The sequence below is a fragment of the Oenanthe melanoleuca genome, chromosome 20 (assembly GCF_029582105.1).
Source record: "Oenanthe melanoleuca isolate GR-GAL-2019-014 chromosome 20, OMel1.0, whole genome shotgun sequence".
NCBI classification, from domain to species: domain Eukaryota; kingdom Metazoa; phylum Chordata; class Aves; order Passeriformes; family Muscicapidae; genus Oenanthe; species Oenanthe melanoleuca.
In genome coordinates this window covers 6,476,373-6,537,774 of record NC_079353.1, presented here as the reverse complement: position 1 = coordinate 6,537,774, position 61,402 = coordinate 6,476,373, and the positions used below count along the sequence as shown (strand labels likewise).

General features: G+C 51.9%; 4 protein-coding genes across 7 annotated transcripts; 2 read left to right on the top strand and 2 right to left on the bottom strand.

Annotated features, from left to right (window-relative positions):
* Positions 1-768: 768 nt before the first annotated feature.
* SAMD10 (sterile alpha motif domain containing 10) lies at positions 769-12,473 on the bottom strand. 4 transcript variants are annotated; one of them, XM_056507569.1, is made up of 5 exons: positions 12,382-12,473; positions 6,898-7,091; positions 4,099-4,267; positions 2,680-2,820; positions 769-2,391 (listed from the first exon to the last, which is right to left on the bottom strand). In XM_056507569.1, exons 1-5 carry the CDS (start codon positions 12,410-12,412, stop codon positions 2,327-2,329), a joined length of 600 nt encoding a protein of 199 aa, XP_056363544.1. In that variant the 5' UTR covers positions 12,413-12,473; the 3' UTR covers positions 769-2,326. The 4 variants fall into 4 exon arrangements, with proteins under 4 accessions (XP_056363544.1, XP_056363545.1, XP_056363546.1 ...); XM_056507570.1 differs by lacking the exon at positions 12,382-12,473 and adding an exon at positions 9,343-9,534 and having other exon boundaries at positions 1,111-2,434; XM_056507571.1 differs by having other exon boundaries at positions 1,117-2,434; positions 12,382-12,470.
* Positions 12,474-21,104: 8,631 nt separating this feature from the next.
* PRPF6 (pre-mRNA processing factor 6) lies at positions 21,105-45,738 on the top strand. The gene is made up of 21 exons (XM_056507517.1): positions 21,105-21,347; positions 22,343-22,511; positions 23,340-23,458; positions 23,942-24,020; positions 24,658-24,834; positions 25,673-25,828; positions 26,495-26,589; positions 27,291-27,447; positions 27,655-27,817; positions 30,632-30,750; positions 31,531-31,749; positions 33,077-33,199; positions 34,055-34,176; positions 35,297-35,435; positions 36,571-36,690; positions 37,938-38,114; positions 38,890-39,023; positions 39,478-39,569; positions 41,555-41,669; positions 43,618-43,744; positions 44,485-45,738. Exons 1-21 carry the CDS (start codon positions 21,277-21,279, stop codon positions 44,635-44,637), a joined length of 2,826 nt encoding a protein of 941 aa, XP_056363492.1. The 5' UTR covers positions 21,105-21,276; the 3' UTR covers positions 44,638-45,738.
* Positions 45,739-47,307: 1,569 nt separating this feature from the next.
* On the top strand, positions 47,308-52,610 carry C20H20orf204 (chromosome 20 C20orf204 homolog). Its single transcript, XM_056507821.1, has 6 exons — positions 47,308-47,334; positions 47,424-47,625; positions 50,532-50,680; positions 50,899-50,961; positions 51,063-51,215; positions 52,045-52,610. The coding sequence occupies exons 1-6, from the start codon at positions 47,308-47,310 to the stop codon at positions 52,201-52,203; spliced, it is 753 nt and encodes a 250-aa protein (XP_056363796.1). The 3' UTR covers positions 52,204-52,610.
* Positions 52,611-56,649: 4,039 nt separating this feature from the next.
* On the bottom strand, positions 56,650-59,362 carry LOC130261290 (ammonium transporter Rh type B-like). Its single transcript, XM_056507355.1, has one exon. It carries the CDS (start codon positions 59,264-59,266, stop codon positions 57,878-57,880), a length of 1,389 nt encoding a protein of 462 aa, XP_056363330.1. The 5' UTR covers positions 59,267-59,362; the 3' UTR covers positions 56,650-57,877.
* Between the last annotated feature and the right edge of the window lie 2,040 nt (positions 59,363-61,402).

The following is a 61,402-nucleotide window of genomic DNA, read 5'->3' as shown; positions in this document are numbered from 1 at the left end:
CTGCCTTGGGCAGAGTCCTGGATGCCCCTTGGACAAACCATGGGCATTAGGTGGCACTAGACACCACCAGAGCCATAGTCCAGAGCCAGCCTGGAAAGATGCTCTGCTCTCACCATCACCATCCTCATCAGGACAAAGACACAGAGCAGGGGATTGGGGCAGGACAGCATCCTCCTGCCAACCCTGGGAATATTTTTCCACCCTGTTTTTTCCTCCACCTCATCCTGTGCTGGTGGGTCTCAGAAAGACACCCAAACAGGGGCCACGACTGGGGCTCTGGCTGAGTGCAATTGGTCGGGTTTCTGCTTTCTTCTGTGCCTCCTTTCTCCCATGCTGAGGAGCTGGAGAGAGCCAGAGCATCCTCAGGAGCACAGCAAGGGGCAGCCAGGCTTTGGGGCAAGATCTGGGGGGAACCCTGCCTTTTCCAGAGGGTTGGGGCAGCCCAGCACTGCTCTGTGCCCCCCAGCTGAATTCCAAGCCAAATCTCCACCAGCTTACTGCATGAGCCCAGCTGGAGCCTGGAGAAGACGTTTGTTCCTGTGCAGCTCCCAAGCTCTGGAGAGAAGCTCAGCGTCTCCCTCTAACGATGTGCAGACACCTGCAGCTGTGATCTGCTGTTTGGTCTTCTGGCCCCCTGATCACCCTGCAGCTCCCTGTGCCTCCCTACTGCTCCCTCTGCCCCCCTGGCTTCCCACCAGAAACAAACCCCTCCGTGGGGAAGATGGGCTTTATCCTTCTTTTTCCTTTTGGCTTCTTTTTCCATTTCTTAAAACTCAATAAATTCTCCCAGCTCTGTAGCTCGTGTGTCTCCAATGAGGTGAGAAGGGCAAATTTTGCTGCATATTTGAAAAGGTCAATATGGAAACAGGAGGAAATTCTAATTCCTGTGTCCTGGGGTGCCAGGGGCTACACACAGCAAAACCCTGGAGCTGCTTCCCTGCAGACAGAGTTGAGGGTCACAGACCCCTGACCCACAGGCAGACAGGGAAGATGCTCAGCCTAGCATGGGGGGATTTAGGGCTGTAAACATCTCCTGAGCATTCCCTGGAAGGACTGGAGGAACCAAACTCACAGGGCAGGTTCAGGTGTGGGAAGAGTCAGAAGAGCAATGAGTTAAAATAACAGTCTCTCATTTATTACCAGCAGAGAAGCTGGCAGGAGGGTGCCTGGCCAGGGGGCACCGTGACCTGCCTCCACATCCCAATGCCCCAGGAGTTTTGGGGTGCTGCTGTTTTTGGACCCCCATGACCCACAGCCCTACCCTCATCACTTGAGGTGGAATGTGAGGAGGTCAGCATCCACCATGGCCAAAAATCCTGATTTACACATGGATTTTCCTTATCTGCCCACAAAGACAGTCTGTAGCTCTGTAGGGGAGAATTTGGGAAGTGGGGGTGTAACAGCAAACATTTTCACCTTAATGATGTGGAGGTCATCAGGAAGGTGCCTGGCTTTGGTGGCACCATCACCAGCCTTGGGCAGGAGGTCAGGACAAGAACCTGCCAATGCCTGGATGAGCAGAGCTCTGCAGAGCTGGTGGGAGCATGGAGCAGGGCAGGACCAGGGATGGGGGCAGGGGAGGACCTGGCACACAGTGATCCCCCAGCCCCAGGCTGGGCAGCATCTATCAGCACCCAGCAGCACCCCTGCCTGCTCCCCCAGCCCCTCAGGGGCTCCCCCGTGTGCCTGCAGATGAAGGATGAGCTCCTGGCACAGCTTCCTCCAGGCCAAGGCACTCTCCTGGTGCATCCACCCTGCTTTTACTCCCAGATTTTCCAGCTCTGATGACTCAGCTCCCTTTTTAACTCACCAAGTGGAGCTGGGTGCCGGGGTCTTGGCCCAGCTTTGAATTTTTTGGCTGGTTCTATCATCTTATTTGCTACTGATAACGTCACCTCCCCGGATGCTGGAAGGCAGCCCAGTCTGATGAGGAAACCAAAGCTCCCTAAATAAGCTCCGAGGCATGGACATGAGTTGCCGGGTGCTGGGATGTTGCCCAAGTGCATAATGCTTCAGTGTCCTGCACATGGCTCTGAGCTGTCCCTGGAACCACAGTCCCTTTCTCCACAGTGCTGAGCCCTGCCTTTTGCCATCTCCTTTTTTCCATCTCTTTCCCTGTGAAACATCAAGCTCAGGTGGATGGAAGTTCATCATCTGTCCCAGCAGCTGGTTTGCTGATTTTCCTCCAGCCAAGAGCCATGTCTGCTGGAAGAAACCTTCCACCCCTGCACAGGAATGTATTCCTTTAAAAGAAAGAGAAGGAAGAAGCAGGAGAGGAGCCCTGGAGTGTCTGGGAAGCTGTCTCTTCCTATTCCAAGCGTGTGGCTCAGGTCTCGTATCGGCGGTGCACAGCCCATCCCAGCGGAGCTCGGTTCACAGTGTTGGTGCAATCTGCCAAACAGACGGATCAGCTAGGAGACATTTCCAAAAGAAGCTGGAACAAGGTGGGAGAGGAAGGAATAAACATCCTGCAGGGTGGCACGTCGCAGCTCACCCACTGCCAGCCCCAGACAATCTCTCCCCTTTTGCGCAGAAGGCCACTGACAGATTTTGGGCTGTGCATCACAACTCACCCCAGTGCTCCCTAAACAGCCCCACAACCCTTCCCTGTGTGCCACAGCCCAGCCCTGCAGCCTCCCCCTGCCCGGCTGCCCCCTTGGAGCTGCCCTTTGGCCCTACCTTGGCTGAGCAGCTGCAGGTTCCGCACCTCCTCGCGCACCTGCAGCTGCAGCACCTGCTGCAGCACCTCCTGCCGCTGCGCCTCCAGCGCGATCCCCATGCGCTGCAGCTTCTCCCCGTTCAGCCGCAGCAGCGCCCGGCCTGCAAACACGGAACGGCTCGGTGCCCGGCCAGCCCCTGCAGGGGGGTGACCCAGGAAAGGGCAGCACCAAGGGGTGCCCATCAGCATGGGGGAATGAGGAGGGAGTGTGCTCTCACTGCCCGGAGCATGCGTGGAGTGACAGGGTGAGGGGGAATGACTGGCAGAGGATAGAGTTAAACTGGATATTGGGAAGAAATTCAACCCTGTGAGGGTAGTGAGGCCCTGGCACAGGTACCCAGAGAAGCTGCCCCATCCCTGGAAGTGTTCTAGACCGGGCTGGACAAGGCTTAGAGAAAGAGATGCCCCTGCCCACAGCAAGGGGGTGGAATGAGATAAGCTTTAAGGTCCTTCCAACCCAAACCATTCTGGTTCGTGTCCTGAGTTTCAGAGAGCGCCGGGTGGCAGCTCATGTCCCCAGCCTGTGACAGGTACCAGGACTGCAATCATGTAAGCCATCCCCACAGGCAGCAGCTTTCCATTTCTCCACTCCACCTCCCACAGGAAGAGATGTTTTGGGGGAATGGGGGTGCCCATCACAACCCATTAGTGCTCTGGTCCCACGGAACCACTTCCCTCCAGTCTGGGGCTATTTAGAGGAGGGATTGTAATCCAGCTTTTGTTCTTGCTTGCCAGCGTACACTCACTAATGCTGCCTTTGTTGCCTGAGCAAAGGCTGGCTGAGCGCTTGCATTAGGGTTTTGCATCCCCCCCAGGCAGCTCCTGCCCTCACTTCCCTGCCACCATCCCCTGGCCCTGGCAGAGCTCAGTCTGGCCTTGCACATATTAAAGCTGGACTGGAATGATGCTCCTACACAGAAGTCAAAGCCACTGTCCCCAGGGAGAAAAGGGGAGGAAGCAGATCCTAGAGGTGAGTCTCCTTGAAGGACTTGATTGGGAGTTGGATTCGGACCTGGACAAAGACCTTTGAAACTTGGACTCCAACTGGGCAGAGATTTTTCTCTTCTGCAAAAATTGTCAGTATTTAAAAAACTTCTAAATTATGACTTTTATTATATTAAGCTAGGTTATTAGATGCTATCTTATAAACCAATGTAATAATTTTAAAGAGCTTCCAGCCTGTCCTGGAGCTCACCCTGGTGGCAGATGCCTCCTGCCCAGCCTGGGTCAGTGTCACTGTGATCCCTGCTCTCACCCTGGCTGCATTTCATGGGGAGAGGGGACAGAAATGGAATCATCGATCTGAGGTCCATCTTCTGAACCTCAGTGTCCACCAGGAGCCCGTGCCAATGGGGAATAACCCAGAGCACACTCTGTACCTGTGATGGCATGGTGGGAGAACGCCTCAACGTAGATGAGATAGTTGTGTGGGCAGTGCTTCTTCAGCCATTTGCACACATCCTGCTGGGTCCACAGCACCACTGGCTTGACCAGGCTGCCCAGCGTGGGGCTGGTGTGGTAGATGCCATAGTGGTCACAGCCACGGACCTGAGGGGAGTGGGAGGGGAGAGAATTAGTGGGATTAAAACCTGTGAGGAGGAAAACAAAAATCAGTCCATGGGGATGGGGGGGATGCTGGTTGGCTCCATAGGATTGTGGTGACACTGGCATACTTTGGCTCCATACCCTCTGGCATCCCTCTGAAATAAGAGGAACCAGTAAGGTTGTTGCAGCCTGGACTTATCTCATACAGAGCAAATCACACATCTTGAGCTGTGACTGCAGAGGGGAGCAAGCCTGCTTCTCCGAGAGAATCCTCCAGGCTAGCTGGGAAATAGGGCTGGAAGATGCAGGAGTCTCCCTTTCCCTGCTTTCAGCACCCAGGAGAGATTGCTGAGCTCTTCACTGCTGGCGATGCTGAGACTTCATCCTTGAGCAACACCAGCAAAGGTTGCTGCTCCAAAGCATCCACTTGTGCCCAAGCTGCTGGGACTGTCCTGGGCTGGATCACAGGAAAATTGGGGTGGAAAAGGCATCCCTGCTTCCCACAACAGGAGGGGACTGGACTGCCAGGGCTCACTCACGCCCTGGACACGGCAGGGACAGAGCAGGAACAGCAGCTGATGCACGACACACGGGCACGGGAAAGGTTGACAGCGTGTGGCTCGCGGTGTGCCAACATCGACCTCTGCGTGTGAACGCTGGCTAATTAAGCATGTCTAATAGAGGAGCAGGGATAATTAGTGTAAGAGGGACTCCAGACATCCCGCAGTTACTGAAACTAATGACACATTCGTGAGAGATGCTGCACAGGAGGCAGTGGAGGGCAGCTGGGCTGGGGTGTGCTCCCTGCCCCATGCCAGGCATTGCCATGGAGCCTGGCCAGCCTGGTGGGGCTGCTGCTTGTGCCCGGGGCAGCGTTTGAGCTTGGAAACGAATTGTTCCTCAAGCACAGCTCGTTGGGAACATTCAAGCAAGAGCGAAGAAGGCAAAGTAGGGAGGCTGTACATTAATAAGTAAGGAGTCCGTCTCCAAAGCAGATGGAAAATCCAACAGTCAATGCACAGGATGCAGTTTCCGAACGAAATCCTCCCCTTTGGGGGAGACCCCGGCAGCCTCCCGGCTCCACCAGCCGCATCCCCGGAGTCGCCTGCCTGCGGGAGCAGCCCCAGCCCACGCCGGCTGCGGGCTCCTTCACACTCGGCTGAGCGCGCCGGAGAGCGTGCCGCGGGGAGGAGGAGGCGGCGATTTGCTCTGCATTCACTAACGAGTGATGATGAGGAGCGGAGAGGCTGGGGGAAATAACAACCAGCTTCCCGGGAGCTTACCGCCAGCTTCCCACAGCTATTATCCAACTAACCCTCCGAGGCACGGGGGAAGAGGTGACAAACAACTGGCAATTTCCCTGGGCACGCACACGGCTGCACGCACATCGCTCATCGCACACAGCCCTGCACCGGGGACCATCCCAGCATCCCCAAACCCTGCGCTGCCTGCTCGGCCTGCATTCCCCACTCCCCGTGGAGGGTCTCCGAGTGAGCTCCGGCGCTCCCCAGAGGGGCAGGGGAGGCGGAAGGGATCATGGGTTTGTTTTCCAGCCGGCTGAGCCGCGCTGTCTCTTTGATAAACCCTCAGCCGTGAATATCGAGCGCCGGTGTGGAGGAGAGCAGGCAGGAAGGCTGGGAGGCTGCTCTGGCAGGAAGGCAGGAGGTGGCTGGAGGAACTGGGGGGTGGGAGCCATCCCTGGACACTGCAAGGAGCAACTTGCATCACCTCCCTTCGCTCTGGCATTTTTCTTTGCTTACGGCAAGTTAAGAACCTTTCACTAAATCCTTCTGGGCAGCACATAGAGGTGGAGGAGGGAGAGCCGTGATAAGCTGGCAGCTGGAGGGTGGCTGGTGTGTCCCCATGATGCAGTCACCTGAAGGTGATGGGACAGTGCCACCAGCACATGGGACATTGTCTCCCCTGGAGCTGCTGCTCCTGAGAGCATCACGACCATAGCCATCTATGTGGGGTCCCTGCTTCCTTCTGAAGCTGAACCAGACAGCCCCTGTGATACAAAAGCATCTTCATGCCGGCAGCTGGAAGCCAGGCAGTTGGATTTGCCCTGTTCTCCTTCCAGCATTCACTGTCTGTATGGGCCACGTCTGAACCCAACTCCCAGGGTGTTAAGGAGGGGCTGGGAAGCACCAGGAGCCACCTGCAGGGATGATATTCCTTCCTGTGTCTGTGCAGTAGTGAATGGATGGAAATTTTTGGCTCACAACATCCACAGTGCAATAAAGTTTCAAATTTTAGGAAGACAATGGTCCAAACCTGGCTAAGAGATACACACAAGCGCTCAGCAATTTTAAGGCTTTATAAGGAATTTGGTCCTGGCATACTTAGTACAAAATGGTATTAAATCCCAGCTCCAGATGGGAGGGCAGGTGATGCAGAGAGGGGAGGTGACACAGACAGCTCACTCCAGCACAGCCTGATGGAAACATTTACACTCTATATGTACATGTATTTGTTACTATAACTAAATGCCCAATAATAGCGAGGACTTTCAGCAAAACAAGAGCTGAAGGTCTGATCCTGCAGGGGAAGAGGAGATGCTCCTGCAGGGGATCCACGGTCTGGCAGACAGAAGGAGCCGTGTTCCCCTGCATGCCCGGGGTGGGGTTGGGTACCTGGGAGCCCTCGGTGCCCGGCTGCCGCAGGAGTTTGACGGCGTGGCCGCCGTCGGGGCGCTGGCTGCGGCCGTCGTGCCAGGTGAGGCTGCTGCCCGGGTTGCGCTGCAGGCGGTAGCTGAGGTTTTCGGCCGACACCGTGTGCTCCAGGAGGCTGCGGCAGAAGCTGAAGTGAGCAGAGGCGGCAGCGGCGGCTGCAGAGGGAAGGGGGATGAGAGACGGCCAGGGTGCCCCATCCTCCCCATGCCTGGGCACCCAAAAGTGCCTTTTCCACCCCACAGGACCTGCTGAACTCAGGCTGCGAGCCCCTCTCTCCAAAACCTCCCCGTTCCTGCCTTACTTTCCCATTGCCAAGAAGAAAATCCACCAGCCCAGGAGCCGCCAGCTGGCGCTGGGATCCAGCAGGCACCCACAAGATGTTTGCCCACACAAACCCCTCACGAGCGCCGTTTGTTTTGACACCCGCCAGCCGAGCAGACGCGGGACCCGCAGCTGATCCCCGACACGTGGTGAGAACCTCCTGCTTGTCACTGCCACTCTGCCGGGACAGGAACCGGGAGGAGACCCAGGGAAGCTGCTCCCCATGGCCCAGGCTGACAGCAAACCACCACCACCGAGGGAAGGGGTGCAGAGAAACCCTCCCTGGGCAGCCTGGTGGAGAAGGGAATGCAGGCTGGTGCCCCAGCGCAGACCATGGGTGCCTGGGGACAGCTACTGTGCACTCCAGTGATGGCCAAACACACACCAGCCCTTCAACAATGCCCACGAAGAGACATTTACCCACAACAAGAGCATTTTGTCCCTTATTCATAGAATCATAGGATATCCTGAGTTGTAAGAGACCCACAAATATCATTGAAGTCCAGTTCCTGGTGTTTTAACAAGCTGGGGGTGTTGGGGTTGCAAAGCTTCCCTTTGAGGGGGGCTGAAGGGACCCAGCTGCCATAGGAGGAGGGTGAGTGGGTATTAGGGGCTCACGCTCTGTCTGCTCCGGATAAAAGCCAGACAGCTTGACATAAGCAGCTCTGATCCGTGGAAGCAACGACTGGAGCATCCCCCAGCTCACCTGCTCCCACCACAGGGAGCCAGGCAAGTCATGAACCACCTCCAAGGGCAGAGCAGCACCCAAAGGAGACCCACTTCCAGCACAAACCACTCTGGGAGAGCAGGAGGGCTGGATAAATCCTGATGCAGCTCATTTTCCTAATTAGTGGGTTTTAAGAGGGAAGAGGTTTGAAAGAGATCACTCAAGTACACCTTTATGCAATAGGAGAACAACTGGACAAAAAAAGTCAAAATAGAGGAGAAAAGAGTTGTCCCAGGATACCTAGATCACAGAGTATTGTTTCTTAAATACACCCAGCAGGAGGAATTGCCATGGAGAAACTGAAACAAGGGGACCTGTCTGATGGCTGGGGATGTGATTTTAGAGAAAACAAGGTAGAGGGAGATCTGTGGAGAGGCTCAGTGGGGAGCAGAGGCAGGACTGATAGGGGTGGTCTCTGCACTTGTCCTGGGAGATGGGGATGTCTCTGATTACTTCCAACAGTCTCAGACACCCTGAGCCTGTCAGGTGAGGACCAGAGCGGGCTGTGCTCCCTCCAGCCAAGGATGTCTGAGATGCCACTGTCCTGTCCCTGGCACCCTGGTCACTGTAGCTGTGCTGGGATACCTCCGGGCTGGAAACTGCCCATCCCAACTGAGTGCTGCAGCAGATATGAACCTGGCAGATCTGCAGGGGCTGGTGCCAGGGTTGTGTCCTTCAGCTGTGCCAGGGCTTACCCAGGATTTGCTGCAGGGAGGGAAGGACCCATATCCATAGGGAGCTATGGCCTCCACAGCAGGATGTGGGCATCTCTGCTCCTGCAGCAAACACTGCTGGAGGCAACACCAGGAGTGGGAGCAGATGGGAAAGAGGGGTGGAAGTTGAAGGGGAAAATGAACTGGGAAGAAAGGCAGGTCCAGGAGCTTTGGTGGCATGGCTCCTCATTGGAGCAGGCAGTGGCTGCCCTGCAGCCCAGAGGCCCTGGCTCCAGCAGCTCCTCCACAGTCTCAGCTCCCCCAGCCCAGCTCTTGGGTCCCAACTTTCCAGTCACCTGGCAGCACTCGACATGGGACCGTGGGGAGGGTGCTGGGCAGGGCACGTTGGAGCATTTTGGAGCAAGGAAAGGATGGGGACAGAGGAGCCCTGTGTCAGGACAGCCCCGTGTCAGCCCGGGCTGGCTCCATGCAGGGACATGGGGGTGACATCCAACCTCTCCTCCTTTCCGTGCTCTGCACAGGCAGTAGCCACAGCATTCCCAGGAGCAACCAGCCGCCCTCCATCCCCTCCGCCCCTCTCTGCTAAGCCGCAGGCTGTGCCCTCCGGCCAGGAATGCACATGCTGTATCTCCCCTAGACCCGCTGGCCCCACAGCCCCCCGGCCATGCCCTGAAGACCCCTCACCTGGCTCGGGTGGTCCCTGCGAGCTGCGGATGGTGGAGACGCAGCAGAGGGATGGCCGGCCCTGCTGCATCTCGGCGGGAGGAGGGACGCGCGTGAGCGCTCGGCACCGCTGTCACGAGTGCGGCTCCATCCCTGCCTCCCCTCATACCTCTTCCACACCTGACTGATTCCCCCGAACGCCTCCCTCCCACTGCCGCTGAGCACCGGCTGCACGCTCGTCCCAGCTCCGGGCGGCCCCGAGCCGCTCTCACACGCACAGGGGGGTGAATTGCACCCCCTCCCCGCTGCCCCGTGGGCGTTTGATCCGGAGAGATGCTCGCTGCTTTCCTCTCGTGCTCCCGCCTAATCCCGCGGCAGGGCCAGCTGGCACTGGGATGGACGGGAAGCCTGGGGGGCTGCTGCAGGGGACACCGCACCCACCACCGCACCAAAATGCCCCGGGGCCAAGCGGAGTCATGGCACGAGTGTGGCAACGCCGGGGTCACCGGGCAGCGGAAAAGCGGAGAAGGAGCGCGGTGATGAGCAGCCTTAGAAGGAAGGGGCTGCAGGGCGCGGTGTGGGCTGCACCTGCTCCCGGCCAAAGCTCTCATGGCTGTGGTCGTGCTGGGGTCCAGAAGTGGGGGTCCCACAGAGCAGGGGCTGTGCTGAATCCTGAAACGGGAATCAGGAGCCTCCACTCTGGCTGAGCCCGAGCTAGAGTGGGGAGCGGAGAGAGCTCAGCTCAGGTCCCCAAACAGGCACTGTGACCCCACCGTTCCAAGTCCCTGACAGCTGGTCTAGGGTCCCTGTGCCCCGTCTGCCTGCCCCACTGCCTGCTTGCCGCCGGGGAATCGCTGCCGGCTTGTTTCCATGGCTCTTTGATCCATTTTGGGCATCTGTCCAGCCAGGCAGGAGGGGAGGCCAGGTCCGGATCCCCGCAGGGAGACCAGCAGCAGTGGGGACAGGGTCTGCAGCAGAGACAGGGACACACGCCGCTCCCTGCCCTCACCAGGCACAACGCTGCTCCCGCTCCCGTTCCCTCTCCAGACACTTTTATGGCTGGTGAAACGTGAGCGCCGGAGAGGCTCAGAGCAGCAGCTGCTGCTGGTGGGGAGAGGGACGGGAAACCTCCCAGGGCTGGGCACCTCGGGGCAGGATGTGGCAGCATTCCCCGGTAAAAGCATTTCCATGTACGTGTCGAGTTTGTCCGGGCTGATCACTACCCGCAACCCGGCTGCCAGGGGACTTCCCGCGGGTGCTTCCTGCTCGCAGGTGACCAGCACCTGTCCGGGGGACACGGTGGCAGGCAGCCAAGCTGCAGGAGGAGCAGGCAGGGGCACAGCGAGGGGAGCCAAATGCCTGAAAGCAAAAGCAAAGACTGCCTGACTCCTGCTCTGTCCTCTGCCACGACTTCTCAGCTTGGCCTCAGGAACCTCCCTGGGTCTTTGATGCCATCGTGCGTGTGGGTGTCCCACAGACCTGCCCTCCAGATGGGTCTATGTCTGTAGGCAGATGCAGTGGGGGCAGTCAGGCTTCCCGAGGTCAGACAGGCTTCCCGGGATTAATGGGAGAAGCTTGAAACAAGCTTCACAGGGAATGAAATCACTTGGTTGGTTTTCTTGGCTGCCCATGTGTGACGACCCTTAAGGGTGGGTCATCACACCGCATTTGGGAGGGAAAGAGACATTTAGCACCAAATACAACGAGGGCTTTGCTTATAACTGGAGGTGGATTGGGGAGCTGGTCGTCTCTCTTGTGTTCCTGCAGGCAGGTGAAGGGTGGATGGGACCAGAAGTCTCTGAGGACTTTTAGGACAGGGAATTTGCTCTATTCAAGGAGTGGCTTTGTGAAAAATTCATCCTGCTTTTAGTGGCATCTGCATGAGCTCAGCTGGCATTGCCATTGCCCTGGTCCCCTCTGTCCCTTCCATGTGACTTCACCCCAGTGCAGGGCAGAGCTGTTGCTTGCACTGGTGGAGCCTCCAGGGATGATCATTCTAGTGATGCTCTCTGGGATCCCCCAACACATCCCATCTTTGAAGCTGTGCCTATAGGATGGTCCAGGTTCTGCCTGAGCTATTCCCTAAGGTCTGAGGAAGATTAAATCAGACCCAAAGAGGACTGACACCCTCTCCAGCCTCTCCAGATTCCCCTGGAGTGCACTTGGCACAGGCCCTGGGTGCGATGATCATCACCCCAGTGCTTCCTTCTGAATTCTCTGCTTGCAGAGTCGAGATGGGAGCCCCGCACAGGGACGGAGCTCAGGCTGGTGGCTGCCCACTGCTGGTGCCTCCCGAGGACAGAGGAGGAAGGGAAGAAAAGGCAAGATGTCCTTTCTGTCCTCCCTGTGCAGCACGATGGGTGCCCTGGACACAGTATTTGGGGGATTGTGTATGCTTTTGGGACATCTATGCTCCTGAGACTCCCATGGGTACTGCCAGGAGGTCCCTGAGCACCCCATGCCAGAGGACTTCTGTAGGGTTGGACAGTGTGTGAGTGTGGGGTGGGGGCAGCAGATAGGACTCCAGGTGGCTCTGGGCAGGGTCTCCTGGCAGGAGACAGGGGTGGGAAACCACAGACACGGACACCCCTGCCTGCAGTGATCCCCCTTCCACCTCGGCATGCTCTTCCCAGGGGTCCTGCCCTACTCCAGCACTCCCAGGCCTGCCTGCCCTGTCCTCACACCTGCATCCTTTTGCTCTAGCCGATTTTCCACCCCAATTCATTGGTACACCACAATACCAAGGGTAGGGCACGGGGACAAACTCTCCCGGGAATGGGGGAGAAAAGGGGAATGTGGAGGGACTGACTGCCGGGATGGAGAGGACAGCACAAGGGATCGAGGGCAGGCAGACCCCTAGAACGGAGGGGACAGCCCCGGGGGAGGGATGAAGAACAGACCCCGGCACGGAGGGGGCAGCACCGGGGGATGGAGGACGAACAGACCCCCCAGGATGGAGGGGACAGCATCGCAGAGAGGTGGAGGGCAGCTCCTCGGATGGAGCGGATCGCCAGCTCCGTGCCCGCCGCGCACCTGAGCCCCCCCGCCCGCGCCCGGTACCTTCCATGTCCTTGGGCCGGCCGCAGCTCATCCTCCGGCAGCGGCGCCGCGCTCGGGCGGGGACGGAGCCCCGCGCCCCCCGCGCCGCCGCCGGCACCGGGCGCTCCCGCCCGCCCCGCCCCGGTGTCCGCGCCGGGGGCGGCGCCGCCAGCCGCCACCCCCGGGGGCTCCGCCCGCCGCCGGCCCCGCGCTGCCGCCCGCCCCGGGAGCCCCGAGCATCCCCGGTACCGCCGGGGTGCGGGCATCACCCCCCGGTCCCTGCCCGGCGCATCATCCCCGCTGTTTCTCTCCAGCTGGGGGAACAGGTCCTTGGGGACACCAAGGTGCAGTGGGCACCACGGACAGGTTTTTGGTCATGTTTGCAGTGGGCACAGAGTGGAAAACACCTGGTTGTTCTCTCCACCCCAAATGTCTCTCCTACCCCTGACCTTCAGCTCCCTGGATGGGGAAGGCAGAGGAGGGTGCTCACCCCAGTGGGTGCTGTATGAGCTCTCAGCATAAATGGGTACCCACCAAACCTCACTGGCACACCAGCATCAGGCAGAACAGTGTCACCAGCACCTGTCACTACCCCGGGGTGACAATCCCACAGATATTTTTGTAGATGCCTGCATTCATCTGTCACACCTGACCCAGACAGGGACTGTCACTGCCAGCCCTTGCAGCCACCAAGGCAGCAGGGTCTGGATGTGCACCCTGTGTTCATCCTTCACCAGGCTGGGAAAAGGCTGGGGACACTTCTGGCTGCCCAGGACAAGGACAAGCAGATGCCTGTGCTGTGAAACTCCACCTTTGCAAGAGTTCCCTGTCACAGACCCACTGCAGCACAGAGCAGCACCTTCACCCTTGTTTTAAGAGGAACAACACCCAGCTTAGGCACATTATGTGATGATCACCGGCCTATGGGCTGGGAAGGTGCAGCAGGTGGCAGTGACCTTGCACAGCCTCGTGCAGGGTTTGTGTGGCTGTTCATCAGCCTTGCATAGCTACAGCATAAAACCCTCTTGGATTCAGGCTGTGCAGCTGTGTGTGTGAGAGTGAAGCACTTGCCAAAACTAAATTCAGCTCCCCAAATCAATAGGAGCTTTCCAAAATTTTGGATGCTCAATCAGGAGCTGCTCTGGATGAGGCTCAAGCCCCTGACAAGGCTGGATGCTGGCTCAGCTCTGTGCTGGGAGCTGGCCAGGGCTGACACATTCAGTGAGCCAACCGTGCTGCCAGACAGGGAGTGGGGACAGCGAGTCACAAACCATTTGAGTAGTGGGGACATCAGACCCCAAACCCTGTATGGAGACTGCAAAGAGTCTATTAGTAAAAAATCCCTCGAGAATTCCTGGGGGGAGTTGACATTCTTCTTCCTGCTTCAAGAGAGCGGGCAGGGCAATGTTGCCTGTTACAGGCAGATAGAGAAAGAACGTGTTCTCCATCCCTTTGAATTTCCCATTTCTCCCTCAGCCTTTGTCTACACACAGAGTTTTGAGCCATGGCAGAAATTTTCCATGGGAAATATGGTTAAAGGGGGGCCTTGGCAGGAAAAGGCTGATGTTGCTTGAGAAATGTGTGCAGATTACACCAAGCTGTTATTAAAAATAAGTGCTGCTCTGTTCCCAGCCTTTGCTTTCTGTGATTTTTCTGGTAGTAATTGCACTTCTCCAGCAAAAGGTTCACGTGTCCAGGGAATGGAATTTGTTTCCTCCTCATCTGCAAATAAGCCTGGTGCCAGCCCAGCATCCCAATGGCCTGGGGATACAGTGGTGGGTTTGGATGCCTGGGGGAGTTCAGACTGCTCATCCATCTGAAATGCCAAAGGGTTTTCAGAAAAACCTTAAACCTGGGACTGTGTGGGGAGGGCTGGGGAAGTGGTGTGGTCCCTACACCTGTACCATGCTCCAGCCATCCTTGGTATCACAGCATCCAGCACCACTCTTGGGCCGTCACTCAATCCCTTCCATGGTGGAGCATCCTTTAAACAGCCTCAGCAACTCTGTCTTGAGTTTTGGTCTGACTTTGGGTCTTTTAATGTCTGGTTGAGGACTTTACAGAGTTAAATAGCAGGGAGGGAAAGCCCTAGACTGAGACACAGCTCGGGACACTCAAAGCACAAGCCAGGACTCCTTTTTCTCAAGGCATTGATGGTGTGGGAAGGGGACAAGTGAGGACAGTGGATCTGGTGAGCTCTAGACCAACAGGCTTCCCCTCCACATGCATATGGATTTGTGTAGGGAGAGCACCAGTGTTCCCATGGGTCCCATCCCTCCCCAACACCGGGCTCTGGAGAGGATGCCAGGCTGGGATGATTCAGCACGTTCGTTTTTCAGAGAATAAAGGAAGTAATTAAACATCAGCTTTCCTCCCGCCGCGCCCCGCGAGGATGAGAGGGAGGAGATGAAAAGCCTTCAGACGGAAGTTATTTGTCCAAGGAGAAAAGTGGCTAATTTCTCTGGTGCTTTGCTTGTCTGCTTGTTAATGAAAACCGCTCGTCAGCAGGAAAAGGGAGCACCCAGAGAGGGGGAGGAACCGGGATCACACATCCCTCAGTGCCCGGGCACGTGGCTTCGGTGGCCTTGGGACATCCTGCCCTTTTGGGCTGTCACCCCCACAGAGCCCCCATGGCACCCACCCACGGGCCTGGGAGTTATGAATGCAGCTGGGCACTGGGGACCCTCCCTCACTGCATCCCCATGGCTTGGGAACACACACTGCCAAGCTAAACATCATGGAAGGGTTTTCCCAAATCCCAGCCCCCTTCCCCCCCACCCTCCGATTTTTTTGCACAAAGACTTCAAAATGAATTTGTTGAGGCACTTGCAGGGAGATAGAATCGAAAACAGCTTCGTGCTGAAGCCTCCTGCCTGGTGCGGGTTGATGGATGGTGCTTATCTCAACCAGGCATGGAAATATTTAGTGTTATGAAAATCTCTGCCTGAAAAGAATTTATTTTCATGCTGATAATAAAAGAACCAAAGCTCAGTGCTGCAGGGCGGGGGTGCTGCAGGTCACATCGAAGCTCTGGCTTACAGAGCCCTGGAGGTACCTGTGCAGTCCTCTGGCCCCTGGCTGGGCAGGTGACCCTCTTGTCACTCACAGCATGACATCTGCACCTTCCCAAGGTTCATGATTTATTGGCAGAGGACATCCAAGGTATTGCTCCCTCTTTGCTGCTCTCTGGGACGCAGAGAGGGGTTGAAACAAGGGAAGCTCTTCCATTTGGAGGTTTATATAGATATATTTCTAATTGGATTTTGGCACGTCACGGTTATTTTCAAGGCAGCCCGTAATTATTTGAGAGACTCCTTTTCCTCAGAACAGAGGGCTGGCTTTTTTCTTTTTAATATTGTTTCCCCAAGTGAAATTGTGAATTTGCAACTTAATCCAATGAGAAGACACACATGATGTCACTCTGCAAGGACACGGTAGGACGGCAGGAGCCACCTCTGCCAGGTTCCTGATCAATGCCCAGCAAGGTCAAAAAACATAAGAACAGTATTTTAATTATTTTCTGTATTAAAAAAAAAAAAAAAAAAAAAAAAAAGAAGAATTATTTTAAGAAGGTGTTCACAGGTACTTGATGGGGTGGGGAGGTTTTGCAGTAGCTCAGCCCACCCTGTGCTGAGAATGCCTCATGTCCAGCTGCAACTCTGCAGCAGCTGAACGCTGGTCTCTGGCTTTTTCTGTCCAAACTGAAACCTGATGAAATTCCCACTAATTACAGGGTTTTATTTTTACATGTGTTGTAATTTTTTGGGGCTCAAAAGAATTTCATCCAGCTCCATCTGCTCTCCATTAGGGAACTGAAGCTCGAGCAGGATGGATCCAGCCATCCTCACCAGGGTTCTCCCCAGGTTGGGCATTTCCACCATCCCAGTGCTGCATTTTTTGTGCCAGAGCCCAGAATGGACACAAATGAAAACCATTATCCAAGCAGAGTTTTCCAGCATCTCACAGCTAATGACCATACACCACTCTGCTGCATCTTAACAGCTTCAAGTTCTTATTTTCCCAAGCCTGATTTCAGGGCTCCGAGCTGCATTCAATTGCTACTGAATCCGATTTATTATTTACATTGCAAGGTACAGCCTGGCATGAATTGATTTGCTGTGCTCTGATTGCCACTGCACGCTGCTCTGGGATCTGGGAGCTGGCTGCTTACACAGCCAAGCTGCAAAATCAGAAGTTAGAGAATGCCAGAGTTCAAACTGCCCAGACATCCCAGTGCTCTGTGTTCTGCTCTCACCTTTGGCTGCATCTCTTAGGATGCAGGGAGTGCTGATCCCAGTGGGGGTGGTGGGATGGATTAACTGGTGTCACCCAAGGGTTGTCACCCTGATGCTGCAGAGATCAGATGATTTTAATGTCACCCCTTACTGAAGAAGAGAGGTTTGGGGAATCGGAGAGGGCAAGTGACATTGGTTTTTAGGGTGGAGCCATGGATGGGAGTGCAGAACAGATGGAGAGAGCAGAAAGGATGGGGAATAACAGAATTGGGAAGCAAAAGGGAGACCTGGTGTTTTGGGAGATTTTGCAGGCCTTTACCTTCATCACCACCTCACCTTTAATTTCATCATCACCTTCACCTTTGCCTTTGCCTTCATCATCACCTTCACCTTCATTTTTGCCTTCATCTTCACTTTCACTCCTTACCCTGCCCATGGCTGGAGCTTACACTATGTTGGGTGTTAGGAAAGAGTGAAAATCCCCCAAACCCAAGTCTGTTCCTCCAGGGCAATGATGACCAGAGGCAGCAAGTTTGCTGATGGCTCAGCTGTTGGAGGTGAACCTGGAACAGTGGCTGGAGGGCAGGACCATGGACATGCTGCCTTTGGACAGGGACCCTGCTCCCCCAACTCACCCAGCAGCCCAAATTACCAGGCACCTTGGGAAACATTGGTCCATCTGCCAGAGCTCTTGACTTTGGACATCCTCAGAAGAAAAGACAATTTTAAGGAATGCCATTTGGGCAGAAGCATTAGCATTCTGCTGGCAAGACACCGTGCCCTTGAGCTCTCTCCCACGTGGGGATCCTTCCCAGCAAACCTGTGGCTGATGCCAGCTCTGCTCTCTGGATTGCTGAGGGTACAAGCCTTGTGTTGAAGACCCTTTAGGAATCTCTGCTAATTGTCATTGAGACCACCAACAGCTTTGGAGGAGACTCTCAACGGCACCTCGCTCCCTCCCAGCTGCTGTGGGATCTTGGCACCTGCTGCTGCCGGCTCTGGCAAAATTCCCACTGCACACCAGAGCTCAGCTTGGGGTGCAGAGGGGAGCAGATGCTGCAGATGAGTCCTCAGGGCGCCTCTGTATCATAGCATGGGACTAATTAAAACTTCAGAATGTATATTTACCTAATACGGAGTTGATTTGTTAAGTAGGACATCCTGTCTTCAGAGGATTTCACGGTATCAGGTGATAATCAAGTGAGAACAGGCTCCAAAAGCGTTAATTTAGAACTGAGACAACAGGAATTAAAAATAAGCCCTTGTTTTAGTCTTCTCTTGCACTTCCACGTCTGAAATCCAAGTAATCATCCCATTTGGGAGTGCAAAGCAATGGCACCAGCATCCAGCAAGCACCACACTGGCTGAGGGGGAAAATGTGGGGCTTCAGTGGCTGAGTTTGGGCTCTTTGCCCTCTCAGAGCTCAGCTGAGGAGCTCACACTGCTCCAGGTATTCCTGGCACCTCTGGGGCGTCCTGTCCCTGTGCCTGGCACTGGCACACAGGAAGGGGATGGATTTCTGCTCAGGGCTTGCAGACAGGTGTTTTGCAACAGGGATTTTCATAGAATCATGGAATAGTTTGGGTTGAAATGAATCTTTAAAGTCCATTCCATCTCATTCCAACCTTCTGGCTTCTGCAGGGACACCTTCCACTAGACCAGGCAGATCCAAACCCTATCCAGCCTAACCCTGAACACTTGCAGGGATGGGGCACCTGCAGCTTCCTTAGCCAACGTTTTACCAGCCCTGCTGTAAAAATGTTTTCCTCATATTTAACCTAAATCTCTCCTCCTTTAGTTTGAAGCCATTTCCCCTTCTCCTATCGCTGCTGGCAGGCAGCAGGGAACAGTGCTTGGGATGAGCCCCGGGCTGATCCTGCCCTGTAGATGCATTCTTGCAGTGCTATGTGATATTTAAAAACACGAATTCCCAGCCTGGGGAGAGCCCTGGGGTTTGTTTTCCCATTGTCCCGGGAGAAGCTGCTGCTGCCTGTGCTCTCCCTGGGGACACAGAGGCGGCTTTGTGTGAGCAAGGGGCCGCAGTGACCCGGCTGCGGGCTGGGCTGCTCCTGCTGGGCTTTGGGCTGGACCAAAGTCCCTGGCAGGATCTGCCTTGGTGAGCTCGTCTTTGCACTCAACCAAGTGATTTTTTTTCACTTTCAAACCTTTGTGAGCGATTCTGGCTGTTGATGTGCCCGGCATCCCCTCCCACCTCGCTTTCCTCAGCCACACACGCACAAACTGAGCTCGGGAATTCCCAAACCAGAAATGGGATGACTGTGCACCCAGGAGAGATGAGTGACCAGCTGTGGGTGGTCTCATCCCTCTGGGGTTTTATTCTCATCCCCAAAAGCTCGATCTAGGGTGGTAAGAAGCACTGTGCCCAAATGCAGAGTGGGCAGCAACTTCCTGCAGGTAAAAGTGCAGCATATTTGCAACTTTAACAGGTGCTGCTGCCCCTTCACCCCTTCAGATTTTGTTGCACCAGGGAGAAAATCTTTTCTTCCAGCTTCACACCCTGCTGTAAGGTGTTTTGGGAGGGCAGAGCAAGGCACAGATGCCCCACTCCTTCCCACCATGGGGATGAGCCACGTCCTGATCCTGATGATCCCAGGAGCAGCTCAGGGATTTCTCCCCACTTTGCTTCCCACCCCACCACCCCTCAGTTGCATTATGAGAATAATTGCTGATTAATTACCCCATTGGGCTTTTGGCCAGGTTCCTGCAGCACCCCAGTGCTAGGCTTGGGTAGCAAAAGCAAACCCAAGGAGAAACCCATGGAGCGTCCAAAAAGTAGAGCTGGGCTGGAGAGGATGCCTGAGGGCTGGATCCTGAACAGCTCATCCCTGCTGTGCTCCAACACTGTGGGAAGATCAACCCAGAGCTCTGAGTGCCTCTGCTGCCCAGGCTCAGTGGGACACACAGCCAGTGCTCTCCCCTGCACTCACCAGGACATACCAAACACAGGGTCCATCTCCAGAGATTATTAAAACTCATTTATGGTTGATTTAACTTAACCTGTAAATGATTTTGAGTTTTCTTGTTGTCCAAGAGTGGCTGTGTAAAGAGAGACTATTTAGAGCCCTAACACCAGCCCCATTCTGCTGCCATTCCTCACCTCAGCTCTGTTTTCAGATCATCCCAAAAGTGAAATTCCTGCAGCTTTCAGGGTCTCAGCAGAGATTGGGCATTTCCCTGCTGCCCCCATCCATCCATGGGTCAGAGAGGCTCCTGAAGGGCTCTCCTTTGTCCTTCATCCTCTGGCAGGATGGGGGAACTCAATTTACCTACAAAAACCTGCAAATCTACCACATCCAGCCCACAGGGAAGACCCACTGATGCTCCATGATGCTGGATATGCTAGAATGTGCATGCAGCTCTGGGTATTTAGAGGGGTCCAGTGGGACAGGCTGGGGATTCAGGGAGTCCCACACCCCTCCCTGGTGCTGAGGATGTTTCCATGGCCTCACCCCAGGCTGGACAGGAGAGCTGGGATCCTGCAGCCTCCCTCCCTCTCTGCCATCCCAACTGTGTAGCAAAAGGGATTTTTTTTTTAAATTTTTTTTTTTTCTCCAGCAAAACCCAAAAATAGATTGATGGGAAGCGGCTGGGGGTTGGGATGCCATTAGCATGCAAAATGGGGCTATTTATCTTCCCTGCAGCTGGGTTCTGCTCCCAGGCCTGGCAGGGGCTGGCAGCGGGAGGCAGGGCTGGTGCTGCTGCTGTGGGACAGGCACAGTCCCCAAAACAGCCCCATCCCCTCCTCAGCCCTCTCACTGCCCTGGTCCTTGTGCTGTGTGACCCTGAGCCTCTCCCGAGGGACGAGGAGCTCGCGGTGCTCTGGTACAGCTGGACATGCGTCAGGGTCACCTGGAGACCTCACAGCTGATTAATCCTGAGCCCGGCTGTGCCTGGGCGAGAGAAGCCTGCCCAGGGCTCCTGCTGGGGAACTCCAGGAGCTCCTGGGACACCCAGGAAGGATGGATGAGCACGGGGCTCTGTGTGTGCTCTGAGGGGCTGGACCTGCACCCCTCACTCCCGGGGGACACCTTGGTCCCTTGGCTAAAACCACAGCAGAGTTGGAATGAGAGACCCTCAGAAGGAAGGAGCAGAAAGCCAGCTCTGCTCCCAGTGATAATTTGTCAAGGGAATTTTTAGCAGGAGGGAAGCAGAGAGAAGGGGGGAAGCAAGTCTGACACCTCGCAGCCCTGCACCGAGGCTTTGTCCAGCAGCAGGCCCTGCTGGGATGATCCCGGCCCTTTTCCCCCTTTTCCGCCGTTGTGGCTGGGGGTTGTTAAACACAGGGTGTCAGCTTCGCTCCCTGCAGGGCCGCTCGCCGCCTGGGAGGTTCCTCAGCAGCTGCTCGTTTCCTAATAAAAACAAAAATAATAAATTGCTATAAATGTAAACCTCCGTGACAGCACAGCCCAATATCCAGATCCTCAGCCCCATCATCCTCATGACCTTCATCCCCACCATCCTCATCGTCCCCAGGACCTCCGCGTCGCCAGGGGGCGCGCTGCTCCCCGGCGGGAGCGGAAGTGCCGCTCTGGCCCTGCGGGCTGCCCCGCCCGCTCCTGCCGCCGCTTCCGCCGCCGCCGCTGGCCCGGTTGTCTCTCCCGGCTCTGCTCCGGTCGCTGCTCCGGTCCCGCTTGGGTCTCGCCTCGCCGCCACCGCCATCATGAACAAGAAGAAGAAGCCGTTCCTTGGAATGCCCGCGCCCCTGGGCTACGTGCCGGGGCTGGGCCGCGGGTGAGACACTGCCAGGCCTGGTCTGGCCCCCCCACCCGATGGCTCCGCCGGGCCCCGGGGCTCTCCCGAGCCCTTTCGCTGCCCGGCTGGGCTCGCACCTCCCTGCCCCACTCATCCCCGTCCCCGCGGGGTGGCCCCGAGCGGCTTTTCAATGTTGTCCCTTCCTAATGTTTCGCGTTCGCTCTTTAGCTGGGCGGGTTTGTGTTTAAAAGCGAGCCTGGCTCCGAGGATGAGTTCGCGGGTACTTCAGCCGGCAAAGATTTATGTCTCTCCTGGTTTTGTGACTGTGTGTGCGTGGGACCGTCTGAAAAATGACCAAACTGTGGGTTTTTGTTGAGGGGACAGTGAGCGGGTTTGGTGGCGGCTGAGACCATTTTTAGGGTGTCCTTTGATGGGTGTGAGTTGTGTTCGTCCCCCACTGACTTGCTATTACTTTCCCTGGGGAGATCCTGCTGGCTGTGCCCCAAGAGGTGCTGCCAGGTGAGTGTGGGGTTTCAGAAGAGCTCCAACTGCTCCATCCATTTTCCCGTGGTGCCCCACAGCCTGCAAGGTCAGCTGAGAGACTCAGAGACAGAGTTTAGAGAGGAAGCCATGCACAGGATGGGTGCAGAGCCATGAGCTGGGTGGTTGCAGTGCATTTGTGGAAAAAGTTCTCCCTATAAAAGATTGCCCAGAGAAGCTGTGGCTGCCCAGTCTCTGGAAGTGTCCAAGGCCAGGTTGGATGGGGCTTGGAGCCACCTGGGATAGTGGAAGGTGTCTCTGCCCATGGCAGGAGGTTGAAACGGGGTGAATTCAGAGATCCTTTCCAACCCATGATTCACTCCATGATTCCAAGGGCATTTCCCCCCCTGGCTTTATGAAGGTTGGTCTTGGGGAGTGTCTGATGCTGTTCTTCCAGAAGAATGATATTTTCCCTGCCTGTCTGAGTGGTGACTGTGACAGGCTGGGGTTGCAGGGTTGCAGTGAGCTGAGCAGCCCCTGGTTTATCCCTGCAGAGCCACGGGTTTCACCACCCGCTCTGATATCGGCCCTGCCCGCGATGCCAACGACCCCGTGGACGATCGGCACGCGCCGCCGGGCAAGAGAACTGTGGGGGACCAGATGAAGAAGAACCAGACAGCAGATGATGATGATGAGGATTTGAATGACACCAACTACGATGAGGTGAGGAGGTTTCATCATCCTGCAGATGTTTTTCTCCAGGTGGAACAAAAGTCCCTGAGCTCCCTGCTGTTGCTATGAACTCGCTCTTTGCTGAGGCTTCAAACCCAGAATTTCCTGTAGTTTGCAGGCAGCAGAACCTTTTTTATTTATTGATTGAGACCTCAGGATGCACATTGGCATGGTGCTTACAGATTTTTGTTCTGGCCTTGCTCCATGGGTTTTGTTTTAATTACTGTTACAGAGCCCTGAGAGTCTTGGGGAAAATATCTAGAAATAAGAATTAGTGTAAATATTTCAGGGATTGTATTTTTTTTATTCTCCACAAATGAAAGCTTGTGTGCTTTGACATGATTGGACTTGATGATCTTGGAGGTGTTTTCCAGCCTAAATGTGTGATTCTGTCCACATATTGTCCTTAAGTGGCTTGTATAGTCTCTTGTGTTTAAGTCCCACTTTGCTTGGTTGAATGTTATGATATTCTTTCTGCTTGCTTTCAATGATATGAAAAGAAAAAGTGGTTAATGGAAGAGAATGGCTTTTCTATCCTGGGATCTCATTTATTGCTGAACTGAAGTGGTTTAGAGAGAGAAGCAATTTTGGAAGAAGCAATTTTGAAGTAGTTTTGCTTCAAATGGTGCGGGAGAATAAACACCACCATGGCGGGGTAGAAGAAGGATGCTTTCATTTAGGGATGTGTTAGTCTGATGCAGTGTTGTCAGAAACAGAAACCTACATTTTCAGGTGATTGTTTGCTGTAGCAGGAACATAACAGAAACTTAAAAAACCTGCCTTTTGTTCCACTTTTTTTTTTTCTCTCCAATTTCCCAGTTCAATGGCTATGCTGGGAGCCTGTTCTCGAGTGGCCCCTATGAAAAAGATGACGAAGAAGCAGATGCTATTTATGCAGCTTTGGATAAGAGGATGGATGAACGCAGGAAAGAAAGGAGGTAGGATAAGCTACAGCACTGGCAGGGGGTGTTCACTGGGTAGTTGAGGATGGCAGGTATTTTGCACCACTTGCTTTGATAGTGGATGTGGTTAAATTACTTCTCTGTAGTTAATTAAGAGTCAGTGTAGTTCATTAAGATGATGTGGGGAGATGCTGAGCAACTGATATTGATGCATTACAGATTTCACAGTAGACTGGAAATTGTTAGAAAAGTCACCTCATGCTTGTGAACAGTGTGTGTTACTTGTTTAACCTCCTCCTAATGGGAAGTTAATTTAAGACTGAAGACACTTGAAGATGTCTGTTTTTACACTATAATACTGTCTTATTTGATAAAGGATCTCTTGTTCTAATGTTGATAATCTAAGCTTGGAAAAAATGCCTTTTTTATGCCCTAACTCTTATGAAACACATTTTCATTTTAAATAAAGACTTGCCCAAGTGTTACTCTGAGCATAACCTGAATATTCCTTTTCCTAAGGGAACAACGAGAAAAAGAGGAAATAGAAAAGTACCGTATGGAACGACCCAAAATTCAACAGCAGTTCTCAGACTTGAAAGTAAGGAAAAAAATGTCTGAAATGTGGCTTTTTATGAGGTACAAGAGGTGGCTGTGTGTTCTATTTTGTGTGTTTGTTTCTTTGCTCAGATCGTGTGTGTTGGCAAATGAGTTTGATATTCTCCAGATTAGAATTACTTTCAGTTGGGAGAATAAGCACTGTTCATGTGGATACACAAGGCAGTGAAATTTCTACCAATTTTGATATGGTCATTTTTGTTTTGTGCTTTATAGAAAGTGCTACACTTCTGTCTTTGAGAAGAAATGATAACTTGTTGGCATTGCAGAAGTAGCTGAGAAGAATCTCCTCACTAAATCTTCTTTCAAATAAAATGCATTGTTTAAGCTGTTGTCTAATGATTAGTAATAAACCACTCAATGCTCCAGGCAGTAGGATTAATCTGAATGTTTGTAGCTCTGAATCTAATAACAAAATTGATTTGGAATCTCAGTCTGGACTAAAACCAAATTCTAATTAAATGCATCTAATTCCTTTGTGCCTTGGATTAGGAAAAAAATCTGACCCTTAAGTGTTTAATTGATCTTGAATTATTTCAAGAAAATAAATCTATTAATGAATTAAAGCACTTAAAAGCCATTTCTGCAGCAAATACTGATGCCAGCTCCTGTCTGAACAGCGGAAATTAGCGGAGGTTACTGAGGAGGAGTGGCTGAGCATTCCTGAGGTGGGGGATGCCAGGAACAAGCGGCAGAGGAACCCTCGTTATGAGAAGCTGACTCCTGTCCCTGACAGCTTCTTTGCAAAGCATTTGCAGTCAGGGGAGAATCACACTTCTGTGGACCCACGCCAGACAGTGAGTACACAGCAAACCTGGGCAAGCTGTAGCCAAACTGGATTAGAGATGAGTGTTAAGCTGGGATTTGGGGAAAAGATACTTGACCAAAAAAACTTGGTGTGGTTTGTGAGTCTGCCAAAGGAATTCTGGCTGTTGAACTCATGTGCTTGCTGGAGACTTCCAGTGCACAGCCATTACCAGAGAAAACATGGGGATAAGCAGAGAAAACCTGATTCTTGTTTTAAAGATGGAAGAAGGTGTTTCTTTTCATATTTGCTGAATGCAGGGTGGTAATAGTTTTGGTGAGCATAACCATTTCTGTCACAATAACATCTTGCAAAAAGGAACAGATAATAAAGTTAGCTTTCACCTCATGGTTTGCCTAGTTCTGGGGTGATTGTATTAAAAATTGTTTGCCTTTCAGTCAACTGAAAATGAAGTAATTTAGCTTGTTGCTCTGTGGCCAGAGTCTTCTGTCATAGAATTATAGGAGCAGCTGATTGGCCCTAGACTGGCTCCAGGTGTCCATGGGGCTTATTTGCAGATATTCTTGTTTGAATGTGCCAGGTTCAGATGCCTGTGCTTGAATTTTTCACTTTCTTGTTGCTTATTTCACTGACTTGACTAAACTTGAGTAATTACCTATATATTTGCAAATCCTGTATGAGAAATGTTTTGGGATCCAGGGAAGCTGTATGAGAAGTACCTGTGGGTGTTTGGCATCTGTGTCCTGCAGCTTCTGGGAAAGTGCAAATCAATAGTCTGAATTATTTTTGAAATCTCAGAAAAGGTTTTAGAAATAACTTTATCACCCTTTTTTTTTTTTTTTTTTTTTTTTTTTTTTTTTTTTTAATAGCAATTTGGTGGACTGAATACTCCATATCCAGGGGGTTTGAATACTCCATACCCAGGAGGAATGACACCAGGCTTGATGACACCTGGAACAGGTGAATTGGACATGAGGAAGATTGGCCAAGCCAGGAACACCTTGATGGATATGAGGCTAAGCCAGGTAAGGATGTGGGAAAGCAGAATCTGTCACAGGTACACCTGGGATTGATGTTGTGCTGCTGTTTAAGTCCTGGTTTTAGAAAAGTGTTAAATTCTCTTGGATGCTAGAAGATCTAAGAACAGCTGAGCTGAAATAATTTTGTAGTCCCTCTCCTCAAATCTTATGTCCTCAAAATGAATAGAATTTCCTGAGAAATACCAGTTTGTCCCTGGAATTCTTGGTCATTATGGGAGAACAGACTGCCTGGTTATACCAGAGGTGCCCTTGAGGCAAACAGCACAGGTAGTGCTACCAAAGGATGCATCTCTTCTGTCCTGTGTAGGGATGTAGGACAAATTGCTGAAAAATACTGATTTTTGACTTATTTTTCATTGATTTTTTTTCATCTAAATCTGGTTTATTCTAAAAAGAATGCCTTTAGCTGGCAGGACTGCAAGACCTTTGGGTGACTGCTTATCACCAAGCTGCTTCTTGTATGGATTTTAATGTTGAAGTTGTGTATTTTAGAAATATAAAAATACTAATAAACAAGGCATTGTGTTTTTCTCCTTCCTTGCTTTTGAGAGCAGAGGAATGTCTAGGATTTTTTTGTAGATCCACAGTGTCTTTTTAGGCATTCAGGGGCTGTGAGTGATTATTTCAGTATCTCTGACTTGACTTTCCCAGGTGTCGGACTCTGTGAGTGGCCAGACTGTAGTGGACCCTAAAGGATATTTGACAGACTTGAATTCCATGATTCCCACACATGGCGGAGATATCAAGTAAGTTTAAGAGGGATTAAGAGGTTTATCCTCTTAGCAGTGGCACTGATCCTCTATGTAAATGGAAATCTGTCTGAGTGGATGCTTTCAGCTGGCATTTAGTTTGTAAGAAATGCTAGGTGAGTTTTTGAGGATGAATTCTTTTAACATGAGATCTGGTCTAGTCTTTCAGCTGAAGTATTAGCATCTGACCTGGATGCATCAATTGTGGAGATTGTTTCCATTCCATCCCTATTTCCATGCCAGAGTGATGGCAGTGTGTGGCTGCCTCCCAGCCAGGAAATAACCTGGTTAATTGTACCTGTGTTCTGCTAATTTAGGCTTGATTGACAACCTCTAAGACCCTCTTTAGCCTGGAGTTTGATATCTGTTTCATAAAGAATTGCTCTTTAAGTCAGACCAATACGTGCAAATATCAATGCTAATTCTTGACTTACATCAGTGCTTGAGCTTATCAGCTTCTGGCTGCAAGTGCCCAGCTGTAATTCCCAAAAATCTTGTTTAAATACTTAACTGGTTTTCACTGTGATCTCGCTGTGTTAGTGTGTATTTATAAGCTTGTTTTGGTAGAATGTAATTTGTATCTCCAATATGGAAAAATTTGAGGTCACAGTTACTGTTCATCTGAACATGTCCTGGCTTGGGGGAATTGTTTCCCAATGTGCTGAAAATTTTCCTTCCTGTTTTTTCTCCTCCTTTAGTGATATCAAAAAAGCCCGTTTGCTCCTGAAATCTGTCCGAGAGACCAATCCTCATCACCCACCAGCCTGGATAGCATCAGCCCGACTGGAGGAGGTCACTGGCAAACTCCAGGTGGCTCGAAACCTCATCATGAAAGGAACAGAGATGTGCCCTAAGGTCAGAATTGCTTTGCTTGCCTGCTGATCCTTGTGGGATAGTAGGAAAAAGTTGTGATTCATGAGCAGCAGAATCTCGAACCTTGATTGAGGCTCTGCCTGATGCAGCTTCACTGTCTACTGTATTACAAAGCACCTGCTTAGCCAGAAGCTGTGACTTTATATTCTTGTTCTGATGTAAAGGAAGATGGGTTGTTTTTCCTGACAGAGTGAAGATGTTTGGTTGGAAGCTGCTCGGCTTCAGCCTGGAGATACAGCCAAGGCTGTGGTGGCCCAGGCTGTGCGGCACCTGCCGCAGTCTGTACGGATCTACATCAGGGCAGCAGAACTGGAGACAGACATCCGTGCCAAGAAACGTGTCCTCAGGAAAGGTGAGAGCTCCTGTGCCCTCAGGGAATGAAGGCATTGCACCTTTGTATTGTGTTTTAAGTTGTTCAAGATATGTCCCTAACTTCACGTGCTTTTTTTTTGCTTCCTCATTGAAATTACAGTTGTCAATTTGTGTACTAATGGTGGAACTTGCTGCTGTTGAGCCAAAAAGCCAAGGTGTTGAAGTAAAACATCCTTCAGCAGAAAGCTGCTGGTACTGAACAGTTCCAAAATGGTATTTCACTTACCTAAGCCAATTCCAGCTTGATCACAATTAGATAAGTAGACGAAAGCAATTAAAATTACGTTCTAAGGATAAAAAGGTGATCTAGATGTCACCTTGTGATACTTTTTGTAAAAGATACTGGAATTGATTGTTCCTACTTGCTTGTAGCCTGTTAGACACCACAGTGGCTGCTGCTGGAGGAGCTTTAAAGGTCTTGGGGTTCTCATATCATTGAGCCTGTTGAGCTGCAGTATTTGCTTTAGTGTAGCAAGTTTTGTCCTTGACAAACAGGCTTTTTCTGTGGTGCTTACCTGAAACTTTACATCTTCTTGGATTGCAGTGCACTTGGAAGTTTTCCTCTTTCTTAGAATGACTCTCTTTTCCAAACAATGATCTCTTCAACAGCAGTTTGTTGTGTTGTCGTGAACCCAGCTCTTCCTCAGAAGTTCAAAATAAGAATTCTTTGATTATTTTAAGTAGCTGGGCCTGTATCAGTAGAGATTCATTCCTTCATGATTACTGAATTGTATTAGTTACATCTCCTGACTTTAATCTAGACAGGGAAAAGGGTCTGGATTTAATACATTTACTGAATCATTGTGAAGCAGTCTGCCTCACAATGATTTAGGTTCAAAGGAATTAGTTGCCTCTCATCTCTTATGTCTTGCATGTAAAATTACAGATCTCTAGTGAAATGACCTCTTACTACATCTGGATGAAAGGCACTTCAGAGTTGCTGGATTTGAAGTTCTGAAGAGTTTAGATATTAACTATTCAGTAGCTTTTTTAATTCCCATTGGCTCTGCAGTGTAACATGGTGTGAAGTGCTGCTCCTGTGACACCGCGTGTCCTTCTCAAGAGCAGTCACAGATGTTGAACAGAAAAACACTTTTAAAGGAGCAGAAATAGATCTGAGTGCAACTTCGGTAGAGGAGAGTCTCGTGTGAGAGCAGTTACTTACCCACTAAGTACTGGGCTTTGCTTCAAACACTGTATTTATGAAGAGAAAAACATTCAGTTTTTTGACCACCTACCTAATCTCTTGCTACAAATCTGTTAGTGGAATGGAACTGGATTTATCATTCTCTTCCCAGTTTCTGCCTGTTAACAGCTTCACAGTGCTCTTCTGCTGCCCAGGGAGCATCAGTAATATGGAGCTTGGAGCCTTAAGTGGCAGTATAACCCATTATTTCTCCCAAAATAAAGCAGCCTGAATACCAGTAATGTCACTGAAGTGTGACCTTTCATAATGTGTTTCTCCTCTCTGCTTGCTGTGTGCATTCGTGCTATCCAGCAGAACCTCTGGAGTTTTTAAAGCCTCAGTCTGATTGGAGACCCAGCAAGCTGAGTGGCTGAGCTTAAGGTCCAAAAATCAAGTTCTGTATTTATGAAAACATGTTCTGTCCTGCAGAGTGATGCTTTCAGCTCTTGCAGGCTGACATTATTCACTTAAATTCTTCAGGAATATCTCCTGCAGCTGCAGACTTAGAGACAAATGGTTAATGTCTGTTATAAGTGTGTGTTGGGGTGGGATGTGCTCTGAGTTGAGACTCAGCACTGTGTCTCTGCAGCAATGGGGAACAACCTTGCCTGGAAGCCCAGTTAGTTCCAAAGTGGGTTTAGATGTCTTTTCCCACTCATTTTTGTGTCCCTGTGACTGTGTTTGTTTTGTTGAAGAGGGATGTGCTCAATCCTCTGTTACTATGGCACATTTGTGTACAGTCACCATGGAAGCAGTGGAAGTAATGCTGCAATGCAGCTGATTCCAGCAGTCTGGGGTGCAAATTGGGGTGACAAAAGGCAAAAAAAAAACCCCTTTGGTTTTTCAGTCTCTCTTAACGAGACGGGCTAAGGAAAGTTGTTGTTTAGCATTTAGTGTTTCAGACAGCACATGTAGGACAGGCTGCAGAGAATGCAGTTCTACCAGCAGAAGCTAACTCTTGAACAAGATTAAGGAAGCTTTGAAGAATCCTAATTAGATGGAGTCTGTATTGGATTGCTGGAAGCACAGTTGGTACTCATGGCTTAGTTAGTGTCAGTGAGACCTTTAAGTTTTTATGCAACCCTGTTTTTATATTTACATGGCAGGACAACAGCTTTTTGGGAAGTTAAGCTGAGGTCCATTGAGGTCCATTTTTACATGAAAACTGCATTGTGAAGGGGCAGTTTCAACATGTAAGGAACAAGGCTGTATTATAGTTAGTGTTGAAGATCCTCCTTTTCTATAAAGGCAGACCCAGTGTGATTTAAGTTGCCCAGCTTTGAAGATCTTCATCTGCTCATTTGCTGAGACTGGAGGCTTTATTCAGCCAGGTGTTTTACTGAGGAGGATGCAATTACAGCTTGTACAGCAAAAAAAGCCTTTGGCTCTCCAAAATCTGTTTCCAATTAAAATGATTAAGTGTTTTATTTTCTGATTTTAAATTCTTATTGTTGAAGCAAGAGCCCAAATAAGTAAATTCCTTCCTTTCCCTCCTTCAAGACATTTCCATGTAATAGCCTGAATCCTTTATTATATCATGTTTAAAAAATACAAGTCTTATTGGTAAACTATTTTATTATTATTGACATAACTGTTTTGCCTCTCTAGCCCTTGAGCATGTTCCAAACTCGGTGCGTTTGTGGAAAGCAGCCGTGGAGCTGGAGGAACCTGAGGATGCCAGGATCATGCTGAGCAGAGCTGTGGAGTGCTGTCCAACCAGTGTTGAAGTGAGTTAAAAAAAAAGTGAAATAAAAAAAAATAACCCTACACCCCACTTCAGGCTGCCAATAGAGCTTTGCAGGCAAAAGTCAGGGTGAGCAGTGTTTCTCCTCACAAGGTTTTCTCCCACTTGCTTCATGCCACAGTGGGATGTGTTGAGTAGTGGAATGTGGGGGTTTTTTTTTGTTTTTTGTTTTTTGTTTTTTTTTTTTTGTTTTTTTTTGGGTTTTTTTTTTGTTTTGTTTTGTTTTTTTGTTTTTTTGTTTTTTGTTTTTTGTTTTTTTTGTTTTTTTTTTCCTTTGGAGACAATTGTCTGGTGGTCATTACATGCCTCATTTTGGTGTGTAATTGTTATGTTAGTCATGGCATTGCACAGCTGTTCCTGCTGTAGGCACTGAGCCATGTTTGTATCCATGCATGGTGCCTTGACAGTTGGGAAAACAAGTGAACATTTAATCTGGTGAATCTAAAAGTTACTCATTTCTGAAACAGAACCAGAGTGTTCAATTCAGCTGTTTGAGAGGTGATATGAACAGAAAATAGGAGTGTAACAGCCCAGCAGATGGGGATGATACCCAGAGATGATCAGGACTGAATTTCAAGGACAGTAGCAGCTTGTTTCTCCTCTCCTCCATTGGTATTCCACAGCCTGCTTGCAGTGCTTGAGGACAGTTGCCAACCAGTAGCAAGCAGCGTGAAGCTGCTTATCTCTGTGGGCTGACACTGCCATACAGCAGCCTTGTCATCTCCTTGTTCTCATCTCAAATCCAACTTTTGTTGCTGTGCAGCTGTGGCTGGCGCTGGCAAGGCTGGAGACATATGAGAATGCTCGTAAAGTCCTTAACAAAGCCCGGGAGAATATCCCGACGGATCGTCACATCTGGATTACTGCTGCCAAACTGGAGGAGGCCAATGGCAACACCCAGATGGTGGAGAAAATCATTGACAGAGCCATCACATCTCTTAGGGCTAACGGTGTGGAAATCAACAGGGAGCAGTGGATACAGGTATGTGCTCAGTCTTGAAGGCTCAGGGGGCCTCTTCAGGTTCTGTTCTGAAGGCTGCTGATGGTGGGTGTTATGGGGCAGAGTCATTTTGCACTTGGCTTCTCAGTGGAGGTCCCTGTGAAGAGACATGAGATGAGACAAAAAAGCTCAGTAGGGTCAAGGCCATAAGTGATACCCTGGGGTAACGTCACATGTGTTTTGCTGAGAAATATCTGGTTTGTTTCTGTCATGGAACATAAGTAGCTTTGAGTTGAAGCAGCTGCTGCCTTAAGTATAACAGAGGCTTAAAGCCTTCAGTGGAGGATTTATGTATTTTTTGCATGTTTCTTTTGGTTTGACAGGTATTTGTTTGCCCCACAAGTCTTTGTCAAGTGGCATTATGAGAAATCAAAACAAATACTGCATTTGTAGCATGTAGGAAATATTCTGTTAGACCTGTATGGAAGCTCTTTCCTCCTGAATATGTACTGTGCTTTGTTTGATCATAAGTCTTTAAAGCAGTTTCCAACTAAAATAATTTACAATGGGTCAAGACAGCAAAATCTTATTATACTGCTTAAGAGTATTGATAATGTATGAGGTATTTAATATTAAATGGATATCTTTGTTAACATCTAAAGAATTCTGACTTTCTTTACAGCAGTAAAACAATTAAAGGTTAATTTCAGCTTCTCTTTAAAAAATCCATGAGCACAGCCTCTGCATCATTGTGTTCTCGAGTTCCTTCTCAGTACTAGAACTGCTCCATTTCTGTTATCTGATCAGAGGGCTTTTCAACAAGTTTAAGCAAGACATGCTTGGCTTTCTGAAAGCTTTGTGTGTTAGGAAACTCCACTTTTCCATACATGCTCTGGTGAGAGAGTCTTTGCACCTTTGACTTTACACTTCTTGATGAGGTACTCTTAAATTTAGTTATTGCTAAGCCCTCAATCATCTCAAAGCTGAAAGAGGGTCAGTAGTTTTGATGTTACAATTCTTTCTTGTGAAATTTTTGCATTTTTTATTGGCCGGGTCCGTGCTTGGCTCAGCCCAGAGTTGTGGAGCTATAGGGAAAGACTTATGGGTCTGGAAAGATCACCTTTTCAGTGGATTGAATTGATGTGATTTATTTCTTAACCAACTTGTGAATGATTCTGTGTGCAGCTCTAGCACCTTCCTCCTGGGTGCAGGCTCCTGCTCAGTGTCAGGGTGTGTTTGAGCAATGGGATGTTTGTGCTGTGGCAGTGACCACAATGTCTCTGTGTTTGTGCATGAGGAGTTGCCATTGCAGACTTTAACCTCTTGTGCTGGGCTCTCAAAATGAGCAGGGCTTTCCTCTTGTTTCTAGGATGCCGAGGAATGTGATAAAGCTGGGAGTGTGGCCACATGCCAGGCAATCATGAGAGCAGTGATTGGGATTGGGATCGAGGAAGAAGATCGGAAGCACACCTGGATGGAAGATGCAGACAGTGTATGTCCAGCTCTGATGCTGCTTTCTATTGGTTTTGTTTTATTGTAGATTTGTGTTTTTTATTAGAGGAAATTGAACTGGTGCCTGGGAAATGACTTTGTCAGTGAAGGGGAATGTGATTCTCACACCACCTGCCTGCCTTTGGCCAATCTCTGTCTTGAGAGGTTATTATAGAGCTTTATTCAGATTTTTTATTTTTATTTATTCAGAGTTTTTACTAAACAAAAAAGACATTGGTATAGCTTGTCTGCTAGTTTGGTGTGGATTTTTTTTTGCAAGTGTGAGACACCAACAGAGATTGAGTTATTAGTAAAGGAGCTGGGAATTGAGTTTCAAGGCATAACCATTGTAGATCAGGAGTTAATGTAAGGCTGGATAAGGGAGTGGGTAAAAGTTTTACCAAGCATTTTTTGCTTTAGGGGAATGGTTTGAACATGTGCTAAGAACTAAATCATATTTCAGCATGAAAGATGTCCAACTTCACTGGCTTTAAATTGGGCTCAGAGCAGTGGGGGGCACATGCTGTGGTGCTTAGGGTTTTGCCTGTGAAATAACAAAATGAAGTGTTAACATGAGAGCCTTTCCAATGCCTTACTGGGGTTTCAAACTGGCCTGTGAGTGTCAGTCCCACTGAAAGGCCAGGGATACTTGTGCTCTGTAGAGGGATACTTGGAAATTCTTTCCTGCTTCCTTTTGAAAAGCTGATTGTTAGTGTTCTGTTCTCTATTAATTCCTCAGTTCATGGATTACACTGAGTTACTGAGTTCTGGGTTGAATTGTGCATGTGTAATTCCTGCTTGCTCTCAATTCCAGTGCTCCCCTAAGCTGACTTAGTGCTGATCTGTTTTCCCTCAGTGTGTTGCTCATAATGCCCTGGAGTGTGCCCGAGCCATTTATGCCTATGCCTTGCAAGTCTTCCCCAGCAAGAAGAGTGTGTGGCTGAGAGCAGCCTACTTTGAAAAGAACCATGGAACCAGGTACGTGTGCTGCACAACCCCTGCATGGAGAGGCTCATCCCTGAGATAGGGGGACAGGCTGGGGAGGAAGGAAAAGTAAAGGATGGGCCCTGGTGTGGTGCAAGTGCAGAGTTATACAGCTGGATGAAACTCACTGGTGTTTTTGCAGGTCTGACCTTCTTTGTTATTGTTGTGCTCAGAACATCCTTAAGTTTTATGAAGTCATAAAATGGTTTTTGGCAATAGGGATTACATGGTAAAAATAGCTGTGAAGAGACAAGGTAGGAACAATTGTCTTTGAGAAGGCATCTTTGGAAAAGTATAGGGATCCAAATCACCTAAAATGTGTTTTATTTAGTTTTCATAGATAAACTACTTCATAGCTGAATGTGTTCAAGCATCTCTGGTATTTTCTGATTAAACACTGAATGTGTATCAGATTCTGAATTAAGATTAGTGTTATGCTGTTACAGCTCAGGCTCTTTTTAAAGTTTATTCACAAAGCTTTACATGTCAGAAACTTTCTGCCCTCAGCTTAGACTAAAGCAAACAATCTCTGCAGTAGGCCACTTATACATGTGGACTCATCCTCATTAAAGCCAACAAGGCTGTGTTGTGGAAGTGACTGCAGATACTGAGTTCTTCCTCATTCAAACCTTTTTTTTATTAGGAACAAATACACCTTCTCTTTTGATGTTGTTTTCCCATATTTCCCAGTGGTGGCTGGCTTTTAAGCCCCATGTTCTACCTGAAAAGTATATTTGCTAGAGGAGAAAAAAAATAAATTGCATAAGATCAAGCCAACCTCATCTGATAATTCTGAAAACCTTCCTGTCTCAGTTTCTCCTAAGGTTTGTTAAGCAGAATGACTCTTTCCAAGAGAAGGAGCTGTTTGTGTGAGGGCTCTTTCCACAGAAGCTATCAAAGGTGTCTGAACAATGAGCCGTTTGTGGAGTGCTGATTTCAGAACCCTTGTGAAAAAAGACCCCACCCTTTCCTTGTTATGAAACAACTTATCAAGGTTTACAACATTGGACTTTGCAACAATATTTATAACACTGAGTGATAGTGGAAGTGCTGTGAGGGAGCTCGCCTTTGGCAGTACCTTGAGGGATTGTAACTTGCTGTTTCTTGTCTTCAGAGAATCCTTGGAGGCTCTTCTGCAGAGAGCTGTTGCTCACTGTCCCAAAGCAGAGGTGCTGTGGCTCATGGGAGCCAAATCCAAGTGGCTGGCAGGAGATGTGCCAGCAGCCAGAAGCATCTTGGCCCTGGCTTTCCAGGTGGGTCTGTTACACTTGTCAGAGAGTGTTAAATGTGACAGGTAAAGAATACAGGGCAGGCTTTTTCTGTCAACACCTGTTTCCTGCTGCCTTTCAAAGTGATGGAGACTTCTGCTGTTCTTTGATTGCTTTGTGTGGCAAAATATTCTCCTGTAAAATAGCAGCAAGCTGGAAGCAAGGCTGTGGTACTGCTCTGTTAGTAATTCTACACTAGAGTCTGAGCTGGAACAAGCTGCCCAGAGAGGTTGTGGCTGCCCCATCCTTGTGAGTGTTGAAAGCTAGGTTGGATGGGGCTCTGAGCAACCTGGTCTGGTGCATGGCATCCTTACCCATGGGATTGGGATGAGATGATCTTTAATGTCCCTTCCAACCCGAACCAGTCCGTGATTCTATGAGTTTGCAAATGATCAGTTTTACTAGCATGGCTCCCACCAACCCCAGTCATGGATCAAAATCCTGTTGTCTTGGGTCTCCTCAGGGAAAGGGTTGTGGTCTGCCTTAATGAGGTCACTGCATTACTTATGTCTTGGATCAAACCCACTAATGAAGGGAATTGCCTGCTGGATGCTGTAGGAAAGATAGGCAGAGTGTTTCTAATACTGGGAATTAGGCTTGAAAGCTAAGTGGAAAAAAAAACAAAAGGCAGGTCCTGAAATGGAAGGTAAAATATACTTCCTTAATCTGTTCTCAGTGCTCTTTGTTACTAGGCTGAAAAGTTCTTGACATGGTTGCCACTGAAATGACTTTTATTGGAAGGGTTTTCACATACCTCAGTGGGGAATTCAAGCTGCAGCTTTTTTGCTTGAGGGTAATAAAATGAGGGTCTTATTGTGGCAGACCCTGTGATGTTTTCAGTATTTAAACTGGAAGTTCAGAAGATCAAGCATTACTGCTTTTCAACAATTGAGAAGCATCCAACTTCTAAACTGGCATATATCTTTGTGTTGCCCATCTGTTTTGGAGGATTTCTATAAACTTCAAAGGTCAAAGAAGACTGGGAGGAGCTTACACTGAAAAAAAAATCCTACTGTGGATTGACAAAGCTCTGATTTCAATTTTAATCTGGATCAAACAGAGGATTAAATCTGCTGTTGATTCACTGTGTGCATTTGTCTGTCACTTTGTGTTCTTGCAGGCCAACCCCAACAGTGAGGAGATCTGGCTGGCTGCCGTGAAGCTGGAGTCTGAGAACAATGAGTATGAAAGAGCGAGGAGGCTGCTGGCAAAGGCTCGCAGCAGTGCCCCCACAGCAAGGGTGAGGATGTGGGGAGGGTGGAGAGGCTCAGGCCTCTTGGCCACGGGGGACTTGGGACGGAAGGAGGAGTTCCTTCAGTTCTGTGGCCGTAGGGATTGACCATGTGGCTCCCTGCCACTGCCTTCCAGGGCTCGTGGCCGCTCTGCCGAGCGCTTCTCCAGCGAATTGCGACACAAAGTCGTGGCACGATGGGACAAAAAGGCTAGGATCAAGTGAAGGGTTTCAATTGGTTTTTTACATAAATGGCAAAAGTCAGGAAATTCCCAGTTACAGCTGTTTGTGTAATGTTTGTTTTGCATAAAAGCACATCTTGGAAAAAAGAGAAAATACTTTCACAGAAGACTCACTTATGCTTCTACTAAAGGCAGCTCTGGGGTGGTTTGGTGCTTAAAGTTACACTCCTGTGTTTATCTCCAGTTACCTCTGGTATGATGAACTCTGTTGATTTTCAGCTCTTCAAACAAAAGCATTTTGACTTGTCCAAGTAAATGAAAAGTTAGTTTGATCTCTGTCCTCTGTTCCTCCCCCTCAGTTGTTGTTACATCCTGCATCTTTTTAACTGTCCTCTTCCTCCCTGAGCCAGGGAGCTTCTGCAGCTGGGGCTGAAGCTCTGCTCTCAGACTTGATGCCTCTCTTGTGAGGTCACAGTGGGGGAGTTTGGGAATAGAGAGGATGGGGATCAAAGAGCAGTGAGAGAACCTTTGGTTTGTAATATATTTCTCGTAACTGTGACTTCTCTGCATAGCCAGAAGGAAGGATTTGGGGGACAGAGTACATGTACCAGTTTGTAATGAGCAGGACAACAGTTAGAGCCTGAAGCCATAAGTAAGAAAAGGTGATCTTGGTAGCTTGGATCTGAGATCAGGTTGTGCTGGTGAAGGAGGCTCAGGTTTGTTAATTGGTTGTGCTCTTAAAGCTGTGCTCTTTATACAAATACTACTTTTCCAACCCAAGCCTTTCTCTGATTCTTAGATAATGTAAATGCCAGCTCTATGTTAATTATTATGTAAATAGGTGAGATACAGGTTGATCACACTGTTCTTACTCCCTTAATATTTGCATTTACCTTTCTCATTGTTATTTGTTCCTGCTATTATTTGACTGTGATGTTTTAATTTCTATTTTACTTCAAATTGTAGCTAATCAGTAACATTCTAATGGATGCATGAAAGTGGGAACCTGCTGCTTTGGCACATTAATGGTGTTTCAATGGCTGCTGGTAGTAAACAGCTTTGGTTTGTTCCCAGGTCTTCATGAAGTCTGTGAAGTTGGAATGGGTGCTTGGGAACATTGCTGCAGCCCAGGAACTCTGTGAGGAAGCCCTGAAGCACTATGAAGACTTCCCCAAACTGTGGATGATGAAAGGGCAGATTGAGGAGCAAAAAGAGCTGGTAGAGAAAGCACGGGAGGCTTATAATCAAGGGGTAAGGTGGATGTTACTGCAGGTTTGCTTTATGCTGCTGGTATGGAGAGATGTCTGTCTTTGAATCAAAATGGAGAGCCAAAGACATTTCTGTCATTGGTTAAAACAGTAAAAGAAAAAACAAATTAAATAAGCAAGAATTTCTCTTACCCATTACCCATATGCAAGATTGACTTTCTTGCTTGCTAGAGTTCTCTGTATACCTGACTCCTCACAGGCAGGAAAAAAGACTTTACACAGTAATTCTCTAAGATCTGTAATGACTAAAACCAGAACTCTTAAAAGGAAATCTTTCTCAGCAGGTCTTAGATACACACTGTGAAAGGAGTTGGCCTGCAGAGCACTCCTCTCTCTTTTAAATGGTAATTGGTGTCCTTGGGTATGAATGCTCAAAGTCGACAGCCATCAAAGTCATTTGGACACAGGTTTCTACCAGTGTCTGTGACTCCCTGCACACTCTGCTGTGGTTTGGGGATGCATAAGAGCCCTCCATCTGCAGAAGGCACAAATTGGAGCTGTGTTAAGGGAGGTGTGTTCTTTCTTTTACTGCTGGGATAGCTCAGTCATACCTGATGCACCTGACTTTTGGATACAGGAAAAACTTCACTTCTCTCCTGTAAGACTAACTGGAGAAATTTGAGAGATGTAATCAGCTCTATCTCTCTTCTTCTAAACTCTCCAGGAGGATATAGGGAGGGGAGTTCTTTTCTATAGGAGTTACAAGATTTTTTTTCAAGTCTTCTGATGAGCATTTTTTTTTTTTTTTTTTTTAACAGTTGAAGAAGTGCCCCCATTCCATACCTCTGTGGCTTTTGCTGTCCAGGCTGGAGGAGAAAGTTGGACAGCTGACTAGAGCCAGAGCTATATTGGAAAAGTCTCGCCTGAAGAATCCAAAGAATCCAGATCTCTGGTGAGTTGTGTGGAGTTGAACTGAATTTGGGCTACAAATTCAATCTGTTCTTCAGGCCAGCTATTTCACATCATCTCAACCATTTGAGCCTGGGATTTAGGACCACGCCCATCCTGGAGTTTCTTCTGGACTAATAACTTCCCTGAATAGCAGAAATGCTTTGGTGGTCCTGGCTAGCTACTCTAAGGATTTGGGAACCAGTTACTTCTTGTCTGATAATTGTAGTGCACAGAGCATGCAGAGTGCACAGGGCTCTTTCTGTTACAGTCCCATTTTCAGATTGTTTTTTATCTGGACCTTTATGAAAGTCACATTTATTTTTAGATGGAGAGGAATGGGAAGATGTCAGTCACCTACACATATTCAGAATATGGGCAGATGCTTGCAGTTTCCACTGTTTGTTTCAGCCTAGTGAATGTTGTCATAAATATCATCAGAGTCTCTTCCCCACCAGGTTGGAGTCTGTGCGCTTGGAGTACCGAGCTGGGCTGAAGAACATTGCAAACACTCTGATGGCCAAGGCATTGCAGGAGTGCCCCAATTCAGGTGAGCTGGATCTCAGTTCCACCTTAAACACAATTGTTTTGTCCAGTTGATAGAAGTGCATTTTTTCCCAAGGTATCATTTCTGGCCAGGTCTCAGGATATGGTGTTTTGGAGAGATGTCAGTCATCCTTCTGCAAAGGAAATGTTGAGGGTCTTCAAGACCAATCCCAGTTACTTTGTGCTCTCTCACACCTGAGGGGCCATGGGTTGGTGTTGTTCCATTTTTCTGTAGTATCCAGTATATTACTGGGTCCGTGGTCCACAGCTTGTCCCCAGGCTTCCTGCAGAAATATCTTGGATATGGGTGGGCTTTTCTCGGAAGCCAGTAGAAGTCTGCCAAGGTTTAAAATGAAAGGAAGACACTTCAGTGTTCGTAGTTAGGAAGTTCAGTGGAAAAAGAATGGTGCTTTCCCCGTCCCTCTGGAGTACAGCTGGCCTGAGGAGATTCCCAGTTGCTGGTTTGCCTGCACTGGTTGCACCGCTGTGAGTTTAATAACTTGTGCTGGAAGTGAATTTCCACCACAGTCATGATTAGGGGATCATGAGCCATAAGTGTTCAGTCCTGATTTTTGATTATTTTAGCTCATGTAAGAAAAGGGTAAGAGGTCATATGATGTAAGTCAGTTAGTTCTAACCAACAATGGAAACATTTGTCTCTTGGGATGGGAGGATAAAGTGCCTAACACATCCCTATTTTGGGGCAGAATTGCAGGAAGACTTATTTAAAAACGTTGATGTCTTTGGGGAGAAGATGTCACATAACTACAAATTGTAGTAACTTACTGCAGGACAAGGCTTGGCTTGCCTTCAGGCTAGGTTTTTAAAGGTGGCTGCTTAAGTCCCAGTGAAATAATTGGGAATTAAATTACTTTTATGACATGATAAACCCATTGCAGCGTACTCTGCGTGCGAGTGGGTCACCAAAGCAGCACTACCCAAAATCCTGCTTTGTTTTTGTGAATGACCTAATGAGTGTTTGCCACCACAGGCTGTTTTACAGATCTGCCTGTTGCTATGGAAATGGGCAGCAGGATCTCAGTTTTTGTTTAAACAATTGCTTCCAACTTTATCTTAGACCTCAACAAACCATAATCAAAGCCTGCAGGACTTGGCTCGTTGGCCACCTGTGGTCATGTAAACCAGAGGTTTGGGCCCATTGAGTGCTGAATTGATTCCTGATGGGTGGCAGGCTGTACAAAGAATAAAACCGAAATATTATGGTGTTTGTGATCCTATATATAAAGAGCAAGAAGAAGAGTATCTCCCCTGTCTGTCACTGCAGTTATCAAAGCTCGTGTGTGTTCCCGTGGTGCTGTTTATGGGAAGCGAGAGCGCTTTGATGGAGTCCTGGCAGACACTATCTCTCAGGCTTTGCTTTGAAGTGATCAGGTGTGCCTGGCTGACATGAGAAACTGCAGATTTCATGCTCCCCTGAGCATATTTCCTTCCTTGCTTTTGGCAGTGAGAGGAGCTAGGGATTAAACCCAGCTTTCCTGGATCTACTCTGTCCTTCATCGATGTGTGTGGAGCCAGCATCAATAAGACTGTGGTGCTCTCCAGCACCCTTGAAACTGCTCCCAGACTGTGCTTTGCACTTTTTGAGACTTCTGCCACTGCAGTTGCCTGTTGAAACAGACAGATACCTTCCCCTTTGGAAATGCGGCTTTGCCCTCTCTGTCCCAGAGTTTGCAGTGTCTCATCTGAAAAACCTGAGCTCTGGGTTAGGCAGTGCTGGAGGTGCAGGAACTGTGGTACAGAAACTGCCAGGGCTGAAGCTCCAGTGTGCTGCACACAGTAACTAAAAATTCAGAGTACGGAATGAAATATCTGTATGAAAAGAGTGATCTGGGATGAGGCTGGGGCTGAATAACCACCAGGAATGGGGCTGTACTGCTGCTTCTGTTGCAGAGCAATGGCCTGATGTCAGGGTGGTGAGGGTTAACCTCAAAATAACACTAAACAATCTTCCTACTTGATTTGATTAAGGAATCCTGTGGTCAGAAGCAATTTTCCTTGAAGCGCGACCGCAACGAAAGACCAAGAGTGTGGATGCTCTCAAGAAGTGTGAACATGACCCACATGTCCTGCTGGCTGTGGCCAAGTGAGTTCCTGTGCTTGATGCAGTAAAAATATTCGTGTCTGTGTGTGGCTGCTTCCAGGATGGAGCACTGCACTCCAGCACAGCCATGTGATTCTGGCTGCAGCAGCTCTAATAGGTCCCAAAGCAAGGAACAGCTCTCCAGCTGTCTCCTAGTAACTGTGCAAATCTCTCCCTTGATTCCAAGTGGGGAATGTCAGCCTGCCCTCGAGCTGTTCTGGTGGGTCTGGGACTGGCACAGGCAGCAATCCACTCACACAAAGCCCTTTGCCAGTGCTGGGTATTGGCACCCTGCAAGTTGCTTTCTTTCTGTCCCTTGGAGAGGATTTCACTGTGCTATCAGGTGAGCTAGGCTTTATTAAGTGGTTCAGGATATATTTAAAATATCTGTGAAAACAGGGACTTTTTTTGTTGATTATTTTTTCATGTTTTATATGGCTGACTGTGTAGTTTTCATCTCTTATCTCTATCCTAGATTTTGTCAGGTGCTTTTTAAATTCTGAGCTACATATTCTGTTCCTGAATGTCTCCTATGTCAGTGTTCTTCAGCTGTGCTCAGCCATTCTGTAGTTTACTTCTCTGAAAGGGGAAGATAATCTACTCGGAATTCTTTAGTCCAGGTTGAGTTGTGAGGATTCCAGTGTTGAAAACCCACTGTTAGAACTGACTTTTTGCCACATTCTGCTCTGATGTGTGAACAGCCTTACAGCAGCTGTGTTGGAAACAAACTTACTTTTCTTCCTTTGTGAATAGCAGAAGAGGTTAATACAGGAGACATTTTGCTAGAAGTTGCCCAATTCTTTCCCAACTCTACTTTATAAGCCAAAGAAAACTGTAGGATACACTCCAGTGACTGCAACACTGGGTTCTGCCAGATCCTGACAGCTGACTTGTTCAGCTTTAGCAGCAAGTGAGAAAAATGTTAACTTTTGCTTTATGGCAACTGCTCCTAGGCCCCTTCTGGTGCAACCTCAGGCTGTTTAACAGCTAATCCCAACATAAACAGCTTCCACCACCCATCAGGACTTGCCTCTGTAGGTACAGAGTGTCACACATCTGTGACAAACTTTTATTAAATATTTTGCTGAAAATGGCCACTACCTGCAGGTGTTAAACCTCTGCTATCATTGTTCAGGCTCTTGTAAATCACAGTTTATTTAACACAGAACAATCAAGAGTATTATAGGGCTTAAAAACAATCACATAAGCTGTATAATTTTATGACAGGCTAAGCTCTTTATGAGGGGTGGCTGATTTGATAAAGACCTTATAGCTCAAATGAACTCTTTAATGCAAAGGAGTGAAACCAAGAGACTTGTGACTCAGCTGGTTCCTTACTGGGGAGAAATTTCAGCATTGACCAGTGCCTGGATGAAATGGCAGCAATGAGGCTGTGCCAGGCTGGGGTTTGAGTGCAGAATCTTCCATGCTTATTTTTACTTGGAAAATGGAGCTGACAAAGCAGGTCTGCTCCACTTCACTCCAGCAGGCTTTGTAGGTGTGAGCATCTGACCATACAGCAGCCAGAGGTTTTAGAAGTTATTTAATTGTTAGATGCTAAAATTGACTTGAAACATAAAGAAATTGAAGGACTGGGAATAGATGTAAGTATGTAATCCTGTCTGGAACAGCAAAATTAAAGTAATTGAGGCAGCAAAGGTTGAGCTCAGTAATGCTTCCCCTCTCAGCAGAGTCTGTCTGTGCCTGGGGCTAAGCTATCCTCTAAGTCATCCTGCCTCACTGTGGGGCAGTGGAGAGGAAGTGCTGATGTTCTTTTCAGTCCCTTCCAGGGGGCAGGATCGTCTGCAAGTTGCCTAAAAATCTGCTGTTTATGTCCTGGGAGAGCAAAGAATTGGAGCACCTGCAGAGCCTTTAAGTTGGAGGTGCTGTGGGTTGGCATCTTCCTCTAAAGTGAGGCTGTTTGTCAACTCCCCTCTGCTTTTCCCAACAGACTCTTCTGGAGTGAGCGCAAAATCACCAAGGCCAGAGAGTGGTTCCACCGCACGGTGAAGATTGACTCTGACCTGGGGGATGCCTGGGCCTTCTTTTACAAATTTGAGCTCCAGCATGGCACAGAGGTGAGTGTGTGCCTGGGAACAGGGGAGGCAGCAGCAATCCCTGCCTGCTGGGGTTTGTCCAGTGCTGGGGTTGCTGCAGTGCTGGGCTGAGCACGCTGCCTCTGCTCCTGCCTGTGTGGTCACAGGGGAGGCTGGCTGTCACGCCTGGTCATGAATGAGCATGAACAGGCCTGTGTGATGGCTTTTAAAAGGTGCTGTCATTAGCTGAGCTGTGTTTCAGGCTGCTTTGCTGTCCACAGTCCTGCTGGTTCATGCAAAAATCTCTGAAATCAATCTTCATCTTGTAAAACTCAAGCTTGCTCAGAGGGGATTGTGCTGGAATTGTGGTGCTGGGTTTGTGTAACTGGGGCTGTTTCTTCCCAAGTGTTGAGTACAGGTTGCACGTGAGCACAGCCAGAGGAACAGCCAGCTCTAATCTCTTACAGCAGTTTTTACTGCTGATACTACTGAAATGATGGGGGTGTTTATCTTTGGGCTTCAGAGAGACCTTTCACTTGACCCAGCTCCTGCAGGTGGTAATGTACAGGAAGTTTCTGCTGCAGTTTCTCTGCAATAATCAAAACTTGCTTACCTGCATCTCAGCCGGTTTGTTCAGCCAGGCAGGAGACTTACTGCTTCTGAATTTTGACTTGGACTTCCTTTGAAAATAACAGACCCCAAATGTTTGAATCAGGGAGGCTTTAATTTTTGGCTGTGCTCTAGATCAAACCAGGACAAACTGTCATTTCTCTTCCCTGTAGGAACAACAAGAAGAGGTGAGGAAGCGCTGTGAGAATGCCGAACCTCGCCACGGAGAGCTCTGGTGTGATGTCTCCAAGGACATAGAGAACTGGCAGAAAAAGATTGGAGAGATTCTTGTGCTTGTGGCAGCCAAGCTGAAAAATACCTTCTAGAGTGTGCTGGCCTCAGCTGCCTCAGAGCTGCTGTAGGACTTGACCTGCTCGTGCTGCATTTGCCCTTTCAGTGGCACAGATTTTGAAGGACAGGACATGGATGATGACAGGAAAGAGCTTTCTCCCAAAAGGAGAAGCTGCTTCCTTCTTTCCCCAGCATGGCCATCAGCTTCTGCAGCACACAGGAACGTTGTAGCCGGTGTCACTTAGGAGACAGGAGCAGTCTTGTGAGGCTCTGTTGGCATTTCCATGTTGATTCCTGATCCCCCTGCAAACACAAGCTTTAATTAGTGCTTGTATGAATTCTGACATGTGGCAGTCCCTCTGTTCTTGGCCCTGGCATGTGTTCCCTGTCCCCCTTTAGTGTTTGGCCATCTAATGTTGGTTCCTTGTTGGTAGATCCTGGTTGTTGCTAATGGAATACACTGAGTGTCCATGAAGGAAATGGGTGGAGTTTTGGGAGCAGCCCAGCAGCACAGGGAAAGCTCTGGGCTGGCTCCTCTTCTTTAGGAGCTTTTTAGGAGCTTTTTTGATCTCTGCTAACAAGCTGCTGCACAGCTTGGAGGTGTTCCTCCAACCTGAGCAGCTGGAGGATTTTGTCTATTTCAAAAGCATATTTTTAGAGAACTTTTGCTCAATTTTTAAATGTATATAGTAAAGCTTATAAGCACAGTGGTGGTTTAAAGTAACAAGGCAAAATTCAGCAATCCCTGAAAGCCCTTCTGAAGAAAGAACATTTATTTAGAGCTGTTGGGAGACTGTGCTGTTACACAGCTGTGATTGCTTGTGGCTGGGAGGTTTGAGATAGCTCCCTCCAAGTGCAGGTAGATAAAAGCAGACTCAAGAGAGGGAGAGCTTTGTGTTTGGGACCCTTTGTACACTGTCTTTAATTTTCTACACTTGTGATGTGTATTATTTTTACCCCAACCTCCTGACTTTCTTGTGATCATAGAATGAGGAGCTGTACTGTCTTACACCTGAGGCTATAGCAGCTGTATCCAGGTCTGTTGATGTGCATTATCTCATGTATTTAGTTGGAGGAGAAACTCCCTTATTACTTGTTTGAGAACATGTATAAAATACAGTTTCTTTTTTTCTTTCCTTCTGTTGTCTTCAAGTGTGGTCTTGCCCTTTGATTCTGACTGGGAAGAGTGGGTCTGATAGCAGAAACCTTTGGACTTATCAGGCTCCCACCACTCTGGGAAGGTGCCTGCCAGTGGTGGCTGCTCCAAGCTGGGCTGCAGCCTCTTGCCAAAATGGATGAGAAGCCCCAAATGGATCTTTTAATGGTGGAGCAGAAACGGTTGGTCTGGAAGCAAAAGCCTTTTTATCTTTGGGTTCCTGATGGAAACTTGTGAACTCTCTGGAATAACCCATGAAAGGGAGTAGATCATGGATTCCTGTGGAATTGTAGTTTCCCAGAGGTGAGTGAGAAGTATTGGAAGTTGAGTGGCTGTTGCTCAGGGTTTTTGTGCCTTCGCTGGCATCCTTCAGGTGAGTGGGCTCAGAGAGAGTGGAAGAGTTTGGGAAGGAGAATGGAGATGTTGTTCAAAGGAGAGGGTAGACATGGCAAGGGAACCTGGCTGGACAAGGATTCAAGTCAGAAACTGCCTGATAAAAACAAGTTTAAAAGTAGTTTTCAATGTGTGCTGTCCTTCAGCCTCGTCCTCACATGAGGGCTATATCCTGCTTTTCTGGGCAGGGAATGTTGCAGTCTGATTTCTGGTGTAGTGATGTGCTGAGGAAAGCTGGGTGCCTGTGGTGCATAAATCCCTCTGCCCAGTGGTGCTGTGGTGTTGGTGGCTGCAGAATTGGGATGGAAAATGGAAGTGGGAATTGCAGTGATGTGGCTTTTCCTGCTGGAGGGATTCCTGGGTTCCTCATGCTACTCCTGCCCCTTGCTTAGGTGACAGCACCACATCTTGCAAGGAATTTTTGGGATGTGGAAGCCCCAAGGAAGGGGCCCTGTGCTGAACGCTGTGCCACCTTCTCACACAGCATCAGGCTACTTTGGCCACCTGCTCCTGGTACCTGCAGCCTCCTACAGAATGTGATTTTGGGCTGCATTCCTTAGCTTGGGGATTATTTTTCCTTACTTAAAAGGGATCATCAGTCTTAGGAGCCTTTTAATGTTTGTAGATATCTTGGTGGTTTTTAAATGGATTATGGCACCCATGAATTTCAGCTATATATAGAGCTCAATAAAGAAGTTATATGGGTCCTGTCCCAGTGGAATGCTGCAGTGTGCTGTGGGTCTCATTTCCTGGGGAGGAACGTTCTCACCAAGCTGAGCAGGGCTGGATTATTCACCATTTGTTCTATTTCTTACTCAATCACCCACATTCAGCTCCTCAGCAGAGCCTTGTTGCTGTCAGTTCAGTTTTTCCCAAAATCTGTATGAATTGAGTCAGGGCAATTTCTGTGCCTGGGCTGGGGCTGGGGTACAAAATGCAGAGGAGAAGGAGGAGAGGGCTTTGGTTGGAAGCACGAGGACACTCCTGGAGTTGATATTTTGGGAGTCTCACCCTGGACAGTCATTTTGCCATGGGCTGGTGCCTTTGTCAATGTTCACCCACTGCCGTCTGTGAATCCAGAGTGAAACAATCACCCCACGCCAAGAGAAATCGAAACTGCGGGGCTTTGCACAGAGTGTGCAGCTCCGGGATAGGGATGGGACGCGTGGGTTGGGATTCCCGGGTGGGTGCGAGCAGGGGGCAGAGCCCTGGGGCCGCGGGGACCCTGTCGCAGCCTGCCCCGCTGTCCCCGGGAGGGTCCCGGCCCCGCAGCCCGGGCACGGCGCGCTGCCGGGGGGGCCGGGGCTGCCTCCCCCGCGGGGGCCGGGGCTGGGCCGGCGGCGGTGCCGTGTCCCGTCCCCTCCCACCGTGGAGCCAAGTTCAAACCGCGGGGCCCGGCGCAGCGGGACGGGGCCGGACCGGGCTCCCGGCACCGCCGGCACCGCCGCAGGGGCCGCGCCCGCGGGGCTCCATGGTGAGTGCGCCGGGACACCCCCTTGTCCCCGGGACCCCGCTCCTCTCCCCCGGGACACCCCTCCGCTGGCACTGACGGACCGGAGCCCGCCGCACTCCCGGCGTGGGGTCGGCTCGGCCGGGGAGCGACTTGGGACCTGTCGGGAGGTGACGGGTTCTCCTGAAATGAGGCTTGGACCGACCGGGAGAGGGCTCGGACTGGTCGGGATGGGGCCGGACCCCTTGGACAAGGGCTTGGAGCAGTTGGAATGGGGCTGGGCTGGGTCCAAATGGGACTTGGATCCTTAGAAGGGTCGCGATGGGACAGAGAAGGAGTCCGTGAGGATGGGGCTCTGGTCTGGCCGGGAAAGCTGGTCCAGCTGGGATCAGGCTGCTGTGTCTGGGATGAGGCTTGGATGTGGCTGGTCCTGAGGGAGAGAACAGAGGGTCTGTCCCTGCCTTGGGGGTGGTGACAGAGTCTCTTTGGGTAGGAGGGAATCAGGGACAGAGTCTGTCTGGCTGGTGACCGCAGTGGGATTCCCAGGCTGGCGGCAGGAATTACCCCTTGCTGCCCTGCTGGCTGGCACTGGCAGGAGTGCCAGCAGGAGCTGCTCTATCAACAATGGTGATTCCCCTTATCTCCTCGTATTTGCTGGAGGATTAGAGTGAGGATGAGATTAGCTGTGCCTGTCCTGCAGTCATGCTTCCCAAGGCTGCTCCTTCACTGCCAGCTCTCCCCTAGGAAGGGATGTGCCACCTGCCTGTGCCTTGCTGTGGGATGGGGGTGAAGGCAGGAGGAATAACCCTAAATCAGCTGCTGAATTTGTTCTTCTCCATCCTGGAGGGGAGAAGTCAGGAGCCGGATTTGGCACCTCAGTCTCCCTGCATCCCTCTCTTGTCACTGCTGCTTCCCTGCTTTCCATGGTGGGGGGAAAGCTCCTACAGCACCTGCTGCCTCCTGTCCTGGCTGTTCCCTGGACTTCTCTGCACTTCCTTCCAGGCTGAGCACTGAGCCCAGGCTTGGCTGTCTTGGAATGCTGGAAATGGTATGCTTTCTCCTGAAACTGGATCCCAGCTGTTTAATAAACCACTTCAGGGAAGTAATTTCCATTTTCATGGTAAAATTGCACAGCCTTGCCTTCCCGGCAGAGGTGACTTCTGGAGAGTAACCCTTAGACTTTGGTCAATGTGTCCTCATGGAAGCAGTGCTCTCCTTTGATGTCCCTGGGGATTATACCCTTGGCTCTCTGCTCAATCATCTCTGGGGCAAGATCTCAGTGGTTTGCAAGGAGCAAAGTCAGCAGCAGAAAGAGGCTCTCCCTGCCCTTCCCAGCTCCTAGACAGGGCTCAGCACATCTCTACTGGAAGGTCTGTGGTTATTAGGGACGCTGAAGAACCCAGTGGGATTTCTACTGGTCATACCTAGATTTGCTCCTCTTTTTGCATGTGCCTGTGCTCTGAGGTGATGGTTGTGTCTGCGTGCTCCCAGAACTGTGCTGTGTTGAATTTTGCCTCCATCACTCCCATTGAGCTGTGAGAGGGTGGTAAAGAAGGTGGCTCCTCACTTTCTTGGAGCCAGACCTGGATTGAGCAGGGAGCACAGAGCAGGTGTGGATTTTACTAACAAACCTCCCCGGTTCTCACCGAAGAGGACAGATGGAGTGTGCCTAGGCTTGAAATTCAGTGAGGGAAACTCTTCCTTTGGCTTCTTAGAGCAGAAGAGCAAGTGCAGAGGTGCTGGGGAAGGCAGTGACCCCTGAGCTGAGGTGGGAGCAGCAGGCACGGGCTGCAGGCAGAGCTGTGGCCCCTTCCCCCTCACTCCTGCTTTGGCTGCAGTGCAGGGGTTGCATAGTTGGAAGGAGCTGAGCTGCTTTCTGCCTGCCCAGACCTGACACCTGCGGCACGAGGGTTGTTTGGGAGGGGGTTGTGTTTGGGGGGGTGGGAACTTTTCCTGAAAATGTGAAATGATAGAAATGCCAGCATGGGGCCCCAGGGCTGTGCCATCATTCAGCAATGCAGAGATGTGTTGAGCTGTTGGGCTCCTTTCCTGGCACAAATTTTGAGCTCCCCATCCTCACTCTGCTGCTGCTGGGCTGCTCAAATGTCCCCAATCCTGGTCACTTGAGCTTGTGCTGGCTTTCCTTCAAAGCTGTGGGATTCATCCCTGCTTCAGAGGGTCCATCCACCCCCTCCCTGTGCCCTGTGCCAGCTCAGGTGTCAGCCCTCGGGGTTCCCCGCTCTGCAGCAGCCAGCGTGGGGCTGTTGGAAGGTTTGGAGCCAGAAGGCTCAGCAGCAGCTGGGATGTGCTGGTCAGAGCAGATGCTTGTGCTGCTTCTGTCTGACTTGTGGTGAGGGCTCCTGAGCTTGGGATGAGCATGAGCTGTGGGGAAGCTGGAAAAATGCTGTATTAGTTCCATCCATGCAGCAGAGGTGTGGGAGCATCCTTTTGAGGGTGTTCAGATCCATTTGGGCTGAGATGTGGATGTTGCTGATGGGGACCAGGCAGCTCCTTCAGCTCCTCTCCAAGGAGCCCAGAACCTCCCTCTCTGCTCCCCTTGGGTTTTGGCCTTGAAATGACACAAAGGGGGGATCTAGTGCAACCATGTTGGGGCAGAGAGCTCAGAGTTGAGCCCCATGGACTGACACAGGTCCCTGACATAGCTCTGTGCCAAGAACCCACCTGGCATGAGAGAGCCTGTGTATGCCATGGGCAGGGCTGCTGGGCTGGGCTGGGCTGAAGCTGGAGCAATTTCACAAGAGCTTTGCTTCAGGGGGAAATGGCTCATCTGGGAGGATGTTCTTTGGGAGAAGAGACAGTTGAGGCTCCTCCATCACATGTTGCATCTTCAGGTACAGGTCCAATGCAACACCTGACTAGGGGTTGAAGGCAGAGCCCAGAACATTCCTAAATCCCCAGCTGACTCTGAGCCCTTCCCTGGCAGATTTTCCCCCGGGTGCTCTCCTGTGCTGTTCTGCTGCTCCTGCTGGTGGCCGTGCTGAGCAGAGGCAGGAGGTGCAGCATCGCCAGAATCCTGCGGCAGTACCGCGCCGTCATCTTCCATGAGATCCACAACCTGGTGAGCCGAGGCTCTGCCTGGGGCCCAGCCCTGCCTCTGGGAGTGCTGCTGGGCTGGGTGCAGCCCTGCTGTGGGATGTGGGGAGGGAAGCTTAACATGGAGCTGGCTGCTTTGCCAGCAGTGTTGGGGAGGGAGTTGTGTTTAAATGGGGGATCCTTGTGCCAAGTGGGAGGCACTGATCCTGAAAGGTGTTGGATCTTCTTGCTTTATTTCTGCAGAGAAACCTGACTGGGTCGGTGTACAGGAGTGGGAGGGCTGGGCCCGCTTGTCGTTCAGACAAGGTGAGCACGGAGGGACCCTGGGCTGGGGCATCTGTGGGCTGAGCCCCCAGGGAGCCACGGAGCTTCCCTCCCTGCCCGGGGCCCGTGCTTCTCCTCTGCAGGACCACAAGATCCTGCTGTCCATCTACAACATCAGCATGTCCCTGCGGGAGGTGGGGGCCGGCAGCCTGCAGGGCCCTGAGGAGCTGGCGGTCTGGAGGGTGGCCAGGAACACCAACTTCGTGCTCCGGGAGAACTGCAGGAAAATCAGCAAGGTAGGAAGCCCTCTACTTCCCAGCCATGTCACTGGCTCCCAGCTCCCAGGGCTGTGGGCAGACCTTGCCTTCTTTTGTGCTCTCCTGGCTGCCTGTGAGGAGTCTCCAGGCTCTGCCTGCTTCATTCTGGGAGCTGGGGAATGCTGATGGCACATCCATCCCTGGGAGCTTCAGAATGACCAAGGGAGGGAAGTTCAGCTGTGGCAGTGTGGGCCAGGCTGGTGGGGTTTTAGCACTGGCTCCCAAGGGGGTTTTTCCACATGTGCCAAGATGCCATGGCTGAGGGGAGCACAGGGCCTTGTCCTGGTGGGATGCTCACCCTGTGGGTGCATTTACCCTGTGCTGCTCTTGCTCCTGAGTGCTCATAGGCAAGAATTGGGATTTCTCCCCTAACACTGGTCTGGGTTGAGGCTCTGCTGGGGAAACCCCATCCAGGAGGATCCCCATGGCAGCACCAGCAATTCATCAACCAGCAGGGAAAACCAAGGGCAGCAAGTGCCAGCTCCCAGCTCTGCCTGACCCTGGCACAGTGCTGGGACTGTCCTGCCTGGGACACTGGCTGGGGACAGCCTTGCCTGGGCTCTGCTGCTGTGGGATGGAGCTGCTGCTGCTCTGGAGATCTGATCTGGTGTCCGTGGGTGTGCTGTGGGGTGCACACTGCCAGCTCAGAGACAGCCACCTCTGGGGACTCCTGGGGACCTGAGACCACGTCCTTGCCACGGCCATAGGCAGTTTATCCAGCTCAGCCATGCAGAGGCTGTGTGTGGTGGCTTTTACCCCCTGACTAAAGTCTCTTTTGATGTGGGGGGTTTCTGCTCCCTCGCTGCAGAGCCCCCCGCGCAGCATCCCCGCCCCGCCGCGCCCGCGGGCCCCCGGCCGCAGGAGGAAGCAGCTGCGGGAGCTCGGCAGGAGGGCGGAGAGGCTGGCGACCTGCTGGGAGAAGCTCAATGCCCTGCACGCGCCCCGCCAGGCGCCCTGGGACTCGTAGGGACCCCGGCACCACCCGCCGGGGGATGAGCTGCTCCGGCACCGGGGCTGCCAGCGGCTTCTCTGGGAGCCTGGGACAAACTCAGCCTCGAGGGCAGAGGGGCTGCTGCCAGCTGATGCCCGAGCTGAATTCATCCTCCTGCTGCAAGCGGTGCCCAGCGGATCCACCGCCCGTGGCTGGGGCTGGCAGGTTGTTTGCTGTGGGATGGCTGTGGCAGAAGCCTGGAGCACCAGAAACACTGGGAAGAAGAAGGGGAAAAAAGCCAAAAATAAGTGAGGTGTGGGTTCTTAGTTGATCCTAGCCCTGCAGCACCTGCTTCTCTCTTGAGGACAATGAGTGTGTTTTGGGGCAGAAAGAGGACATGTGGGCTCTGGGGGCTCTGCTGGAAGCGAGGCCACAGTGCATCTGCAAGGTCATTAGGGCTGTGTTTGGGGACATGCCCTGAGGCACTGCTGGGGTCTGCAGAGCAGCAGGGCACCCACAGTGGACAGGGAAGTAAAGGTGCATCACTGTGCACCTGGGGAAGCCTGGGGAGTTCTGATATCCAAAAATCCCAGGCAGGTGTGGGGGCTTGAGGCCAAGGCTCAGCCTTAGTGACAGGCAGCACTGTGGAGGGACCTGGCTGCTTGGCACTGTGGGTGCCCCAGAGGGAGGGAATGGTGGGGTGTGGGGGCATCTTCCTTTTCACTGTGCTCTGCCAGCACCCCAGCTGTGGCCTCCACTGCTCTGTTGGGTGGCAAACAGCCTCTGGGAAGCCAGAAATAAACCTCTCCTTCTCTGGAACTACTTTGGGTGCTTTATCTGGTGATCTAGGGGCTCTTGTGCTGTGGATGGGGCTGGCACAGCGCAGATCTGGCCATGATGCTGGACCTGTGGAAGCCCAGGCAGAAGCCCACAGCAGTGGAGGGCACAGTGGCATCCTGCTCACTCTGTGTGCATCCCTGGTGTGCGGGAGATGGAAACCAGGAGCTGCTTTTTTTGGAAGGACATTTCCACTGGAGCAGCACCAGGAGAGGCTGCAGTGTGCCCCTGCCTCAGTTTCCCCAGTTTCTCCGCCCGTGCCAGCTCTGTCCCGGCCCTGAGCGGGGACGGCTGCGGAGACACGAGATGGCAGCAGCGGGCTGTGAGTGCCGAGCCGAGCCGGGCTCTGTCCCCGCCGGCTGTTCCCATGGCCACCCAGCATCGCCGTCCCCAGCGAGCCCCGGCCCCCGAGCCGCTCCGGGCAGGGCTGCGAGCAGTGAGCGCTGCACTGAGTGCGATACCCGCCGTGCCCCGGAGGAGATGGGGGCTTTCCCTGGGGCATTCTGGAGCTTCAAACTGGGAAGGGGGGATTTGGGGAGGGGACGGCAAGGGATCCTCAGGGGCCCCTGCCCACCTCCTGCCTCTGGGAATTGGGCTGGGAGAAGCTGGGAGGGCTTCATAACCAGGGGTGGGTAGGACAGAGCCCTCCCTGCCCTGGGCACATCGGAGTCCCTGGGGTGCAGCAGGGAGCAGGCAGGACCGGCTGATTTGGTGGGGCAGGACAGGGACCCTGGTTCGGGGGTCGGGGCAGGGAATGCTGCTCTTGTGGGGTCCCTGGCAGATGCTGTCTGCCTGGCACCAGGGGCCATCCAGGGAGCCCCAGCTCAGCACATCCCGATGCCAGAGGCCTCCTGGGGCCGTGCTCCTCCCCGGCTGGCCCCATAATGCCTGGGCTCCTTCCTCCCAGCTCCGTGCTCCTCCTCGTCAGCGAGCACTGCCCTTTCTGCTGCCCCCACAGGAGGTTTTGCACTGATTTAGTCCCTAGGTTTTTTTCTTGTTCCTCCTCCCTTATCCCAACCACGGTCCCTCCACAAACCACTAGCATCCCAAAATAGCCCTATTGACACTTGATATCCCACGGACGAGGCTGGGGGCCACGGCAGGACCTGATAGCTTGTGCACCAACAGGATCGGGATGGTGGCTTGAGACAGGGTGACTCACGGCCGTTTTCTTTATCAAGGCTGGAGCAAAGTCCCCCTTCCAGTGACCTGTCAGCACCTTCCCAGATAAACCAGAGCAAAAACCACCTCTCTTTACTACCCTTCCCTCACAGGCAGCTGCTGCTGAGCTGGGAACCTGGAGTGGCAGTGGGAATGAGTGCATGGAAAGGAAGGAAAGAGTGAAGGAAGAAGCAACAGGGAGGGAGAGGGAAAAACGAGGTCGAAGTGATGGTGGAATCACAGCAAAAACAGCCGGAAAAAGGAAACAGGCCCTGAAAAGTCAAATAAAAATAGCAGCGAGGCGAACCCAAGTGTGCAGCACATGGGAGTGAGCGCATTTCCTTCGAGGGCAGCAGCGCTCGCTCCCGGCTGCTCCGGGGGCCGGCTCTGATGTGGCTCCAGCTGCTGCCGTGGCCCCCCCAGTCCCCCCGTGCTGTGCCAGGCTCTTGGCAGCAGCTCAGTGCCCACCCAGCCCCTGCCTCGCCCGGGGTCCCTGTGAGCCCTTTGCAAGCCCCTCGGCGCTGGGGCCGCAGGGATGCGGCAAAGGCTGCACACGGGTGTTAGAGTTGAGAACAGGGGCTGGGGGCTCCTGGCCGTGCCCACGCCCCCGCCTGGTGCCCCGTCCCGCTTTGCCAGATGCATCCGAGCTCTGTGCGAGCAGCAGAATCTCGCCTTCCTCCCCTCCCCGCTTGTTTTGCAATCAGAGCAGGGTCCCTCTGGGAGATGGGGGTTGGTGGAAGGGCTGCAGGGACAGGGATAGGGGCGAGGATGAGGGCTGGTGCTCCCTGCCAGGACCAGTGGGCTGCATCCCAACCCAGCTCGGGGCTAAACTCAGAGGCAGCAGCAGAACCCAGCGTGTGGGGCACTGTTCCGGGGGACAGTGGTGGGGGATCAGAGTGGGGTACCATGCCTGGGGCCCATTCAGGGGTGCAATGCCCAGGTACTGTGCTGGGGGTCCACACTGGGGTACCGTGCCCAGGAATTGTGCATGGGGAGCTTAGCCGGGGTCCACACTGGGGGACTATGCTGAGGCTGCTGTGGCTCCACAGAGGCACATTTCAGCCCTCCTCACCATCACTGTCCCACCAAAAATCCCTGAGCCATCACCATCTTGGGGTGCCGGCAGCCCCTCCTGGCTCCGGGGACCCTTGCCCACATAAGCCCTCTGCTTCAATCCTCACTCTCTGGCAGCCCTGGCACACGCAGGCTGTGTCCGATGGAGCAGAGCAGCGTTTTGTTCTCTCCCATCTCCCCGCAGCTTCGTGGAGCTGCTGAAAGCCCAGATTTACAGTGTGATAAACGCTGGAGGCTCTGCAAAATATCTGACTGCTCCATCCTTTGGAGAGCGGGTGGTTTGGAGGAGAGGGGAGCTCCGAGCAGCACACCCAGAGGCAGAACAGCGGGTCTCAGGGAGGAGGGGTGGCCGGGACTGGGGCTGATGGAGCCGTGCCATGACCCAGGTGGGTCACTGGGTGCCTAAGCCCCTCTGGGCAGTGGGAAAGCGCTGACCCCCCATCATTTATTTGGCCTCTTGCTGTTTTTTGGAGCATCTGCCGACCAGATTGTGCCGCGGCGTGCCGGGGTGCCCGTGCCAGGACATGCCAGCCGGGAGGCGGGGTGTGCCCGGGCCCAGCTCCGGGTGTGCTCCCTCCCTGCGCCCCCATCGCTCGCTCCCCCACTGGGTGCCGCGGGCTGCTCAGCGGGAGCCTGCGTCCTCATCCTCGCTGGGAAGGGCTGGGAGATGCTGGAAAGCGGCTGCTCCACTGTCTCCGGCAGCAAGAGGTTCGCAGCCTCGGGGCTGTGCCTGCATGTGGGTGTGAGTGAGCCCTGGGATGTGTGCGCACGGATGTGTCCGTGTGTGTGTCCGTGCGTCACATGTGTGCGTGTACCTGTGTGTGTGTATATGTCTGGGGTTCTGTGAGTGTGTGCAGGGCTGCGCACACACGTGTGTGTGATTACAGGTGTGTACACGCCTGTGCATGCGGCTCCTCTCCACGGCTGCTTCCCTGCAGGGTGTCTGCACCCCTGCTGCCGCTGACCCCTTGCCCCCTCTCGCCTGCCCCCTTCTCCCCGTGCCGGCGCTGCCTCTGGATCCCGCAGGCCTCGGCGCAGGGTAGCCTCGGGGTCTGCGATGCCGGGGGCAGCGGAACACGGCTCTCACGGAGCCTGGGCGCTGCCGGTCCGGCCCCGATGGTTCCGGGCTCCCCGGGCGGGTCCCGGTCCCGGTCCCGGTCCCGGTCCCGGTCCCGGTCCCGGCGGCTCTCGGCACCCAGCGGGAGCCGGGCAGTGCTGGGGGGCCGGGCCGGTCCCCGCTCCGATGGCTCCACGCTGTCATGGGGCACATCCACACCGAGCTGCCAAGAAGATGGGAGGCTTCTGGGGCTCGTCTGAGGAAGGGGAAACCAAGCTGCCTCCCGCTCCCAAGGCCCCTGGCCCCACTGCTCAGCCCGCAGCATCCTGCGCCGGGGCCCATTGTTCGGCCCCGCCGGGCTGCGGGGCAAGATTTCTTTGTCAGAGCTCGGCGATATTTTATTCTAACAATTAACCAAACACACCCGGGCCCCCAAGCCTGTTTGTGATTATTGGAGGGCGAATTCCCCAGCCTCTCTCCCTCTTGGTGTTGGCTCCGCCTGGGGCTGCACCGGGTGGAAGGGATCCAGCCCCTCTCCCACCCGCTCAGGGCTGGGGACCCCCAGCCGCGCCGACAGCCCCCCACTCCTGCAGCCAGCGCTGGGGGGCTCGGTGGCCTCGACCCCCTCGGGAGCCCACGAGCATCGCCCGCATTGTCTCGGCAGCAGCGGGATCCGTGGGGGCGCAGGGGCAGCGGTGATTCATGGCAGGGGGGATGTGAATCACAGCCCTCGCTCTCCGGGCAGGATGCGGCCCCGCGCTCCCAGCTTGCCGCATGCCAGCCATGGACCGCAGGCTTTGTCCTCCGCAGGGTGGAAGCGGCTCGCTGCCCGTGGTGGGATGGGATGGGGCCACTGCTCTTCCTGGGATGCTGGCGCAGCTTTCCCAGCTCCAACTTCGGGGTGGGATGAGGGTGCTGCGGGCTGCGGGGGCCGCCTGCATGCCGGCTCTCTCCGAGGCTCCTCGCCGTGCTTGAGCTGCATCCTCATTGCTGCACCAGGGTAAAAAGAGTTGGCGCTTCCCTTTGCAAACTCTCCTGGAGGGTGAATTGCCCAGCTCAGATTATCAAATCCCTGTAAAGTCCTTTGCTTGGGGCCATTTCCCTGCTGCCAGTTTCACGCTCCGGGCAAGGATACTGAGCTCCTTTCCTGTAGCTGTGGCCTGAGCTGGCGGCCTCCTCCAGGCGCTGCCCGTTGTGGGCAGGGGAATCTGGAGCCGAGGGTCGGGGTGAGCACTGAGGGTGATGCTGCTGCTGGCTGAGAGCGAAGCAGCCGAAGCCAGTGCCCTGCAGAGCGACCGTCTGGGTTTGTGAGGGGCTATTGACCATTCTGGGGGAGGCACCCTGAGCAGGTCATTTCTCTGGCGGCTGCAGGGTGCTGGGAGCCACTGGGACCCGGGAGGAGGGGTGCAGCTGCAGGGTGGGAGGACGGAGAGGCGATCAGTGCTGTGGTGCTGACCCAGCTATGACAGTATCTTCGACAGCTGGAGCCAGGCATGGGGCAGGAGCGAGTGCAGGCAGTATCTCCTGCCTGCTGATCCTGCCGCTAACATTCCCCTCCCTGCTTCTGCTGCACGCCACTGCCTAAACCTGCTCCTTCAGAGCCAGCGCTCCTTCCTCAGCGCTGCTGTCCGGCCCCGGGCTCTCAGCCTGATCCTGGATCTTAAAATACAGCGAGTCATCGAAGCAGAGGCGCTCGGGCGGCCGGGCCAGGCAGGGCAGCCGGAGGGCGGCTCCGGTGAGGAGCCCGGCGAGCAGCGAGCCACCGGCGGCCACCGCCAGCCCCGCCGCCTGGCACAGCGCCTGCCCGCCCGCCCCGCCGGCCCCTCTCTGCCCCTCCAGCACCGAGCTGGCATTGCCCCCAGCAGGGGACAGCTGGGAGGGCTGGGACCCGGAGGTGTCCTTGGATGCCACCAGCACGGCCAGGACGCTGGCTGCCGCGCCCAGGATGCCGGGCAAGCCGTGCAGGTTGTGGATGCCACACTGGTCGAGGAGTGTGAGCTTCCTCCCCAGGAGCGGGGTGAGGAACCTGAAGCCGAGGACACACAGCACGGCCGAGAGGCTGCCCAGGGCAAGGGCGGCCACTGGTGGCATGGCCATGTCGGCCACCGCGCCGATGGCTACCCCGCCGGCCAGGCTGCCGTTCTGCAGGTGGCCGAGGCTGAGCTTGCCGTCCCTGTCCAGCAGGCTGGAGGCCACCACGGTGGTTATGGCACTGGCACTCATGGCCAGGAGGGTGTTCAGGATGGCACGGTGCTGGGCATCACCCGGCTGGCACAAGACAGCCACGAAGCTGGGCCAGAAAACCCAGAGGATGAGTGTCCCCACCAGGGACATGAGGTCAGAGCTAGGTGTTGGGGTCTCCTTGGGGTGCAGTGGCTGCTGTGTTGCCCTGAACAGAGCCTTGGACACGCCAAGGCCGAAATAGCAGGAGAAGACGTGGATCGTGATGGTGCCACCCACATCCAGGACACCCAGACAGGTGACAATGACCCACTCGCTGGCGAGGTAGATGGGGATTTCACAGGTGGCCATGACGAGCAGCTGGCAGGGGCTGGCCCTCCCCAGGATGGCCCCCACGGAGATGAGCACTGTCACAGCAGCGAACTCAGAGATGAGGAGTTTGTGGAGGTCCAGGTGGATCTGGCCGTGGTGGAGGTGCTGGAGCAGGCCCTGCAGCACCAGCGCCCACTGCATGGAGAAGTTGAGCAGGAGGAAGTTGTGGGTGAGAGCGCTGAACCCGTAGCGGGGCAGGAAGGTCAGCAGGAGTCCCAGCCCCACCACCAGCATCACCTGGATGTCCTGGAAGAAGGGGAAGGTGCTGTAGACCTGGTTGGCCACCAAGTTGGTATCCTCCGCTGAGGGCTCATCATAGGTGACGAAGAGGGCAAAGAAGAGGAGCAGGGCACCCTGGAATAGCCCCAGGAAGAGGGGCAGGAGGCGACGGGGATGGGTGGAGGGTGTCACAGCCATCCTGGAGTGGACAGGAGTGGTCAGTGGTCAGCAGGGTGAGAGCCCAGCAGCGCTTCCGGGATGAGCTCTGCTTGCTCCTTCATCAGGAGTTTTATGGCCACGGTTAATTATTAACCAAAGACCTAAGTTTATGTTCCAGAAGAGGAGGGGTTTGCCCCTCCTTCTTTAAACACAACACCCATAAAATAACCACATGTTCTTGTTTGGCCGCCATAAAAGTGGACATGGAGGGGCATTACAATTTTGAAGGGAAACAAGAAAAACCTGCAGTGGGGCAGATGAGGGAGAAGGAGTTTGGTGAGGAGCTGGCCAGGGATGGAGGTACCATGACACTCACCCCCATTGAACTTATCCCCATCCAGGAATGGAGACCTCCCTGCTGCAAGCCTGTGTGATGCTGGCAGCTCAGGCAGCCCCAGCTCCCGCTCTGGCTCTGCCACATTCCACTCCAGGCTGGCTCTGGCACTGCCGCCACCCCATTCTGTGGGATGATGCACGTTTTCCTTATCCACCACTTGGATTTTGTGAAGCACCATAAAGCTCCAAGATCAGGGCTGAAAAGATCATTTTCTCACAGGTTTGCATTGGCTTAAATGGCTGGAAATTCATTAACAATTAGCGCGCGAGAAAAACAAAGCCCAGAGCAGCCAAGCAGCTACCCCGAAGTTTCTGGGTTGCTGCTTAGTGTGACATTTTGCCAGTGAATGTCTGGAAAAAAAAAAAAAATTAAAAAAAAAATATATGAGAACCACAAGAACAAAAGGCAGAAGGGTTGGTAAATATTTGTTCCAGAGAGGAGATATTTTTGTGCTGTCCCTGATCTCAACACCCCTGCCGCGGGCGCTGGCTCCGCGCCGCTCTTCGTCATTGTTACTGGAGGATGAGGCAGGCGAGGGCGCAAAATGGGAAACAATTGTTGAATAATCCGCATGAGGCTCCTCTGCCAAACCCTCCTCGGCCATTTTTCAACCCAAAGATGCTGGAAATGGGGGCAACAGAGAGGAGGAGGTGGTGCTTTGAAGGCAGTGCCTTTGATGGGTGAGGAGGGGTTGTGTTGTGCCCAAGCCATGGAGGGGTGGTGGGAGCTGTGGGGGTTTGGGGATTGGAGTTGGGATCTTTGTCTGCCCCTGACATGTCCCTGCTGCATGGCTGGTGGTGCTAAGGGCAGTGGATGCTCCTATGGGGATCCCTCATCCAAGGAAATCTGGGGCTGGGGTCTTCATGGGGCTTCATTCGGCCCCCTGAGGATGGGATGGGATGGGATGGGATGGGATGGGATGGGATGGGATGGGTGAGTAGGCAGGATGCTCCCATTGTCCTGCCCCTGCCTGCACAGGGGCATAGCCTGATCCACCTCCTGTGGCTGCTGTCAGCTGCCAGCTCCACCAGGCATGAAGGACAAAGGGATGCAGGCATTTTATACCCATTGCTGGTATAAAAAAGGCAAAGAAAGGGGATTTCAGCTCTCAACCTCATCTGTGACCCTTTGCACACCACACCAGCCCATCAAGGGATTTTCAAGGAGCCAGCCTGGTACAGTGCAATCTCTTTGACTGTGGATGAGATGCAAACCCAGGGAGATGCTGGGAGCAGGTTGTGCTCCTGTGATGGAGGAACTGGGCTGCTCTTACAGAGCTGAGGAAGCATTTTCGCTCTGGGTGAGCAGGGGTTGGGCTCCTCTCTGTGTGGTTAGAGGTGTGTGCTGCCTGCTTGCTCTTCTGCTTTCAACAGCATCTCAGCCTACCTCTTCCTGATTTGGTTTGGGGCTTTTTAAAGGTGTGGTTAAATCAAATGCAAAAAAAAGAAAAGCTATGGATTAGGTCTTTTAAGAAACAGAGTGCTTGGAAGACTTCAAGGTTATGGCTCAGTGCCTCCTTCAAAGAGAAGGAGGAAGATGCTGGAGGGATTCATCCTTCTGGAGCATCCCAGCACTGCCAGATCTGCTGGAGAGGAAAAGAGCACACTGGGAGGTTTGGGATGTAATGCTCTCCTGGATTTGGCCATCATCTCTGCCAAGAGGCAGAGGTGTGGGGCACCAGGAGGTTGAGGTTCCTCGCTGGGCTCTGTGGATCAGGAGATGCTGGGAACACACGGGGAAGCTCCTGGGCAGGGCTGGGCTGCCAGACTCAGTGACTG

What these genes read in the sequence shown, in the direction of transcription:
- SAMD10 (XM_056507568.1), bottom strand. Translation starts at nt 9,412, where the DNA reads ATGCAGCAGGGCCGGCCATCCCTCTGCTGCGTCTCCACCATCCGCAGC. An exon ending in CTCCCACCATGCCATCACAG is followed by an intron (nt 2,821 to 4,098) that starts GTACAGAGTGTG and finishes CCGTGTTTGCAG; the next exon opens with GCCGGGCGCTGCTGCGGCTG. An exon ending in CCTGCAGCTGCTCAGCCAAG is followed by an intron (nt 2,392 to 2,679) that starts GTAGGGCCAAAG and finishes TCTGTTTGGCAG; the next exon opens with ATTGCACCAACACTGTGAAC.
- LOC130261290 (XM_056507355.1), bottom strand. Translation starts at nt 59,266, where the DNA reads ATGGCTGTGACACCCTCCACCCATCCCCGTCGCCTCCTGCCCCTCTTC.
- C20H20orf204 (XM_056507821.1), top strand. Translation starts at nt 47,308, where the DNA reads ATGGGACGCGTGGGTTGGGATTCCCGG. An exon ending in GCGTGGGTTGGGATTCCCGG is followed by an intron (nt 47,335 to 47,423) that starts GTGGGTGCGAGC and finishes CCGGCCCCGCAG; the next exon opens with CCCGGGCACGGCGCGCTGCC. An exon ending in ACTGCAGGAAAATCAGCAAG is followed by an intron (nt 51,216 to 52,044) that starts GTAGGAAGCCCT and finishes CCCTCGCTGCAG; the next exon opens with AGCCCCCCGCGCAGCATCCC.
- PRPF6 (XM_056507517.1), top strand. Translation starts at nt 21,277, where the DNA reads ATGAACAAGAAGAAGAAGCCGTTCCTTGGAATGCCCGCGCCCCTGGGC. An exon ending in GCTGTCCAACCAGTGTTGAA is followed by an intron (nt 30,751 to 31,530) that starts GTGAGTTAAAAA and finishes GTTGCTGTGCAG; the next exon opens with CTGTGGCTGGCGCTGGCAAG. An exon ending in GCAGTGCCCCCACAGCAAGG is followed by an intron (nt 36,691 to 37,937) that starts GTGAGGATGTGG and finishes GTTTGTTCCCAG; the next exon opens with GTCTTCATGAAGTCTGTGAA.